The sequence below is a fragment of the Phyllostomus hastatus genome, unplaced genomic scaffold, assembly GCF_019186645.2.
Source record: "Phyllostomus hastatus isolate PE091 unplaced genomic scaffold, TTU_PhHast_1.1 phas_contig_210, whole genome shotgun sequence".
NCBI classification, from domain to species: Eukaryota; Metazoa; Chordata; class Mammalia; order Chiroptera; family Phyllostomidae; genus Phyllostomus; species Phyllostomus hastatus.
In genome coordinates this window covers 35,721,644-35,787,252 of record NW_025333737.1, presented here as the reverse complement: position 1 = coordinate 35,787,252, position 65,609 = coordinate 35,721,644, and the positions used below count along the sequence as shown (strand labels likewise).

At 62.5% G+C, this 65,609-nt stretch overlaps 3 protein-coding genes across 11 annotated transcripts; 1 reads left to right on the top strand and 2 right to left on the bottom strand.

The window, feature by feature from the left end:
• Positions 1–488: 488 nt before the first annotated feature.
• AANAT (aralkylamine N-acetyltransferase) lies at positions 489–2,582 on the bottom strand. 3 transcript variants are annotated; one of them, XM_045837064.1, is made up of 5 exons: positions 2,460–2,582; positions 2,098–2,177; positions 1,569–1,804; positions 1,196–1,350; positions 489–829 (listed from the first exon to the last, which is right to left on the bottom strand). In XM_045837064.1, the coding sequence occupies exons 3-5, from the start codon at positions 1,729–1,731 to the stop codon at positions 527–529; spliced, it is 621 nt and encodes a 206-aa protein (XP_045693020.1). In that variant the 5' UTR covers positions 1,732–1,804; positions 2,098–2,177; positions 2,460–2,582; the 3' UTR covers positions 489–526. The 3 variants fall into 3 exon arrangements, with proteins under 3 accessions (XP_045693020.1, XP_045693019.1, XP_045693018.1); XM_045837063.1 differs by lacking the exon at positions 2,098–2,177 and having other exon boundaries at positions 489–826; positions 2,460–2,581; XM_045837062.1 differs by lacking the exon at positions 2,098–2,177 and having other exon boundaries at positions 2,460–2,579.
• A 10,753-nt stretch (positions 2,583–13,335) lies between these two features.
• Positions 13,336–52,849, top strand: UBE2O (ubiquitin conjugating enzyme E2 O). 2 transcript variants are annotated; one of them, XM_045835774.1, is made up of 18 exons: positions 13,336–13,841; positions 39,119–39,178; positions 39,301–39,411; positions 41,721–41,818; positions 42,316–42,379; positions 42,865–43,008; positions 43,452–43,561; positions 43,700–43,775; positions 44,057–44,529; positions 45,016–45,170; positions 45,437–45,549; positions 45,639–45,767; positions 46,496–46,585; positions 47,244–47,943; positions 48,193–48,329; positions 50,153–50,356; positions 50,452–50,509; positions 50,615–52,849. In XM_045835774.1, exons 1-18 carry the CDS (start codon positions 13,431–13,433, stop codon positions 51,271–51,273), a joined length of 3,792 nt encoding a protein of 1,263 aa, XP_045691730.1. In that variant the 5' UTR covers positions 13,336–13,430; the 3' UTR covers positions 51,274–52,849. The 2 variants fall into 2 exon arrangements, with proteins under 2 accessions (XP_045691730.1, XP_045691729.1); XM_045835773.1 differs by having other exon boundaries at positions 43,700–43,850.
• Positions 52,749–59,719, bottom strand: SPHK1 (sphingosine kinase 1). 6 transcript variants are annotated; one of them, XM_045835777.1, is made up of 6 exons: positions 59,349–59,719; positions 56,082–56,285; positions 55,595–55,747; positions 55,389–55,483; positions 55,189–55,304; positions 52,749–54,704 (listed from the first exon to the last, which is right to left on the bottom strand). In XM_045835777.1, the coding sequence occupies exons 1-6, from the start codon at positions 59,350–59,352 to the stop codon at positions 53,885–53,887; spliced, it is 1,392 nt and encodes a 463-aa protein (XP_045691733.1). In that variant the 5' UTR covers positions 59,353–59,719; the 3' UTR covers positions 52,749–53,884. The 6 variants fall into 6 exon arrangements, with proteins under 6 accessions (XP_045691733.1, XP_045691732.1, XP_045691731.1 ...); XM_045835776.1 differs by lacking the exon at positions 59,349–59,719 and adding an exon at positions 58,741–59,031; XM_045835775.1 differs by lacking the exon at positions 59,349–59,719 and adding an exon at positions 57,603–58,040.
• Positions 59,720–65,609: the final 5,890 nt, after the last annotated feature.

Sequence of the window (65,609 nt, the reverse complement as noted above, 5' to 3'; positions counted from 1 at the left end):
AGCAGCCCCCAGGAGACCACAGGCACGGCTGTGTATTCCCGTGGGCAGAGGGCCCATGGTCCCTGGGCTGGGGGACGCAGCCCTGCGCTTTCCTGCTCCCAGCTGACCCCAGCCCCACGCCAGGGCTGAGACTGGAAGGGCCATCCCCGGGACTGGGGAGAACATGGTCCCCGAGCCTGGGCTCCCGAGAAGAGGAGGTCAGCACCCGAGGACTGAACCCTGCCTGCCTGGGAGGCCCCCACCAGTTCCTGAGCCGGGGAGCTGAGGCCCGAGGCAGGGCTCCGCCCACTGTCCCCAGTAGCCACGCCCATGTCGAGCATGGTTGGAGTGTGGGAGCTCCAGAGGGTCCCAGGGGGACAAACTGCAGGACACACCACTTGGAGAACCTGCCACATTCTCTTTATTTGACCCCTCCCTCCACCCAGCCAGCCAGCCAGCCAGCAGGGGCCAAGGCTGGAGCAGAGCCCCACCCCCCCGCCACCGCCCGCCGCCTCCCCCGTCCCCCGCAGGGCCCTGGGCAGCCAGCTCAGCAGCTGTTCCTCCTTGAGGCAGCCTGGCCCTGCAGGGAGCACTGGAGCTCCGTGAAGGTCAGCAGGTCCACGGTGACCGCACAGGGGCCCACGGGGCGGAAGCCAAACCTCTCGTAGAAGGGCACCAGGGGGTCCTCGCACATGAGCACAGCCCGGCGCACCGTCGGCAGGCTGCCCAGGTGGCACAGGTAGCGCCACAGCAGGATGGAGCCCTTGCCCTGCCGCCGGAAGGTGTGGTGCACCGCCAGCACGTGCAGGTGGGCCGTGTGGCCCCCGGGCCTGTGCAGCGTCAGCGACTCCTCGGGGCGAGCGAGAGACAGGAGTCCATCACCTCTGCTGCCACCTGCCCCCCAACCAGGGCCCAAAGAGCAGGGGTCCCCTGAGTGCTTGAGGGCTCCTTCCCACCCAAGGAGAGCCCCAGTTTGGGTTAACACCCCCAGCCTCATGGCAGACCCTCCACGAGGGCTTTTGAGACCCCAGAAAGCAGAGACCTCTTGCTCTGAAAGAGGACTCATGGCCTGCGTTCATGTCTCTGGCTTGGAGGAAGCAATCCCAGTTCTAGGCCCCTCGTCCGGCTGGCTCTGTGAGGTGGGGGGAGGGGCTCTCCTCCAGAGGCTCTCCAGGGGCTGGCAGCCCTGCCCTGCCCTGCCCTGCCCTGCCCTCACCTGCGTGAGCCTCTCCTCATCCCAGAGCGAGCCAATGATGAAGGCCACGAGGCGGCCCTCCTGGAACCAGCCCAGGGAGAGCTCTGGACACAAGGTCAGGAAGTGCTGGATCTGGTGCAGACGCAGGGGGCAGTCCCCCGAGACGGAGATAAAGGCTGCAGCAGGGAACGATGCAGGCAGGTGGCTGGGTCACTGTGCCCCCAGTCCGCCCCACAGCCCTGCCGCAGGGGATTCAGGGCCAAGTGCCCACACAGGAACACACGCACAGTCTGACATTCGGGGGTCCCGGGGACAAGCACAGGAGGGGCAGGGGTCTTCTCCTGCAAGGCAGCTGCAGTATCGGGGCACCCGGGGCCCTGTGGAGGCCGCTCACCTTCACGCTCGATCTCAAACACACTGGCAGCATCCTGAGGGGTGAGGCAGCGAAACTCGCTGGCCGGGAGCGTGTGGCGCCGCTGGCAGCTCGGCGGCTCTGGCACCCCAGGTGGCAGGCGCAGGGCCACAGGCGTCAGGCAGGGGATGCTCTGCATGGGCATCCTTGCCCTTGGTGCCGCCTCTGGGCGCCCTGGCTGGGGGACTGGCCTCTGCGGCAGAGAATGGCGCCGGCCCCTGGGGGGGGGGGGGGCAAAGGGTCTCTTCTCTGTTGTACTGAACCTGGGGAGGGGGCGGCCCCAAAGCTGATGGGCGCATTCCCTAGTGCCTGTGCCCCCCTGGGCTGTTTTGGGGACTGTAAACACTGGTGTTCTCTCCCCCACTTTCCTGCTCAGCAGCCCCTCCAAACCTCCAGATTCCAGCCTCTCTGCCCTCGGGGAGGGGGAGGGGGGCTGTGAGCCCCCACTGATCACATCTAATGCAACATCTAATGCAATGTCCTCGGGGTTGGGTGGGGTGGTTGGTCTTACCTCCCCGGAGGAGACTCTGCGTCCTTTTGGCCGCAAGGTGGTGTGGCCAAGAGCTTTCCAAGCAGCCTCAGCCCTGGGCCCTAGAGACAAGCCCCTTGACCAAAGTGGGTCCTCCGGGATCCCCACATTTACCCAGATGGCCTCCCACTTCGCCACCCGCACACAGGGCGGGGTGAGGAGCTGGGGGCGTGGGGAGGAGCCAGCACAGCACGGGACTGCAGATGTACTGCCCTTAGAGGAGGCCAACCCCCTTTAAAAAGCCCCGCGGCTCCCACATTTGCCCTTCCTCCTCCCCCTTTTCTCCCCAAGCTGGGCATTTCTATTCCTGAAGACTGGGAGCCAGGAGACAGGGTCCCTCTTACCAGGACGAAGGTCCCCGTGTCCCCACCAGAGTCAGTCGCCCTGGGCGCTGTTCGCCGGTGCAGGAAGCAGGAAAACCGGAGACACCCGGGGTGCACTGCCGTTAGAGCAGGTATGGCCCGGGCTCACGTGATGTGCTCAGAGGTCGCTAATCGCCCCAGCCCCACCTTCGAATTACAGCAGGCTGGAGGATGCCAGCAGGGCCCTGTCCCCGTGGTCTAAAGGTCAAACGTCACCTTGGCACACTCAGTGGGATTACCGAGGAGGGCCCAGAGCTTAGGGAAGGTCATGGGACTAATCCCTGCTGTGTCACCCACAGGGACAGGTGTGCATCCTCTGTCCCCTGGAGGCCTGGGCAAGCCCCCTCTGAGGGTCCTTCCTTGGGCACCTGAGCCCAAGGAGCCTACTATTTATAGCTCTAGCTCGGTGCTAAGCCCCAGAAAACAGTCTCCTTTCATCCGCACGACCCCATTAGCCCTTCTTTGCAGAGAAGAAAACAGCTCAGGTTAAACGGCCCCAGTGGATGGCCCTGGGCCGCTGCCCCTGCACACGGTTTCTGCCTGAGCCGCTCGGCCCGGTGACGTCCCAAACGGCCTGCTCACAGCTTCCTGGCCCTGCTGCTGGCCACCAGACAGTGTCCCCAGGTCGGCATCTTCCAGAGCAGAGGGAGGGAACCCTAAACCTGGCTACCAGGGCAGGCAGGTGGAGCTGACGAGCCAGGAGAGGCAGGCGGGCTTGCTCTGCAGACAGCGGCAAGCCACTGAAAGGGTTTGACCTTGACCCTGGTCCACGACCCCCTCCCGTCAGGTCTGTGACCGAAGTCTGCTTCCCCAGGTGTGACTCTCTTTGAGGGACACCCTGGGGAAGATCCCCAAATCCGGAGGCATGGGTCAGACCTCGGGCCCCCTGCTCTGCACCACGCCATCCGCTATCACCCGGCCAGCTGTCACAGCAAACAAGCTGTGACACATCGAACATGCACACGTCCTTACAGGTTCACAGATTCGTGCCCTCCTGCCATCCCCCTCCCACGCCGGCCACCTCCCAGAGGTACGTGAGCCCGAGGTGGTGCGGCCACTGCTCTGGAAGCCTTGGGGAGAACCCTGGGCACACACACCCCTGGGGCCCACGACCCCACTGCGTGCACCCACCGAACACTGAGGGAGCAGCAAGGCTCTCCCACGGGAGGCAACCCAAAGGGCCCGCAAGTGTGGGAGGGACCATGGAGGACTCGGCGGACGGAAGGCCGCCCGGCACTGAGAGGTGAGCGCGCCAGTGCAGCACCCAGCCAGCGCAGCACCCAGCCAGCAGCACCCAGCCGCACGGACGGCCCTCCACCCGCACCACGGTGAGTGAAGGAACCCAGAACGCGGGCGCCCGTGCTGACCCGCGTGTGGGAATCAGGAGAGCAGCGGCCCAAGGTGGGCTTGGGGCTGGTTCCCTGGGGGAGGCGGAGATCCGGCGGGCTGCATGCCCGTGCATTACTGGAAGTTCACTTAAACATTTGGGAGATTGTTCTCATCTAACCCGCCCACTGCCAGGTTCCTTGACTGCCGGTGACCTTGGCTGCACCCCATTCCCGGCGCTGTCCCCAGGGCCTTGTCAGCACCCGGTGGGAGCAGCTTTTCCTCTGGAACCCAGAGCCCAGCAAACTGCCTCCTGCTCTTCTGTCCCCTCCCCCACCCCGGCCCCTCTCTGTCCCCAAGATGGCCCTGACCCCTCTTCCTCCCCCTCAGCTCACACCCCTCCTGCAGCCTTAGCCCCTGCCTCGCCAGCACCCACCCCATCCCCCACCACACGCGCCCCTGCCCAATCAGGGCCTGGCTTCAACACCCTCGGGGCAACGCTGACCCCTGGCGCATCCATCCCAGGAGAGCCTGCCCTCCCCTGTGACCCGGAAGACCCTGGTGCCAGCCCTGCCCGGTGCTGCTGGGCCTACATGGTCCTGACGCTGCGTGACCCCGGCCCCGCCCCGATGCCCCGCCCCCCACTCCTGTCCCATTCCCCCGGGGTCCCTCTGCTCTCTGGGGCCCAGCAGAACCTCCAGAGCTCACCACGACCCCTTGCAACTGCCACCGGGAGGCTGCCGCCCCATCGCAGACCTGTCGGAATTGACCAGAAGCCCTCCTCAGGCTTGGCTTTCAGGCCTGGTGCGGGGGAGCATGCCCAGAACCTGGGCTGGGCCCCTCCAACCTCAAGATCCCAGAAAAGGCCACATCGGTCCTCAGACCCTGTGGCTCCCCTGCGCCCCCTGGTGGCCTAGCACAACCGCCGGAGCCGCTGGAGGAGGGCCGGCAAGCTGTTCAGTCTGCCTGCCTTTTGATTGACCACCAGACGGTCCTGTTCTTTTTAGAAAACACCTCTGGACGCGGGGAACCCCAGAGAACAAGACAGGACAGCACAGTAGACATGGCTGACATGTGGGGGGCGGCAGAGGGGAGGGGAGGGCCATCACGGGGCCTCTCCTGGTCAACTGGGAGAAAGGGACAGACACCGTCACTGAGAGGGGGGCGGGGACCAAAGTAAGGCTACCCTCTGCAAGAAAACAAAGAGGAGCCCTGGCTGGCGTAGCTCAGTGGATTGAGCGCAGGCTGCGAACCAAAGCATCACAGGTTCGGTTCCCAGTCAGGGCACATGCCTGGGTTGCAGGCCACAGCCCCCAGCAACGGCACATTGATATTTCTCTCTCTCTTTCTCCCTCCCTTCCCTCTCTAAAAACAAATAAATAAAATCTTAAAAAATAAAATTAAAAAAAAAAGAAAACGAAGAGGAACATCAGAGCATCCACACCAGGAGTAACAGCCTTTGTCTCAAGTCCCAGCCTCGGCGATTGACCGTCTGCTGAGACATTTAGGATCGCCCAGCCTCCTAGGGCACCGGCACCGGGGAACTCCGACCACAGGGCCGGGATGAAACCCGCCCGACCACCGGAGGGGCCTCAGGGGAGGCACCCTCTAAGGCTGCTAGACGGAGCAAATAAAAATGCGAGACACCCGATGAAATTTGGATTTCAGGGAAGCAGCGAATAATTTTTTAAGTGTGTCCTGTGCAATGTTTGGGACACACTTAGACTAAAACGCTGTTTACCCAAAGTTTGGATTTCACAGAGTGTCCTGTAGGTTACCGGGAAACCCTGCCGTGAGGTCTGGGCACAGGACGGTCAGCACAGGCTGGGGCCGGGGCGGTGGGAGAGCGGGAAGAACTGTGCGCCTGCGTGGTGGGGGCGTGGTCTCAGCCCTGGGCGGAGCCAGAGCCCTCGGCCTCCAAACCCTTATAATGCGCATCCTGGCTTGAGGCCGCTGGCCATTACCGTCCGCTATTCAGCTCTCCGTGCATCAGAACAGCAATTCTGACATCTGGCTGCACGTTGGCATCACCTGGGAGCGTCGAAGAATCCTAACACCTGTGTCTCCCTCAGAGCTGCTGATGTTAAAGCTCCGGGGGAGACACTCCGTCCGGGGTGCAGCCGGCGCTGAGAACCGCTGCCCCGGGCATGCTCTCCAAGCAGCCGGGAGGCCATGACTTCGCATCCTGTGCGTCTTCCTCCCGGGGAGAGAGTGCCCTCACCCGCCCAGTGCCCCCCCCCCCCCCACGCGCATGCACCCGCACCAGGGGCGCTCAGGCCTCCGTGGCCCCACACCCTTTTTCAAGCGGAGGCCTCGGCCGAGATCTGGAATGTAAAACAGCAAGAGCCGCCTGGCTGGAACTGTGGCAGACTCCATGAGGGTCCCCGGAGGGAACTGTGGGACAAGGCGGGGGCGGCGGGGGCCCCCGCGGGGACGCCTGGAGAGAAATGGAATTCCCGCAGAGGCGCAGACCCAGAGCGCCCTCTGCCCTGCGTGCCCCTTGGGTCAGCACCCCCACGCCTGTTTCCTTTCTTGTTGTGACGTCTGGGTCTTGCGCCCAGGGCTGCCCAGAGGGGTGCAGAGGCCCTGCCCGGGCTCAGGCAGGGGTCAGAGAAGAGCAGCTCTAGCTGCGGGGCCAGCAGGGCCGACACAGGTGACGTCAGGAGCACTCTGACTGCACAGCCAGGGACGAGGGGACCAGACTCTGTGTTTAATATCTGATCACACGTCCTGGCCCAGGACCACTGGCTCTGGTGTTTCTTTCACACCCAGATCGGTACAGTTTCGCTCTGAACCACCAGCACCTGCTCCCGTGAAAGGGCCCCCTAACCACCTCTGCCCCGGCACCGACTCTGCCCATTGTCCCCACGCCATGCTTCTGCGCCTGTGGTGGCTCCCCCCAGGGGCCCCGCTGCCGCTCCCTGCAGCCTGGCCTCCTGCAGGGCCTCCCCGCCCAGCAGACAGGCCCGGGCTCCGGGAGTACCGGCGGAGGCTGGGTTCCACTTCTCTCCCACAAGGCTCTCTGGCTCCCCGCAAAGTGTGAGCTCTGATCGGCCTTGGCCTCAGAGCCCTGGGACGCCCTGTGGCAGTTCGAAGGCAGGTTGTCCAGGGCACACAGGGAACCCCCAGGGGGCCACGTCACCTGACTCCCCCTCTGCCAGCAGAGCCTCGCCCCTCCCCGCTGACCCCCATCCCAACGATGGCCCCGAAGTGGCGAGGACGATGGGCACAGATTTGGCGAGTAGACAGCAGAGGCCACGGTGTCAGGAGAGTGTCCTGAGGGCCCGTGTGTCACCACAGGGAAGCTGAGCGGTGGACACTCTTGGGGTCGGGGCAAGGAGCCACTCACAGGGAAAGAGAGGGGTCTGAGCAAAGCAGGGTCAGGACGTGTCCCCGAGCCCCAGGGATGAGGCATCAGCAGCGTCACAAGGAGCCAGGAAAGAAGAGCCTCAGATTCTGCTCATGAGGAGGCCTCTGGTGCCTGCAGGGGAAGGGGCGGGGGCGGGGAGGCCAGATGCAGGGGAGCAGCCTCAGGTGACAGAGCAAAGGTGGGGAGCAGGAGCAGGGCAGAGGCCACCAGTTAGAGGCGTGCTGACCCACCAGCACGGCCGGGTGCCCGAGAACACTCCCACCCCACCCCACCCCCACCCCCAGCCCGCAGCCACCCTAGAGAACCGGCTCGGCATGGCCGCCAGCATCTCCCTGGGCCCAGGTGATACCCTGGCCCTGGTCCCAGGCCCTCCAGGAGCTTTTCTTGTGGGGCCCTTCTGCGACAATTTGCATTTTTCGGTGGTTCTGAGGGTGGCTTCTTTTTCTGAACTTCTCCCCCTGCACACCCGGACGTATTTACCTTTTGAAGCCAAGTCCTTCATGCCCCGGTCCGAGCGGAGACCCAGGCCCCGCAGCTCCCTCCCGCTGAGGGCAGCGCCTGCGGAAGAAGGCGGCGGCTCTGAGTCAGCAGCAGCCCTGCCCCCGGGGGCTGGGGGATCCGTGCTCCGAGGCACGTCGGTCCGCAGGCTTCGGTGTGTGAGCACCACCTTCCGGGGCCTCGCCAAGGCGGTAAATCCTGTACCCGTCCCGTGGAAGAGTGCTCCCACGGCCACGCACTCGGTGGATCCAGCTTCACGCGCTGCACTTCCTGACCCAGCGTTGTCGGATTCGTGGCACCTTTGGCGAGGGCCCGGGGGCCCTGCCTGCTCAGCTGTTCCTCCGTCGGGTGGCCTGGCACTTCACCAGCTCGGTGACACTGTGACTTACATCTAGGTGCTGCTCTGGCGCAAAGAGGGGAGGTGGAGGAGCTCTTTGGGGTGAGGGTGGGTGGGGGGCAACCCTCGTCTTACGAGGAAGAGTCGCTGTGTCCGAGCAAACAGACGGCGCTAATCTCCGCTAATCTCTAACGGGCAGGAGAGGTCGCACCTGTGAGCGTCCAGGAGGCTCAAGGAGAACTTGAGGCTTCCAGATGTTTGAGTGCAGCCATCCAGATGTCCCCAAACATCTCAGAGTGGAACTTCGTCCCAGTCGGGATCCTTCCTTGCCATAGCTGACTCACTCAGCTCGGGAACCCAACCTCCCCGGGGCCCTGCTGCTCTCACTGTCTAGGTTTCTCTGTCTTCGGGTGAGTGTCTTCCCATGCAGCCGGCTCGTGTGTGGGGCCTTCGGTCAGAGACTCATCACCCACAGCCTCTCGCTGTCTCGGGGCGGCACGGACTTCTGTGGGACTGGTCCCCTGACCTCTTGACACCCTGTCCTTCCACTGGTATCCCATCCCAGTTCACAGCCCACGGAAGTTTTAGCAGTTGCACCGCTACGGCCTGCCGGGGTGCAGGAGAGCCCGCCTACCAGCCATCAGCAGGCCCCGGGATTCCTGTTTTTAGGGCCGATGCCCCAGGACCACACCTGGCGCCACCTGCTGCTCCAGGTGACATCCCCGAGGAAATAGACTCTCTGACTCCGAGTCCTCCGTGAAGAGGTCTGTGGGGAGCGCGCTTGGGCCAACACCTGTGAGGGAGCGTGGCCCAGGGGGGATGTTGGCCTGGGGCGGGGGGACACAGATGCAGCAGAAGCTTCAGGTGAGGCCAGGAGGAGCTCTGAAGCTGGGGTGGCCCTCCCCAGATGTCCTGAATGGAAGCCAGGGCCAGGCTTCCGTCCCCTGTACAGATGGTCATTGGGAGGGGCGAGGCATCCTCTTTCAGCCGAGGGCAGTCCTTGGGGAGGGATGCACCTGTGAGCCTCGGCGGCTGGACGCCTAGCAACAGGGGGTGGGGGGGAGGGGGGAGGAGCTCCTTGGACCTCAAGATGGACTTGGGCTCCGCACCACAGTTCCCCCAGAGGCTGGCAACCCCTGGAAGACAGAGACTGTGTTGGAAGTGTGGCCCTGCGCCACCCGCACTGTGGGGGTCTGTGAACACTCACTCTTCGGTGAGGAGGGCACTGGACTGAGTGACCGCCTGGGGGTTTATTTTGACGCCCCCTTTGCGTAGATAGGCTGGTTCACTGCCGGGCTGAGTGGGACCCATCCTTGTCTAGGGTTCAGTTCTGCCGTAGTACAGAGGCATTTGCTCAGGAACCTTCCAGACCTTTCTGGAATGATGTCAAAGGCAAAAGAGATCACCACCTTCTGGAGGAAAAAGGGACCTACATCTCCCTGAGTGACTGCAGTCCCTCTGTCTGTCCGGTAGAAACATGGTGCGAGCCCCAGGCATGATTTTCCATTTTCTAGTAGCTGCAAAGAAACAGGTGAAGTGATTTTAATAATATATGTTATTTAACCGAATACATATAAAGTCTTTCAACAATTAATCAGTGCAAAATTGTGAGATATCTTACACTTCTTTTTTGGTGCCAAGTCTTCAAAACTCAGTGCGTGTTTTACACTCACGGCACATGTCAGTTCAGCCCAGCCACACGTCAGGTGCTCAGGAGTCACATGTGGGTAGAGGCACGGTGGTGGGTGGCGCAGCTACAGACACGGAAGGCCTTTAGGAGAGAGCAGCAGTGTGTGTGTGTGTGTGTGTGTGTGTGTGTGTGTGTGTGACTGGTGTGGCTCAGTGGGCTGAGCGCTGGTCTGCAAACCAAAGGGTCGCTGGTTCAATACCCAGTCAGGGCACAAGCCTGGGTTGTGGACCAGGTCCCCAGTAGAGGGCGCTTGAGAGGCAACCACGCATTGATGTTTCCCTCTCTTTCTCCCTCCCTTTCCCTCTCTAAAAATAAATAAAATCTTTTAAAAATATGGAGATCTGGGGACTTGAGGAAAGACAGACAGAAATCGATTGACCACCATACCTCTGGCTATGGGTCAGACCTATGCCAGCTGCTGGGATACAGAAATGAAGACGCGGTCCCTGTCCACAAGGTTCACAGTCCCAGGGGAGACACAGTAGTGAGGTAATGCTATAACAGAGGGTAAGAAATACAGTCACACAGCTATTACCAGGTTAGCAAGGGGACAGTTGGGGAACGGGGCACTTGGGAGACTTCATACCTAAGAGGGCCCTTGATTATTGAGCAACCCACAGCTGGAGACTCTGGCAGAGGCGCTCCTCCAGCCAGACACTAAAGGTGTGGGGGGGGGCTCTGCGGGGTAGCTCCCCTTCCACCCCTCCTTTCCAGCCGAAGTCCCCAGCAGTCAAGGCACCCTAGAGCCCCCAAACATCGGCTCCAGGGTGGGTGCACTTGCACAAGGCGGCCTGGAGAGGCAGGCAGGCTGAGGCTCCCCCAGGGGGCAGTGTGGGGCCCGTGGGCACTCTGTGCGTCTGGAGAAGTGGCCCAGTGGCCGGTTCAGATAGGGATAAGGCGAGGTCTGCTTCCCCTAGATCACGGCACTCTGCTGCCAGCTCCACTGCCTCCCGAACCACACCAGTTCCTTCAGCAAGGGGAGTGGCCAGGCCGGCTCAGCTTCCGGCAGGCACATTTGTAAATAACTGAAATTCTCCTGAGGAGCATCTGTAGCCCCCAAGAAGGGCTGGGTGTTGGGGCCACGAGAGGAAGGGGTTTCTCTACTGGGGAATGAAGTCTTTGAGTGGTTGTTTTTTTTCCATCCAACTATTTTGAAAATCAAAACAAAGCAGGCGCTCTCCTCCGGGCTCACCCCCACCCGCCAGTCTGAGAGTGCAGCGGCTGTAGCTGGGGGCTCGGAGCCCGGGAAGGAATCGAGCCTGAAACCACGTCCAGAGCATCTCAGGTCCGACTGAGGTCACTGAAGGACACAGTGAGGTGGGGAGGAGTATCCTGAGCCTTTCTCCCCCCAAAGGGCTCACATGCAGCTCAAAATGGGGGCAACAGAGAGGGCTGAGACACAGCAGAGCAGCCCCCTGGGTGTATGGGCGGGGGCTGTGTTTCCCGGGGAACTAACCGAGGGGAGGAACAGGAATCTCAGGCCTTCCATACCCATCACAGGGCGCTGGGCCAGGTGCTGCGCCAGGCACCAGGGTTACACACGTAAATACAACCTGACCCACCTCCTCAAGCGGGGTTCAGTAGGGAAGCATCAGTATTTGAAATCGAGGACTCTTACCTACCGCCCAGCGGGGTCCTGGTGTGTGTGTGGGGGGACAGCACAGCGCAGCACGGTGCTGCCCCGAAGGGGGCTCAGGCTTCCGCCCTCACAGGCGGATAATCTATGCGGAGCACTCCGTGTAGTACCTGGCATTAAGTCGCCGCTCAATAAATGGTAGCTATTATTAGCCATTAGTACAAGAAGCTGCAGAATAAACATGGAACATCTTTCGGGAGTGCCAATTTTGCTCAACGATTAGGGAGGAAAGGACGTTCTTTTTATAACCAACACAGGCATAAGCTGATGTAGAATGCAAAACTCACTTGGGTTTTTGACACCAACGGTTTCGGGCCTGCACTGCCCTGCCCTTTCAGCCCACTTGCACGCCCCCATTCTCCAGAGGACATAGGGATTACACAAGCCTGGAGTCAGGAAACTTGGGGTCCAATTTACACCTGCCAGTCACTACCATGTGACCTTAGGCGCTGAGCTAGTATAGTGACTTCCTATATTTTTAAATGGCAATATGAGGCAGACCATAAGTATCACAGTTCTGCCAATCTAGAATTTTGGTGTAGGTGGGAGTGGGACGGTTGAAATGTTAAAACAATAGTTAAGCTTTATTGAGGGAAGTCAATGCCAGGCACCGTTCTATTTCATTGCATTCTTCCAATTGCCCAATGAGACAGGTACTGCTGGTATCACTCCCATTTTACGGATGAGAACATTAAGGCGAAAAGCAGTTTATCAGCTTGCCCACCTGTATAAGATTAGTAAGTGGCAGTGCCAAAAATTAGACTCTCTGACGCCCACTATCAACTGTCTGGCTGTTTTACCTCTTTCCGTGTATAACAAGCCTCACAGAGCTTTGAACTCATCTAGATGGAGTTAGGGGCAAACCACAGGGGTCACTAACACGTGCTGGTGCTCTCTGGCCTCTGTGGGCCTCCTTCAGCAGCGTCCTGACCAGCCCCAAGCAAACATCACCTTCCAAGCTTTGCATGAAATTCCTTAATACGATATACTTTATTTTTAAATTAATTTTTAAAAATATTTTCTTTATTTATCTTTAGAGAGAGGGGAAAGGAGGGAGAAAGCGGGAGAGAAGCATCAACTGGCTGCCTCTCAAACACCCCCAACCAGGGACCTGGCCAGCAACCCAAGCATGTGCCCCAACTGGAAGTCGAACCAGCGACTCTTTGGTCTGCAGTCCGGCACTCAAGCCACTGAGCCACACCAGCCAGGGCATATTTATTTATTTATTTTAAAGATTTTATTTATTTATTTTTAGAGAGAGGGGCAGGGAGGGAGAGAAACATCAATGTGCAAGAGACACATTGATTGGTTGCCTCTCACACGCCCCCAGCTGGGTACCTGGGTACCTGGCCTGAAACCCGGGCACGTGCCCTGAATGGGAATGGAACCAGTGACCTTTTGGTTCGCAGGCCAGCGCTCAATCCACTGAGCCACACTGGCCAGGGCCATTTTTCATTTAATCTTTATGTTTTTCCATTACCATTTAGTCCCCTTGTATCCCCCTCCTGCCACAATATACTTTAGATTCACTCTATAAATACCTATTAATGCCTTGCTTACAAGTTGACATGGAGTCGCTTCTTAGCTGTTTAATGTTTTTTTTCCTCTCCAACTAGATTGTAAACACCTAGAAGAGAGGGATTGTCATGCTCTTGCTGCAGCCCTCAGACACCAAAGCAGCTCATTGACTGTTGTTGACAGCCTCAGGGCCATCCTCTGCCCCACCCCCTCCACTCCCCTTTTCCTCGGGGCCCACTGCACTTCCTCCACCTGGGTCCGCACCCCCGGCGGCTTCCTCTACTTTTATCCCTTGTGGCTCCGCCCCTCCCTCGTGGAGTCCACCCTACCACCCCGCTTCCGGCAGCATCTCCAGCGTCCCCTAGCGACGAGGCGGTAACTCCTAGCAACCGCATCTCGGTGCCCTGACGACGGGGGGCACGTAGGGCCACGTCAGCGCGCCGTGGCCCCGCCCCCGGCGCCGGCTGGCCCCGCCTCCTCGCTTCTCGGCCGCCGCTGCCGCTGCTGCCGCCGCAGCTACCGCCGACACCGCCGCCGCCGCCGTCGCCGCCGCAGCCCGAGACTCGCGCAGAGCAGTTATGGCGGATTCCGCAGCGCTCGCGCCTGTGGCTCCGGCTCCCGCCCAGGCCCCAGCCGCGGCCTCGGAGGCGGCCCCGGACGCAGCCCCGGTCTCGGCCCCGGCGCCCGCCCCGGACTCGGCCTCCGGTCCGTCCTCGGACTCCGGCCCCGAAGCCGGCTCGCAGCGCCTGCTGTTCTCTCACGACCTGGTGTCGGGCCGTTACCGCGGCTCCGTGCACTTCGGGCTGGTGCGCCTCATCCACGGCGAGGACTCGGACTCGGAGGGCGAAGAGGAGGGCCGCGGGAGCTCCGGCTGCTCCGAGGCTGGGGGCGCGGGCCACGAGGAGGGCCGGGCCAGCCCGTTGCGCCGCGGCTACGTGCGCGTGCAGTGGTACCCGGAGGGCGTCAAGCAGCACGTGAAGGAGACCAAGGTGCGGCGGGCCGGGAGGCGGAGGGCAGTTGCCTGCCGGAGCCCTGGGCCGGGAGGGGAAGGGTGCGCGGCGCTGTCCGGAACAGTGCCTCTGCAGTGGGCCGAGGTGGGAGGACGAGCTTCAGCGCAGGTCCGCTCCCGTGCAAAGTCATTGCACCAGCCCTGGCCCCCCCACCCCTCACGCGAAGGGACTTCGAAGCCGAAGGAGGGTGTGGTGTGGGCCTCAAGGTTATGTACGTGGACCCACTACCGTGGGGGCTCCTCGGGCTGTGGGGCGCGCCGGGCATGACACCAGGGCGGCGGCGTTTTGCTCCCTCCCAGGAGCTCCATACTGTGCTGTGCATCCAGAAGGGAGGGCCGTGTCCGGCAGGTGCCGGGGTGGTGGTGGTGGTGGTGGTAGGCATTCCGAAACGGAGATACAATACAGGTGGAAATCCGGGACCACGTAAACACCCAAGAAGTTCACTAGGTTGCAGCATGCATTATTATGGGTGAAAAAGCCTAACCCCTTTTTGTTTTACCTTGTTGTCGCGTTGTAATTGCTGCGGGGAACTTTGTGAGTAAAATCACTAAGAATCAGAGCTGTGATATTAATAGTCCTGGGGGAGGGGGACGTGACAGCTGTGCCTGGGATTGATGACTCCTGAGTGCAGTTGGACTTCTTGGGGGAAAAAATGCTGTAGAACCACAGATGCAAACCTGAAGGCTGTTCTTGACCCGGGGCTGTGGAACAAACACCAGATTCCCGTCTGGCATTCCAGCTAGGCCGGTGAATATTGCAGTCTCACCAAAGCAAGGGTTTTATCGTCGGAAACCTGAAACCAGGAGCCGAGGTTGGTTTGGTGGCTTTTGGTGTCTTGTTTTCTTGAGTGTCAGTTCCCATCAGTGATTTGCACACGCATACAGCCCCATATCAGTGATTTGCACACACACACAGCCCTGTGTCTTCTACCCCTTCTCCACGTCCTCCCGTCCAAGACAGCATTTTAAGCCAGAATCAGGTCTGGGTGGTTTCAGCCGCTGGGTACTGCAGTGGGGGGTGGGGGGGGCACTTCAGAAGTTAATCTGGGTTCTCACAGACTGGGAGACGATGGCCTCAGGAACAGGGCTTCTCGCCACACTGCGCAGGGGGTGTGTGAGGAGGCCTTGGGCAGAGGACAAGGCCCCCATGCCCAGAAAGAATCTGTGGTCCACTTCCTGGAGGCAGAAGCGACTTCTGACACCCGCAGGGTCTTTTTTCCTGCCCCGCCAGCACACGCGCACCCACTGACACACACGCGCACCCACTGCCACACACCCGCACACAGGACCCTGCTTCCTCTAGAAAGGCGACAGCTTCTCCGACCCGAAGAGAAAACTATAAGTTCGTGGGTAAAAGTACTTGGAAGAGGCTATTTTCGCAGCAGAGTACTTGTGTTAAAAATTACCACCAGTGCTGTTTTGTCAGGGAGAGATTTTTGCCCTGTGCACTGTTTGTGCGTGGTCATACCAGCGAGTGGGCGCTGGTATCGCTCCATGTTTTGTTTTGTTTTGTTTTTTTAATGTATCTCCCTAACCGTCTTTACTAAAGGTTTGTGACTTCAGGAATGCAACTCATTCGGCTCGGCCAGGGCCTCCTGCCCCCCGGTGCACAGGGAAACAGGCCCCACCGACCCCCCGGAGCCGCCCTGTTTATCAGTCGCCCCAGTCTGTCTTGACTTCGGTGGTGGTTGACTTTGTTGACGGTTCTCTTCCCTCCGCCCCACCCCCGAGTGTCGTCAGACGAAGTCTGACCTAAAACACCGCAGTTTTGGAACGGAAGGAAAAATAACTTAGGGGCACCAGCTTGGCTGTACCTCGACGCTGCCCTCGTGGGACTCGCCGTGAGTTGGTCGAAATCCTCTGTGGCCCCACTGGCGGCGGTTCCTCTTCTCCGGCCCGTTGCAGCTTCTGCAGCTTCTGCAGCTTCTGGGCTTCGCTGAGGAGCATAGGGATCCTGGGAAACTGGCACGTAGCACCCATCAGCGGGGGGCAGGACCCGCTTTTAAGACTTGAGGGTGGGTTTGTGTGGGGAGGAAATGTGTCGCTGAGAGGGCGCTCTCCGTTCCGGGAAGCCAGAGGCGCCGATGGCCCTGGTCAGCTGAACGCGTCTCCCAGCTGCCGACTGGGGGGGGGGTAAGGTGGGTCCTTGTGTGCAGCGCTGTGGTCTGAGGAGACTTTCCTCCTCACCTCCCACTCCTCATCAGTCCGCTGAGGGGGCAGCGTGCTGTGCAGGTGGGGCCATGCCACCAAGACGGAGCGTTCAGATTCTGGTGCTGCCGCCGGCGCGGGTCTGGTGTTGGGATTTGAGAACCCAGTTATTGGTAGAGTAATGTAGTGACGGTCTCGGGAAACATTTCTTTTTGAAGTTTCCACCTTTTGGAGTTTTTACATTTTATTTATTTACTTTTTAGAGACAGGGAGGAAGAAAGAGAGGGAGACGCCGACAGGTCGCCCTGACCGGGGACTGGCCTGACCCGGCAGCCTAGGCACCTGCCCTGCCCAGGAATCAAACCGGCGACCTTTTGTTCTGCAGGACAGCGCCCAGCCGGGCCACCCTGGCCAGGGCCGCCTGCTGGAATTTAAAAATGGTGTCCTTCTAGGGTGGAGGAGTAGGCTGTATTTTTGTCGTTTTCATGTTAATTTGGTGGGCAGTGAGTAAAGGCTTAATATTAGTCTCTTAAGGTCCTTTAACTTTTTGATGGACAAATTTCAGAAAGAGAGGGGAAGAGGCTGACGGATGAGCCCTACCCCCTTCCGATCACTTCCGGAGCTTGGACCAACAGAAATGAAACAGGTCGATTTCCCTTAGAACTGCGGACGGCGTGGTCCAGTTCCGGGGACGCCCCGCAGCCCAGGTCCAGCCCCTTGAGGACCCGGAAGAAGCCCGAGACTGGCGCCCTCCCTCCCCTCGCCGTCCCAGCTCCTGCGTGGGCAGCGTGGCGGCGGACTCGGGCACCGGGAACTGTCCCCGTCCGGCCACACGTCTCCTTTGCGGAGACTCGCTCCTTCCCCATCTGCGGTCATCCCTTGAGTAACATGTTTGAGTCAAGCCCGTTGCTGTCGGGCCCCTTGGCCTTCTGGAGCGCTGGCCTGGCCTGGCCTCTGCACGCCCCACCCCCCTCCCCCGCACCTGTGGTTGTTGGGCCGCACGGCCCCGCCCCGTGGGGAGGAGCCAGGCGGCCCCGCCCCCGCCCCGGTCCGGGCCTTCCTGTTGGTGCCCCAGCGCTCCCCGCCCCTGGGTGCCCCGCCCCTGGGTGCCGTCTGTTGCTGTAAGTTGCCACACACTTGGAGTCTCAGCTGGTTTGAGATCTAATGTCTCTAAATTAAAGCCGCGTCCGTAATCACCCTGCTTTTTGTGAGGCGCGCGTGTGTAGCGTCTCTGATGACACGTCCCTCGGGAATTGTCTTTTCGGTTTATTTTTGGCTCCCACTCAGTCCAGATTTCCGGGAGGAAAACTACTTAGGTGTAGTAGCATCACGGCACGTGAGGTTTGCTTGCCTCACCTGCCCAGGTGCCGGGCCCATTAAAAGTGATTGTCCTCAGCGAAATAATAGGAAGAAGTTATGTAAGGCCACCCAAGATGCAGGACTGAGCGCATCTAATTGCGTTTTGTTCAGATAGGATCACAGCGCGTGTGGGCTCTCACAGCTAACTCTGTGACTTTATTCTTTGTCCTCTGGTTCCCCCTTTTCAGCGCCTGGGGCTTGCTGCCTTCCCGGCGCCCCCGTCTGGCTCCCGGCCGGGCTCAAGGGCACTTGCATCAGATGAGAGGCGTGTGTCTGTGTCCTGTGATTGGAAGTCAAAACCCTTGGGTGCTCTTCCTGGCTGTCACCTACTCCGAATGACCTTGGCCTGCTCACTGCCTCGTTTTCGCTCTGCAGTGAAGTGTGAGGTGTGTCTTTCTGGCCCCCGAAGTGAGCCCAGCCCAGCCCGGTGGAATGACCAGAAGTGTAGGTGGGTGGCTATTAGCAGACGCCATCCCTGGCAGACAGAGCCCCCCCCACCACCAGTGTGGGGGTCGCCTCTGCGTGTCACCGGTCGGTGCCGCACCAGAGAGGCGTCCCGGGAAGCAAAAGGCGTGTGGAGGGTTTGTTTCAGTGGTGTTAGAATTTCGTTGCTTGTGATCTGGCAGATAGCAGATTGGAGTTCTTCATTAAGCCTCTTCTATAAATACTCACGAACTTCACTCTGTTACTTCAGGAGAAATTCAGTAATGCACATTTAAAGGCACACCTGCTAAAGCCCACCAGTCGCCGGGAGGGGGATGGAATGAATAGATACACACATTTTTTTCAGGATCTGGAAGGCACCTTTTGAAATTCCTGAAAGACCAGTAGTGCTCTTATGAATTATGAGGACGGTGCAGTATTGTTTTTGTACTTTAAGACAATAAGACAAACGACGTGTACGGTTACTCCATGCTGGGCACGCTGGGTGCTTTATGTGAAGCGTTACTCGGTGATACCCCACAGCGACCCTCTGCCTTAGGTGCTGTCACTATCCCCGTGTTTCAGAGGGAAAACTGAGGAAGAGAGAAGTTCAGTGACTTGTCCAGGGTCACACAGCTAGTGAGGGCAGCCCCTCACCTGAGGGTGTTCAAGTTCAGGGTTCACAGATCAGTGCTGTGTCTGAATACCTTGATGGAACATGAGTCACAGACCCAGCGGTTGGCATGAATCATCCTGTTTGTGACACTGGAAGAGCTGAGTGGGGTGGGAGTCGGCATAGGTGAGGAGACAGGAAGGAGCAGGGTGTTGGGACGGAGCGCCGGAGGCTGGGAGGGCGGCCGGCCGGCTGAGCGGCGCTGTGGAGGGGTGCTGCTCTCTGCCCCTGGGTTTGCATCCCTGACCCCCCCACACACACACCCCCGGGCCATTTGCAAAACACCTGTCCAAAAATGCAAGCTGTTTCCGGAGAATCCGTCAGTGCCCCGGGGTCCTGAATGAAGGCAGCCTCTGTGCGTCCTGATTCATCCCAACTCTGGTGGCCGGCGTTGGGACGTCCACCGCGACTTCCTGCCTCCGGAGCCCGCCTGTCCCCTCTGGTGGCTGCTGGCGTCGCCCTCCTGCTGGGAGTGCTGAGTCATGAGACAGGTTCTGAAGGGCGCCTTGGAGAGAGGCTGAGTCCCGCTCCCTGCCGCCTCCTTCCCTGCCGCCGCCCTGCGCCCTGAACTTGGCCGTGGGTGTGCGCACTCCAGGTCTTTCTGCGCCCTCCCCACCTGCTTCGCCGTTGTGCCTGCTTTTCTCTTTCTCACTTTCCGTTTCTGTCTCTTTCGCTGGTGTGCCCACAGGCCTCGTGGGATCCGGTGGAGCCCCTCCGGGGCTGTGCGTAGAGGGCGTGAGGTGAACTGCTGTTGCGGCAGCGCTGGGCCCCCGTGTCCGGTCCCTCGGCGCTGGGTTTAGGGCGGTTTCTGTGACGGGTGGCTTCTCTTTGCGTGAGCCGTCCTGCAGCTTCCACCCAGGGAACATGGTCCGTGACTCTGCCCCGACCGAGGGAGGCTTCGGAGTTCCTCTGCCCAGAGGTGAGCCTGTTTCTGGGCCCGGGTGGGAAGGTGCTGCTTCAAACGAATATCCGAAGTTGGGGAAATGGCAGTCGGGGCCGTGCGCGCACAATGTGCTTTTCCGTGGACAAGGTGCTCTCGCTTGCACTTACCAGGATTCTGCTGTTTCAACTGGAGCTCCTCCCGGAGGCTCCACTTGCCAAGCCCTGAGAAGGCCGCGGTGCTGATGCTGCCGCATCCACGTTCGCAGATTACTGAGCAGGGAGGGCACGGCGCGGGTCTGCCTGTTTCCGAGGGTTCCGCCCGCCTCAGGGGGCGCCACCGGGGACCCCCTGGCATCTGCGCGGCTGCAGACGGGGAGGGGCGGAGTGCTGACGGAAGGGTTTTGTAGTGCAGAGTAAAAACTGAACCGTTCACGGAAAACCCTCTAGATTCATCTTCTCCAAGGTTATCTATTTGCCCTTGCTGCGCTCTTCAGCTGTGCCCTGCGGCGGAGAATTTCTTGTCCTTGGACCCAGGCTGCCCGAGGTGGGTGGGTCTTCGGTCAGTTTCACCCACAGGTTTCTGTATCCTTCTGAAGCAGCATTGTGAAATGCAAATTCGTGTGATTTAAACATTGAGGCAAATGATACATCGTCTAGAAGTATTCAGTTAGGCAGTAAGTACTGGAATGAATATCCTTTTGGGGTTAAATCTTGTTGAATATTTGGTTGAGGGGTTTTCGGTTTGTTTGCCTATTTTGAGAGACCGAAACATTTGATTTTACGCAGCTTAGTCAAAGGAATAAGACCCTTACCAGGTCACTTTTGGTTTAAATGAATAGCCTGCCTATATCTGGCAAAGATTCGTTCGAACTGTGATAATTCACATTTTTTAATTCTAAGTTACTGAGTAGTGCTAATAAGCAGGGGGCAGCCCTGGCCCGTGTGGCTCAGTGGACTGAGTGCCGGCCTGCAGACCAAGAGGTCGCCAGTTTGATTCCCAGTCAGAGCACATGCCCGGGTTGCAGGCCAGGTGCCCAGTCAGGGGCGTGCGAGAGGACCCCGAATCTCTTGCACATTGATGTCTCTCTCCCTCTCTCTCCCTCCCTTCCCCTCTCTATAAAAGTAGATAAATAAAGTCTTTTTCAGAAACAGTCTGAAGAGGCCCTGGCCGGGTAAGTCGGAGCACCGTGCCAAGGCTTCAAGGTTGTGGGTTCAGTTCCTGGGCAGGGAACATGGGGAGCAACCAGTTGATGCAGAAATACGGGAAACAACCAATCAGTGCCCTCCCTCCCTTCCTGCCTCTGTAGATGCAATGGAAAAAGTCCTCAGGTGAGGATAATAATAAAAAAAGCGAGGTGTGTGTGTGTGTGTGTCTGCGCCCAGTCAATCCTATTCAACAATAAAATTAAACTCCCCAGCGAGCGGAAGAAATTCCTGCAGTCTCGAAAAAGAGCCTCTTCATTTGCATCTTGCAAGTGAGAGCTGGTCTTGCATGCCCCGCAGCTCTGATGAGGTTTTTCCTCCTCGCTTTAATTTTGATCCTTTTCGTGGGAGATGCTGCTGTGATGAGAGCCGGGGAGGCCGTCGGGGCGGGCGTCTCCCCAGGGCTGCCCCTCCAGTGCAGATGGGAAGGAATACGGACACACACGTGTCTCTCGTGTGGTTTCCGGGAACAGCAGGGCCTGGCACTTCCACGTGGAGAGCGGCCCTGTGTGTGTGTGTGTGTGTGTGTGTGTGTGTGTGTGTCTTGCTCTGTTTAATTGCCTCAGGGAGTCTCGGGGCCCTGGAGGTTGGTGATGTCATCCTCAGGCCGAGGAAGAAAGAGCCTCTCGCCCACCCTCAGCGAGCTTGCTGGGGGAGGGGTGCCAGCTACCTGCTGGTCGGAGGGGGTGTCCGCCTTCGTTTGCTCATGGCCTGCGCGTCCCGTCTGGCCCCTGGTGCCACCGGATAGGAGACGGGTCTCCTGAAGGTCACCAAGCAGCGGTGAGCTCCTGGTCACCGCGCCCACCCGCTTCTTCCCTGGTCACTGTCCGCTCGATCAGTCAGCCCCTCCATGTGGGTGATCGACTCCCGTAAGGGAAACGCTCTTCTGTTGGGTTTTGTTTATTGGGCTGAACCCGAGTTTTTCTCTTGCCTTTTGTCTTTTTCCTCCTTCCTCTCCCTGGGGACTCTTCCAGAGGCTCGAGCTCCCCTGTGCTCTCCTCGCCCTTCCTCTCCCGTCCTCGTCCTCAGTGCTCTGGCCCCCCCCCATCTCCTCACCCCCACCGGCACCTGCGTCTGCACTGCTGCCCCACCCCCCTGCCACAGCTCCGTCGGTTCCCTCACGTGCCGGGGGGCTGCACGCTTCTTGGGGTTAGATCTGAGGAGCGCAGTGACTCTCCCCATCCCGGAGTCGGTGAGCTCTGCAAAAATGTCCTTTTCTGACTTTTTATTGTGAGAAGTTGCCCCGTGCAGAGAAGAGTTGAAAAGCCAGGCCAGTGATTCCGAGCCACCTGCCGTCACGAGCCAGCAGCTCGCCCTCCGCCGCGTCTGCGTTACCTGCGTGAGTGGGCGGCGTGCAGGTGGTCTCCGGGTGGTCCGTCTGCAAGCTGGCGGCCGCCGGGGCCACATGCACCTCCCCACACTCCAGCTCGAGACTTCTAGAGTCAGAACATTGGCGAGCATTGGTTTGTTCACAATGGACCGCTTTGGGCCCCCATGGTAATAATTTTTTTCTTTAAAGATTATTTTTATTGTTAAATCTACATAACATAAAATTTACCATCTTAGCCATTTTTTTTTATCATTCTCACTTGAGGACCTTATTTTCATTCCTTTTACAGAGAGGAAAGTTGGGGGAGGGAGGGAGAGAATCGTAAACATCCATGTGAGTGAGAAACAGGGATTGGTTGCCTTCTCGCACGTTCCCCAGCTGGGGATCGAACCCACAGCCTGGGTAGGGGCCCTGACTGGGAATCGAACCTGCGACCCTTCGGTCGATGGACCACGCTCCAACCAGCTGAGCCACACCAGCCAGGGTCCCACCTCGACCATGTTTAAGTGCTCAGCTCAGTGGTTTAAACGCTTGCATAGCGTAGCCCTTTCTGTCTTGTGAAACGGAAACTCGGGACCCATCGGACAGCGGCCCCTCCCCACCCTCCTCTCCCAGCGCCTGGCGGCCACCTCGCCACTGTCCTCTGCGATTTTGATTACTCTGGGCGCCTCAGAGGGGCGGAGTCGCACAGTACCTGTCTTTTTATGACGGGCTTATTTCACGTACTGGCCTCCAGCGCCATCCGTGTTGTAGCCTGTGTCAGAATTTCCTTCCTTTTCAAGGTTGAATAATATTCTATGGTGTATATAAACCACTTCTTGCTTCTCCATTTACCTGCTGAGGGACGCTTGGGTTGCTTCCCTGGTGCAGCCACGGCGCGCAGTGCACACGGGTGTGCAGACGCCCTCTTCCCGGCGGTGCTTCTGGGTGTGACCAAGCAGGGTTGCTGGGTCGTGGGGGGCGGGGGGTATTTGTCTGTAGGACGGCCACGCTGTTTTCCACAGCAGCTTTTCCACCTGCAGGCCCGTCGGCAGTGCACAAGGGCTCCACTTTCTCACACACTCGCCGACACTCGTTGTTGTTTGTTTGTTTTTTTAAAGATTTTATTTATTTATTTTTAGAGAGACAGGAAGGGAGGGAGAGAAACATCAATGTGTGCTTGCCTCTTGCATTGCATGCCCCCTACTAGGGACCCAGCCCGCAACCCTGGCATGTGCCCTGACTGGGAATCGAACCGGCGACCCTTTGGTTCACAGGCCAGCACTCTTCTTTGAGAGTAGCCGTCCTAGTAGGTGTGAGGCAGTATCTCACGCAGTTTTGATTTGCATTTCTCTCCCCAGCGATTAGCGAGACCAGACACCTTTTCCTGTGCTTGGTGGTTACTTGTATGTTTTGGGGGGAAATACCTGTTCAAGTGCTTTGCCCATTTTTGAATTGAGTTGTGTCTTTTTTGGTTATTGAATTTTAGGAGTTCTTTGTGTATTCTGGGTATTAATCTTTTATCAGATGGACTATTCACAAATATTTCCCCCCACTCTGTGGGCCAGAAATTGTCGGATATGGGCCCCGGGCGGGGGGGAGCAGGGAGACTGGCTAAGCGGCCCCGGCCCCCAGGCAGCACCCTCAGGTCCCGGAGTTCGTGCTGGACAGACCTCTCCCACCCTCGCCAGTGGCCAGTGTTCCTGCCCAGTCATTGCCGAGGTGCTGCGTGGGGTCTCGTGCCTTTTTGGGACGCAGATGGGGTCGTTGCTGAGAGTGTGAGGCGGCTGGTCCTTGAGGAGATCGGTGGGTCGGAATGGCTGTCTTTTCTCCAGCCAGCATCGGTGGGTTCTCGGGGAACACGCTTTACTTCTGTCACCTTACTCTTTCCCTGCAGCAGCCGGCGCCCCGTTTTAGAGCTGGAGAGACTGAAACCCAGGGGGGGCCTGCCCCTCCCCCAGGGCCGCCCGGCGGGCGAGGGGCAGCGGGGTGTCTGTGCCCCGGGCAGGGCCCAGTGCGGGCTAGGTCGCTGGGCTAGGTCGCTGACAGCGCGGCCCCTGCAGCAGGCCCACCAGTTACATTGTTTTCAGTTTTAAATAATGTCAATAATATCTTATACTTGATACTTTTAATATCTTTGTCTCTGTCTTTAAGTTTCTTAGGATGGATTCCTAAGTGGAATAACTTGGGTCAAGGATTAGGAATCCATTTTTAAGTCGGGATTCATTTTACCAGCTGCCCCCTCCCCCTGCAGTGGTGCCCACTGGCGCCGCCCCTCAGGAGGCCTGTGTGCCCAGCGCCGGGGCGAGACTCCGGCTGGTTGGCAGCTCCCAGGGGCTGGGGCTGGGGGTGCCGCCTGGGCTGCTTCCTGCTCTCGCCAGGAAGGCGGCCTTCTCGTGCCCTCAGCCTCGGGCACGCGCCGCCCCCCCAGAGGGCTGACCTGGGGCGTCGAGTGAGTGGGGGAGGCAGGAGGTGGTGTGGGCACGGGGTGTGGAGTCGGCATGCCGCCCCGAGACGGCTCTGTGTCCACGCCGGACACGCAGGCCCACTGCTGCGCGGCCATTGGGAGCTGGCTGGGGTCGCCTCGACCGGCGCCGGCCTGGGGTCAGCGCCTCCCGGAGGAGAGTGAGCTCTGTCGCAGTTCCCCATCGCCTTTGGGAGCCACACGGTACACGTGACCCCGGTTTTGGGGAGACACTGCCGACCCGCTGGTCTGCCCCCTGAGGCTGACTCCAAACCTAAGTCTTGATCTCCGTGTCCGTGTGTCTGTTTAAAGAGGTAGTATGTGCAGACGACACGGCCTTCGGAAGATCTGAGCGAGTGTGCAGTGAAACGTTTGTGTCCTTCCTACCGTTTCCGCTCCCCAGAGACAGCCGCTGGGGCCGGGCGCGTCCTCTTCCATCCCGTGTATATTCTAACGTGCGTGTGCACGCATGTGCATGTGCACGTGTGTGTGCACACGCTTTCAAACAGCATAGACAGTCACTCTCTGCGGATGCTCTGGACTCGGGCAGCCCTGCGTCGGACCTGACCTTCCTCTTGGCTCGCGCCGTGTCCCTGGACGACCGTCTCGTCCCTCCGCACGGTCCCTGCCGTGTCACTTCCCTTCGTTCTCCCCTCCGAGGTGCTGGCCTTCATGCCGGGCGGCCGAACTGATTTCGGTTTGATGCCACTTCAGGGCGAGACCCGCTCTGCTGCTGGAGACCGTGCAGGTCAGCGTTCGGCGCCGGGCTCCCCTCGCTGAGCGCGCGCTCGGGTCCCCTCCCCGGCGCAGCCCGGGCCGGTCCGCCGTGCCGTCTCACGGCCGGTGACGTTCCGAGGTGTGGGCGCGCCGAGCCCGGTTCATCCGTCCACAGGGCGAGGGGCTGCTCTGGATGATGCCGCCGCGGGCGTCCGCGCACAGGTTTCCGTGCGGGCGTGTGTTCCCAGTTCTCCCGGGTGTCGCCCCCCGGAGGGGACGTGGTGGGCAGTGTGGTGACGCTGTGTTTACCCTTTGGAGCAGCTGCCGGACCGCCGTCCAGAGCGGCCGCGCCATTCCACGCTCCCGCCAGCGATGCGGGAGGGTCGCCGCTTGTCCACGGCCCCACCGACACCGGTCATCGTTCATGTTGGTTACAGCCGTCCTGGGGGTGTGAGGCGGCGGCGCGGCGGGATGGTGCTTTCCCGGTGACCGGGGGTGTCCAGCATCCTTGTCCCGTGCTTGCTGGCCACCGGCGGGTCTCCTCCGGGAAGTGTCTCTTCACATCCGTCCTCGCCCGCTTTTCGCTTGGGTCGTTTGCCGGCTCGCCTCTCGGACCCTGCACTTGCGTCTTCTCCCTGCCCTGCAGCGTCCGGCAGGTGGGTGCCGCCTTGTCCCGTGGGCGCCCTGTCCACGGCGTGGGGTCTGTGCCAGGCGTCTGGCATTGTGTTGGGGTTTGACTTCCTTTCCTGTTTATAGATGCTGTAGGGGGTTTGAGACCCTTACAGACTGCAAGGTCTTAAAGTTGTACATCTTTCCGGGAACAGAGTTCTGACTCTACAACTGGGGGCGCTAACTGGGTCTTCTTGGACAGTGGGCAGGCCATCACATACATTCCAGTCACGTGACCCCCAGCACGCCAGTCGCAGGTGCGCCTGTTTTCAGGGTCCGAACCCCAGCGCTTCCTCCACGGGAGGCGGTAAGATGCTTGTCAGTCGGTGCGCACGGGGGCACGTCGGTGACAGGATAGCTGCTGCAGCCCCGCGGCATGCCAGCTCAGGCGTGCGAGGGTATGCCCGCGCGTGTGTGTGGCTGTGTGCGGAGGGGCCCGTGTGCTGCTATTTGTGCTTTGTGACTTTCTCGGCGAGTGTTTTTAGTTTAGCATTTAAGAGTCTGATTTCACGCTGTAAGTGTGTAAAGTGTCGCTCACCCACGCCTGCCACGTGACACCGGCAGGCTCTTCCTCCCGGAGCCCAGCTTTGTCCTGGGTCAGTCTGACTGTCACGGTCCAGTCACAGTGATTCGTGGGATTCAAACGGTATTTTTTAGAAATCGTTGATTTGAAAGAGAGAAGACGGGGTGGTGGGGAGCGACAGCAGGTTGCCGTTCCACTTACTGATGTGTTCGTTGGTTGATTCTTGTGTGTGTGCCCCGACCGGGGGTGGAACCCGCAGCCTTGGTGCGCCCGGGTGACACCGCCACCAGGTGTCATCCGGTGACACCTGGTGGCAGTGTCATCAGGTGTCACCAGGGCCGGGTTCAAAGTTTCTGTGACACTGGACACTGAAGCCGTTCGTGGAGGCGGACAGGTGGCCCCCTCGGATGAGAGGGAGTTTCTGGGGGAGCTGTGCTGTCCCGTCCCTCCCGCCGCTCGGCTCCGGGAGCAGCCCCGCCAGAGGGGCCCTGGGGAGGGGCACTAGTCTCTGACGTAAGCAGGTGGACAGTGACGAGAAGGGTTTCTAATTTTTTGATTTGTGATTTCTTGTTTTTTTTTTTTTTTACTTACTGTTATCTCCCCATCTTCAAGTACGTCCCACGGTTGTATGTGCGTACTTTGCAAAATGAAGATCAGAGATCTCTGGTTGGCACACTTTCGGCAAACAGTGGGGTGCATGCATTTGCTTATCTCCACTTCCTCCAGAAACCCTGCTGAAATGACAGCAAAATACGTATTTTAAAGCACGAAGCCATGAGGACACAGAATGGGAGGGAAGACAGAAACAGAGAAAAGGTTTCCAGTTTCGGAAGAGGCATAGAACGGGCGAAGGCGGAGCGGAGCAGGGCAAGCGGCAGCGCCGGTGCCGCAGAGCGACCGGGCCGGGAGCCGCGGACACGGAACCCCTCGGGGGTCGGAGGCCCCGGGTGCTTGTTGGGCGGGAGTGGGCTCAGGCCCAAAGACGGGGTCAGTAGGGAGGCTGCTCGGGCAGAAGTTGGACTCCCCACGACGCCTCTTCATTTCTGAAAGCCAGAGAATACCCCTCCCCTCTGCCCCCGAGAGAAAGCAGAGGCTCGTGCTCAGGACACGTCAGCACGGAGCCTGGGGGCCGGGGGGCCTCGGGTGCCGCAGAGGGTGGGCGCCACTGAGCTGAAAGTTGGGTTCCTGAGCGTCCGAGCGTCTGGACGCCAGCTGGGCCGCCACCTGCTCCCTGAGGCTGAGACTCACATGAGGAGTGAATGGAGTCAGACTCAGCCCCACCTCAAAGCAGGCGAGAGTTGTCCCTTGCACCCCTCCGTCTCCCCAGCGGCTCCGTCCAGCACAAGCACAGGGAGCGTCAGCACTCCGGGGGGGCGGCCGAGGCGCACACACTGTGTGCTCGGTGCTGTGCTACTTTGTCGGTCGTTTCCCGTGCCCGCCACGGCGATCGGGACGCAGAGCCGTCCCCTCCCCACAGAGGGGGCTCACTGGCTCCCTCTCCGGTGGGAATGGAGAGCCGGGGGTCACCGGACACACTCCAAAAACTCCCCCTGTGACCCAGGGGTGGAGGCTGGGGCGAGCAGAGGGAAAGGCGCATCGGGGGAAACTAAGCCGACCCTGACAACAGAAGAAACCTTCCAAACGCAGGGGGAATGTCCTCGGAGAAACAAGAGCTGATATTTTGTCAGTGAAATGAAACAGGGTGCTCTAAAAATGAGAATAAGAAAGAATTCTTGGAAAGTAACGTAATACTGGGGCGGGGGGGGAGTGTTGAAGTGTTGACAAAAACCCCGAGGACAGAGGATAAAAGCATCTGAAGTCTAGGCAATCTCTAGAGAGAGGGGTGGGAATGGAGAACAAGTGTATCACAGAAACCCGAAATGTTTCTGGAACCGATGGTCACAGGGCCCCAGGACGGTGCACGGGAAAGCCCTGACCGGCACGTGGCACTCATAGTTCCAGAACGCCGGGGATGGCGCTGCCAAAGAGGGAGCCGGGTCACACACAGAGCGATCGGGGCGCAGGTGCTGGGACTTTCCCGCCTCACGGGAAGCCAGAAGGCGGTGGGGTGGGTTTGCAGTCTGACGGGGCGGGGGGGGGGGGGCGGTTGTTACTGAGCGCGTGCAGACCACTGCTACAGCGGCCACTCGGGGCTGCAGAGTGGCCCGGATCAGGGCTCTGCGTGGCTGATCCTGGAGGACAGTGAAGGGAGAGTGAGAAACAAAACCCCAGGGATTGAAAGCCGGAGCAGAACAGGCCTACTGGTGTGGCAGCCCGGGGAGCGGGGTTTATTGGGCCCCAAAACAGTAGAGGCCTGGATGTGCATGAACGTGTCAAGTATGGAACTGAAGTGCAAATCCCCTCCAAGGGTTCTTTTCTCTTCTGTGGGGCCAGAGGGGCAAGGGAGGGTTCAGTGCCCCACTGGCCGAGGTGCGGGAGGGGCGGTCTCCTGTCACACCCACAATTCCCGCTCGGGTCCGGACTCCCCAGGCGGGCCCAGACTCCCCGCAGCAGACGCAGCCAGGCTTGCAGAGCGGCCCTCTCCCTGGGATTCCCGAGATCGCCCCAGATGACGAGCTCTCGCTGGGAAACTGCTAGACACGCGGAAATGATAAGCAAGAGTCAGCCAGCTGTCACAACAAAAAAGGATTTCCAGCATTTAAAAACTTCAGATAATAGGAGAGGTTAGGAAATATATAAAGTGATGGAAATAATTATAGACCCACAGGAAGCTGCAAAAACGTGCTTCCAGAGGAAGGAAGGACGCCAGACCTAGGAGAAAGGAGAGGGCGGAGCAGGAGCGGGCCACACGGCGTCGGAACCGTGTGGGAGCCCCGAAGAAGCATCGGCTCGTGAAACCGTGGCCGTTACTCGCTTGATGAGAATTAACAACAAAAGTACTGACAGGCAGAGTGTGGGCGTGAGAGACACCCTGACTGAGCGCATTCTAACAGGGTTGCGCTGTCAGGCATGGGGATGACGGGTCTTGATGTGCTTTGGAGTCTGAGTCAGGTGGATGTGTTAAAAGTTTACAGGGCATCACTAAGATAGAAAAAAGGGTTGGAAGCTTTCAAACCAGTGGAGGGGAAGGAGGTGTGCGGAATTATGGAGCCGAGGTCGTCGTTCGAGGAAGAAGAGAACAAGGAGAAAGTATGGTCGGCAGAAGGCTCCGAAGGTGCTCGGACTGAGTCCACGCGGTGTCGTCGGTCTGTGTCAGCAGTGACCGTCCGCCTGGGGTTGCCCGGGAGCCCCGGGAGCCCTGGGCGCTCCGAGGGGACTCCGTATCCGGCCCAGTTGCCTGACAGGCGATTCTTTCCAGGCGCGTGGGGACTATAAAAACCGCCTTTCCCAGGCCGTTGACCCAGAGCAGGTGGGAGGGGGGCTTCCCTGGGACAGGGAGTTTTCTGGGGCTCCAGAGCCCAGCGTCCACGGGGCAGGCCGCACAGGAGCGCGCACATTGGAGAGGCCTGGGGTCGGGGGTGGTCTGCAGGAGGAGAGCCCAGGAAACATGCGGGTCCTCGGACCGCGCTGGGAAACATGAGGGACGGGCGCTGGACCGGGCTCTCGCTGTGCGCACGGGGCACGTGCAGTCACAGCGCCGCTGGGCTCCGGTGGGAGCCGTGCCCGCTCAGAGACAAGGCCTTCCTGTGGCTCCGGTCTGGGCCGGAGAGTGTCGGAAGGGTGCGCTTGAGGGCGGGGGGCAGGCGAGAGGCCGCAGGGCGGTACAGAGTAGCGTCTGCCCTGATCGGGGATTCGAGGTGAGAGCGCAGTGTTTGCACGTCACGGGTGAAGTGTCCGGGCTACTGAGACATTGGAGAGTGGCTGCCTCGAGGGCGCCCTTTGGAGGGAGTAAGACAGGGACCGTTACTCTGTGTTGTTAACCCTTTTGGTGCTCTTTGATTTATTGGGTTTTTTTTTTTGTTTTGTTTTGTTTTTCAGATTTACAGGTTTAAACCAACACCGTTCCATAGAAATACGGTATGAGCCACATGTAATTTAAGATTTTTTTTTAAGTGGCTACGTTAAAAAAAAAAGGTAAAACGGGACCGGTGAAGTTCAATTTAGTCAATTTCACTGAAGCCCCGTAGACCCACGATACCATTTCTGCCCGTCCCAGGTACAGGGAACATGAACGCGGTCGTTCCCGCCTCATCTTCAACCTCTGGAGCCCTGTCCGGGCTCCGCACGCCCCCTTCAGCGTGGGTTGCACTCCGGGGGCTCCGTAGCCAGCCAGAGGCAGCTCGCGGCGTCCCTGCGGGACAGCGCAGGGACGACCGGGGAGGGACAGAGGGGTGCCCGTTCCCTGTGGGTCTGTCGTGCTGGGCAGACCACTCTGCAGGGTGGGGCCCGGCCCCGGTTTCTCCCCTCTGCCCGGCCGCCCCTACTCTAATTCACAGTCCCGGGCACGTGGACTCAGTCGGCATCCTCACGGCGGTCACCCGCCCCGGCGGGCTTCGCACACACAGACATCACAAAAACGGGGGGCGGTGAGTCCTATGGAGGAAGATAGAAGGGGGGCGGAGAATGAGGCCGAGAGATTCCGGATGGGCGGTCGGAGACGGCCTTTCCGAGGAGGACGCGCCTGCGCACAGACTGGGGCGCAGCCGCCTGGGGCGGGTGGGGAGTCGCGATTGGTCCGAGGCGGCCCCCACCGCCCCCAGCCTGGCGCACGCGCCCACGTCAGCACGTAGCTGCCTGTCGGACTGCCTGTCCTCCCCTCCCTCCCCTCCGCCTCTGCGCAGGCTCGGCCTGTTCCCTGCTGTGTCCTTAGCTTCCGGCACTGCGTGCTCCATCCTCGTAGGTGCTTAGTTTGTGCAGTGACTGGACGGGTGGGTGGTCAGCAGCGCATCAGGTGAGCAGCGTATAATAGGGTCCGAGCCCAGACTTTTCCCCCTGGCTGGTGCCGCGCAGTGGGCTGGGCGTTGTTCCGCAAACCGAAAGGTCGCCGGTTCAATTCCCAGGCAGGCACAGACCTGGGCAGCGGGCTAGGTCCACCGTTGGGGGCGTTCTTGATGGATGTTTCAGGCAACCAGTCGATGTGTCTCTCCCTTCCTTCCCCCTCTCTGAAAATAAAGAAAATCTTAAAAAAAAAAAAAAGCCCAGGTTTTCTTTGGGGCAGGCTGCATCCCTGCCCATGGTAGGTAGACCAGAGACAGGACCGGCGCCTCGGGCCTGGGAAAGGCCAGGAGAAGGTCAGGTGCCCTCAGCCACACGGTGCCCTGTGTCCGCTTACAGCTTCTGCCCGTCACCTGCTTCGGGACGGCTCCGACTGCTGATGGGGTGTGCGGACTCGGAAGGAATCTCGGAGGAGTGCTGAGGTGGTGGGGGGAGTGTGGGAGGGCCAGGGAGCTAACACTTCTGGTCGCTTTCCATGTGCCGCACGTGCCCCGGTGCTGAGACCGCCAACTGTCGCAGCGGGCCTGCCGGCGCCCTCCGGTGGCTCGGTGGGCCCTCGGAGGAAGGGCCGTAGCAGAGCCCCTGAAGCATCACCATTCGGGGCGTGGTCCCTGAGAAGGTCTGGGCACACCCTACGACAGGTGGGGAGGGTTCTGCAGACGCCAGCCTGGTGCCGCCTGCTGGTTCTTCAGGCCTTCGGTGCAGCACGCAGGTGGCCCGCCCCTGGGACCCACGGGTTAAGGGGAGATAGAGCCAGGCCAGAGAGGAGAGCTGAGATGTTTGTGTCATCAGGGCATAGCGCATCCCGGAAAGTGTCCAGCCCTTCCCAGTCGGGCATAACACCTGGATGCATCCGTGGTCACACGTTAACGCACCCTGGTGGCGCTTCACTGCTGCTTTTGGAGGGACACAGTACAGCTGCGCAAGCCGTGTCCCATGCGCTGGTGGCCCGGGTGAGGGTGACGCTGGTGCTTCTTTCTCTGGAGGGGGAGCAGACAGTGTTGTGTCAGCCACAAGCCGATGGCAAACGGCGACTTCATTTTGCAGTGTTTTCCTGCTGTTGGGTGCAGCAGTGGGGCTCTGTCGTGGCCAGGGTGTGTCCCGTTTCCCGCTGGAGGCCAGAGGGCCTCCTGGAGATGAACCTGCAGCCCCAGTAGGTGTTTGTGGGGATTTCCTTCTCTTCTCTGTTTCCACGGGTGTTGGGAACAGGTAAGATTCCTCAAGGGAGGGACAACCTAAGACAGGCACCGTCAAAAGGGGGCCCTCAGGGAAGGTCTTGGGGGGCTATAGAAAAAGGGGGTGATGGACCCTCACCCCCTCAGCTTTGACATAGCCTGAGTCCTCATTCTGTCTGCAAGAAGTTTCCTAATCTCTTGGCTGCCTTACTTCCCCTACCTGACTTAAGCCTGAAACAATGACGGAGGTGGGTGCAGCCCTGGGCAGGAATGGGCAGGTTCCCTGGGGTGATCAGGCCTAAGGAAGAATGCATAGAATCCTGGGAAACCTACTTTGCTAAGAATGTCCTCAGTGTTCTGATAAGGGTCCGAGCATGAAATGAGTTTGTTTCCCAAAGTTTCACGGGCCTTCAGCTCACTGACCCTGACTCAGGACGGGCCCCCATGGTTCTTTGGACGTTGTCTGTCGTCTGAGCCTCACTGCCCGACCCTGACTGATGAGCGTCCCCTGTGCTCCTGTGCTCACTGAGCCCCGTGAGAGCCCACTGAGGAGCAGGCTCCCGGCCCTTCTCCTCTGAGAGATCGGGCCCCTCTCCTCCCCAGGCAGGTTGTGTCTCGGTAGACCTACTACCGTCTGTGGGCGGAGCCCCCCCAAATGGGCTGGTGGGGTGTCCTCCCCGCTTTCCAGCCCAGCCTGTCAGCACAAGCTCCATCCAGAGACGGCCTGCCACGTGGGTTTAATTTTGCTTGAAATCTTTGCTCAGGAGGTGGCTACCTGGTCCCGTCCTGACCTGATTCTCATGACACGGGTGCTGAGGGAAGGAAGACGTCATCACCGTCCGGGTGGGCACCAGGGAACGCTGGCCCCCGGCAGGCCTGACCCCTGACCCCGTGGCATTGGCCTGTCCGTGGGCTCTGTGGCGGTGACATCAAGGGGGTGGGGGTGGAGCCTGTCTGGGGGGCTGTCAGAGTCATCACTGGTGACATGAGACCCTGGCTTGTTACCGGCCTCCCAGTCTTGTGTCTCCGCCGCCTTGGTTTCCCGGGCCATCACCGAGCCCCTGCTTTCCTGGGAAGAGGAGACCTCGGCAGTGCCCACCCCAGCCAGTCTCATCAATGTGCAGTTTTGGAACCGGGGAAAGCGGGGACCCAGCACTGTTCTGACGTGGCCATTCCAGGGCGGAGGGTGGCACCTGCCCGCCCCTCTCGGGTGGCGTCCCTTTGCCTGCCTGCCTGCCCGCAGGGTGGCTCAGCGGTGTGTCGGGGGGTGGGGGGCCTCTGCACAGCCTTCTCCACCCTGAGCTCGCAGGTCTGAGAGAAGCAAAACCCACAGGAAGGGCAGCTCCTTGCTCCACCCCCGGTTCACCGAGAGCCTGGCCCTCGAGGACGAGGCCTCAAGTCAGGGCCCTGGTGTGTTATTTTTACAGCCTTTGCTACCGCATTTGCATCTTTAAAAATAGCAGTGCTGAGTGAGTCCCTCTCCTTCCGACTCTGCCTCAGAAGGCAGGGCGCGCTGCGCAGAGAGCGTGGCTGTGATCGATCTCGGGGATGGGTGCGAGGGCCCAAGGAGCCGCAGACGCGCAGGGCGGAGGTGAGACTGGGCTTGGGAGCTGCCCTGGGGAAGTGGGGGGGAGGCCTCCGCCCTTTGCTGACTAAAGGTGACGTCATTTTGAGACCGTGTTGTTTTTTCTGGGGGTCTGCAGAGGGGGAGGTGAAGAGAGGGGAGGCCCTGGAGGCTGTCTGCAGGGTGGGGAGGGGGCAGTCCTCCGCAGACCTGGAGCTCTGGGGTGCCGGGAGAGCCAGGAGTTAGGCACCGATGTTCCCATCCAGAGACCTCGCTCTAAAAATCAGGGTCTTGCTGTCACAGCGCAGGCCCGGGGCTGCCTTCTGCTGGGAAGTCTCCGGGGCGGCACAAGCACCTGGGCCCCAGGCGCCTGTGAGTGCGGCTGGTGGAATCTGGGCGGCGGGTGCTGAGAGCTGTCCCGGGGCCTGGGGCTGTGTTCTTGGCGTCTGTCTGGGAATCGGCCTCGCCTGGGGGCTGGACCTCGGGGGCAGAGGCGGGTCACAGTTGGGTCCCCGCCATTTGGGGGGCCTGGTGGCTGTGTGCCCCTGTTCAAGGATGGGCCACGGAGGGCGTCAGGGATGTGAGGGGCGGGTCCCAGTGAGGGTGCCTTCGTCAGTTATCTTAATCTGCTTTGCTTTTGCGTCTTGAGCCCCAGAATTAAGTGTTTAAAATGTCCTAACGTTAAAAAGTAAATACCCCTAAGTAGCTGGAGTGTTGTGTTCTAGAAGGTAAACTAGTTGAAGTAGAATAGTTTTAACCAGGGAAATGACTGGATTTGCCGGGGAAAATTAAGGAGTAGGTTTCTGGCTTTGTCCAGAGATTCCTTCAGCAGGTTGGGATGAAAAGCCTTGCAAGGGGCAGAGCGGGTAGAGCTCCTCCCCGCAGGAGACGGACCTCGGTGGAGCTCTGCCCACGGGATCACCACCTCGTGTCGTTCTGTGAGCAGCGCGACCTCAGACGGGCGGGGTCTGGAGGGCAGCGGGAGGCCACACGCTCTCTCTCCCCGCGGCCGGTCGGGCTGCTCCCCGCTGACTCTTGGGCACAGCAGCTCGGCCGCCAGACCAGGCCGTGAGGCCGTGCCGCCCCCTCCTCCATGGTTCAGTCTCGCTTCTCGAGGGAGGAGGGGGCCTTCTTCTAAAGCGTCAGTCACGTCTGTCCCCTCCCGTCAGACCCAGCAGTCCCTGTCGGGCTGTTTGGCCCTTCTTAGGCCAGGTTGCCAAGACCAGGGCGCGGAGCTGGGCTTCTCTCGGCGCCGGCTCTGGCTGCGGGCACGCACCCACTGGGAGCCGCACCCCCGCACCACAGTGTCTGCAGAGACCTGGCTCTGCTGCCCGGCTCCGGCTGGTCTGCTGCCCGGCGCAGCTCTCCACCCGCCCCGCTCTTAGCGGGCAGCTGGGCTCGGTCCCCTGTCTGTCCCCTCGGGCAGGCTGTGCCTCCGGGCCGTTCCAGGAAGCTGGCCGCTGCCGCTTCCAGGCAGTGGTGCTGTGGCGCTGCCTCGCTGGCTGCCGGGCTGCAGCGTGTGGTCGGAGGGAGGGGCCGCTGGGCCCAGGCCCTGGGGGTTGAGAGCACAGCCGCCTGGCCAGGTCTCCCCTGAAGTGTGGGGGGAGGGGGTCCTGTTGCTACCACTCGCCTGTGTCTGTGTGGCAGTCCTGCACCACCTGGCCCTTTCCACCTCCCCCACTTGCCGCTCAGCTCAGCGTGCATTTCCTGTGTGTTTTCAGGTATTTTATGCTCTAAGTGAGTTTTTTGTAGCCAAGGTGCATTCCTGCATGCTTCCCTCCCGCCTCTTTCTGGGCTTGGAGAAGGCACGGGCCGGTGAGCTGATCGGCCTCCGCCGTCAGCATAGCAGAGCTTCTGTCGAGTCTCTGCAGCAGGCGACTGACAGAACTCCCTGGTCGGGGCACCGACACGCGTCTGTCGTGCACACCGCCCAGCCCTGTCCGGCTGTCCTCCCTGTCCCCCGAGCGTGGGGAGCCCCTGGCCATCGGTGGTGTGATGACGAGCTCTGCGGTCCTCGGGTGGGCGCAGAGCCCCGCAGCGGCCTGGCCTTGCGCAGGAGGGGACCTAAGGCCCGGACTGCTGGCCCAGCCCCTCCTGCTCCTCCTGCTCCCTCTGCGCTCGCCCTGCGCAGCCCTCCACGCCCCGCCCCCCCCTTTGGAGTGGCCCCTCTAACGTGAGTCCTTCGCGCTCCCCTCCCGAGGCCAGTCTCTCCCTCTCGCGTGCCCGCCCTGCGTTGCTTTCTGGGGGGCACTTAGCCCGGCCAGACCCAGTCTGCCTGCCGGTCCCCTCCCCCACTTGCCGGGGAGGGGGCTGTGCGAGAGCAGGAGCTTGGGTTCCATCCCTAGTCGCCCAGGTGCGTGAGCTGTCTGGAAAGCAGGTGCCGGGACCCCTCGCCAGGAGGGCGGGCGTGTCCGGTGCTCCTGCTCCCGGAGGAGGCCATGGGGGGCGCAGGGTTCGGTTCTTGGCTCCAGCAGATGCGTCACAAGGGTCCAAAGTAACGCGGGCTCACTTTAGCCCCCTCGCTCAGGGGTACGTTCGTTCCCATTTTGGTGTTACCTTTCTTTGTTTTTTTTTAATGCTCAGAAACGTCTGGTAGCTGTGGTTCTCACTCAAATGCTAATAGCTCACCACGCCGGAGGCTCAGGAATTCAGGGATGACATTCGAGATCTGTGCCCCCTCAGGTCCCACCCTGGTAGCACTGTGCTTGAAACTACATTCAGGCTGCACCTGCCACCAGCCACAAAGCCCGTGAACCTGTCCGGGGCGGCTGTGCTCAGGAAGCGGCGGTTTCCCAGAGCAGGCACGGCGCCCTCTAGTGTCAGCCTCTGGGGCGTCCGGTGCTTGGGATCTGGGTACCCGCCGGCTTGAACTTTTATGGGTGGGATGAGGGGAGGAGGGCTCCTCCCACCTGAGCCCTCCACGGGCGCCGGGGCCCTACTGGCACGGCAGCCGGGCCGCAGCAGCAGCAGCAGCAGCAGCCTTCCCCGGGCCCCAGGAGGGAACAGAGCATTATTGCTCCTTCACAACCAGTAGAGTTGCCGTCCTTTAGAATGGAGTGTGTGGGCCTGCCAGAGATGACAGGCTCTTCTCCGTCCCCTCTCTGCAGCTCGGGGGCCGGGCGGCTGGAGCTGGACTGCGGGGTTCCAGGGCCGGCTCCGCCGCCCGGGAGCTGTAGTCCGCACCGGTGGTGCTGCTACTTCGGCCCCAGCAGGAGCCCCCGTTCCTCCCGCACCTGGGGAGCGGTGTCCCACAGAGTGGGCACGGAGCGAGGGACTGCACCCAGGCTGCTGTCCCGCGAGCTGTCCCGGAAACCAGCACGGCCGCCGGGGCAGGGACGTGGTCCGCAGGCTCCACGGGGGTGCCTTCTCAGGCGTCCCTTTGCCGACTGCCGCAGCTCACGCCAAGAATGACCTCCCCCCCACCCCACCCAGCACGACGGTCTCCCTCCTTGAATGTCCTGGGGCCGCACCTTCTGGCGTCTGGGGCAGGTCGCAGAGACCCGAGTCTGACTCGAGGTGGGCTGGCGCTGAAGACACCATGTCCCAGACCAGAGACTCGGGGCCCCCGGGGGTTCCGGGGAGAGGGGATGTTCTTTGCATCAGAAAAGTGCCACCGATGGGCCACCACCACAGCCTCGGCAGGAGCCCCAGGGCCCCGCACGGTCTCCTGGGATCCCTGAGCAGAGCTCAGGGCCTAGGGCTCAGAGAGCCCCCTCTGCTGGGGCTTGGTGTCCGGCAGAGCCGTCACAGCCAGTGCTCGCTGAGCACGTACCCTGCGCCCCACGCCGCCTTGTTAGTCCCCTCCCCCGCTCCGAGATGGCCACCGTCACCTCATTGTACGCCTGCGGCCGTGCGCAGTCAGTCTGAGGTTTCGGAGCTGGCGCATCCGAGTGTCTGGCTCAAGGACCCCCGTGCCTAACGCCCGGGCTCGGTCTCATCCGGTTCACGGGCTTATGTTCCCGTAGGAAAGTCTGACTGCTTGTGGGTGGCTGGGCCCGCTGCTCCCCTGCATGTTTTGTAAGTCCCAGTCTAGTTCTGGTGGAGCTGGCTTCAGTCGTCACTGCCAAAATGTCAGTGACCTTGAGCCAGTGCCCGGGTCTCCTGCTCTGAAGGTCACCTTTCCATGCCCCAGGGCTGGGGACTGGAGAGCATGTTGTTGGAGGGAACAGCCTGTCCACCCCGTGGTTTGAGGACTTGCAGGTGCCCGTCCGTGACTCGATGGGGAGCTTCAGAGGAAGGGCCCCGGGCTGGGGGGGCCAGCAGAGCGGCCTGGCTGGCCTGGCGGGGGACGTGTCCCCCCTGGGCTGTGGGAGGGGCGTCCAGTGCCCAGCAGAGGGAGGGGGCCGCCCTCCTGAGGCCCCAGCTGTCCTCTTGGAGCAGGGCGGCCGCTGCGGGGTGTTTGGGGAGGGCGAGTCAGGTGCTCACCGTGCGGCTGGCCGGGCTCCCAGAGCCGGCCGACCCGGGTTACTCAGCCGCCTGCAGGGCTCCGCGGCTCGGCAGATAAGGGGTGGGCTGCGGCTGGCGGGACCGATAGCCTGGATTGGAAGGTGGCGTCGGGCGATAGCTGGCTGCAGGGCGGCCCAAGTGACCCGCACAGCCTGGCGCCACGCCCCTCCTCCGCCCACTGTCCCCTCGGCCCACGGCCCCGGGCCGGGGCAGGGGGCGGGTCGGGGCAGGCACTGGCACAGAGGAGAAAAGGGATTTCACTCCCAACAAAGTGTGTCGCTCTCTGTAGAACAGGCTCTTAAATCTTTAGTGTAAATGATGTTTTACGTGACCTGTCATGTAGCCACCGTTGGGTCAAAATGACCCCCGTTAACCTAGGGCAGGGGTGTCAAAAAAACTCATTTCCACCGAGGGCTGCGTCAGCCTTGAGGTTGTCTTCAAAGGGCTGAACGTGGTTTTAGGACAGTATAAATGTACAACTGCTCCTTAACTAGGGGTGAGGAGCTGGCCGCCGCCGCCGGGCAGAAACAAGGTGGAAGGCCAGGGCTGGACTCGGCCGGCGGGCCTGCGCCTGCCCCCGGTGGCCCAGTGTGTGCTTCCGGTGGGGGAGCCAGAGCCGGGAGCTCCGAGGTCTCTCGGTCTGGCTGCCGTGAGAGGGTGTGTGCTCGTGAAAACCCACCTCAATGCTTAGGGTCTGTGAGATCTCCAGGGGGCACTGCTCCCGGGAGGCTGGGACGGGTGGGTACACCCCGTGGCCACGCCAGAGAGAGGCCAGTCTCTCAGGCCCATGTTGTTTTCTCGTCCAGCTGAAACTGGAGGACCGCTCCGTGGTGCCCCGGGACGTGGTCCGGCACATGCGATCCACCGTGAGTCCTGCATCCCAGGCCCGGCGGGGGCGGGGGTGGGGGGGGGCTCCCGGCAGGGGGCGGGGCCAGGTCTCCCGCAGTGGCGGCCCAGGGGCCCGCTCAGGCCCGGGTGTCCCCCGCAGGACAGCCAGTGCGGCACCGTGATCGACGTCAGCATCGACTGCGCCGTCAAGCTCGTCGGCACCAACTGCATCGTCTACCCTGTCAACAGCAAGGACCTGCAGCACATCTGGGTGAGTCGCGCCGCCGCCGCCCCCCCCCCCCACAACCCCTGTGCTTCGGGTCTGTGGGTGGGATGTGAGTGTGCCCCTCTGGGGTCAGAGGCCGAGGGCAGGTTCCTCCTGCTCCCTGGGGCTCCCTGGGGCTCCCTGGGGCCCTGCCCTGGAGACGGGAAGCCAGGCCTGCCCTCGGGGCTCTGGCCCAGCACTGCAGCAGGGGTACTTCCCCTCCTCAGGCTGCTTCTCCCCCCCAGGCTGCTTCTCCCCACCCCAGGCTGCTCCCCCCCCCCCCCCAGGCTGCTTCCTGCTCCAGCAGCCTCTCTCTCATTTAGGCAAGCTTCTTTTCAGTCATGCATTTTTTGATGACTTCACACTTCCCGAAAAGTTCTTGAGCCCCAGCCTCCTCGCTGGCCGTCAGCATCACCCTCCTTCGCTCCGTCACCCGGCCCCTCCCCCGCCTCGCCTCCTCTCTCCTTGGCCTTTTCCCCTCAAATCCCTTTTCCCTCAGGCATTTGAGAACAAGCTACAGATAGGATGCCCGATGGCCCCTAAATGCTACAAAGTGTCTTCCCCCAAATCAGGAGCATTCTCCTGCATAACCACCATCCCCCCAAATTAGGGGATTGGGGCACCGCTGTCCGATCCACAGGCCCCGTTCCATTGTCCCAACAATATTCTTTTTTTTTTTTCTAGATTGTTTGTTTATTTATTTTTAGAGAGAGGAAGGAAGGGAGAAAGAGAGGAAGAGAAATGTCAGCGTGTGGTTGCCTCTCACGCCCCCTACTGGGGACCTGGCCCGCAACCCGGGCATGTGCCCTGACTGGGAATCGAACCAGCAACCCTTTGGTTCGCAGGCCGGTGCTCAGTCCACTGAGCCACACCAGCTGGGGCCCACCGATATTCTTTTCCCCATTCTGAGCCAGAATTCCGTTCAGGAACACACTTCCTGTTTACTGGTCAGCTCTTTGGTGTCCTCTTTTCTGGCCGCCTCCCCAGTCTGGCCTTGCCGTCCAGGTCCCGCCACGCCCACCTCTCGGCCCGCAGTGGGGAGCCGTCTGCAGCCGGCTCCCCTCCGGCCTCAGGCCCGCGCCCGTGGCGGGACGGCCCGGAGTGCGGCCGAGTCCTCCTCTGGCCCACGGCGGCCAGTGGCGGCTGCAGGGCCACGTTCACCGCGATCCCCGGACGCGCTGGCGTCCTCCGCGTCTCCCCACCGTGAAGTCACCTTGTGCCCCGCGGCAGACAGTCCCGTTTGGTGGGGGGACGTCCCGGGGCCACGTCAACGGCCCGTCACACGGCTGGCCCCAGCCTGGGTGGCGGCTGCGTGGCTCCCCCGCCCCGTCCTGGTCTTGAGGAGCGGGCTCCCGCCGGTCCCTCGGGTCACTCGCTCGCTTTTCCCGTCGCTCCGGGCTCGGGGGCCCCTGTGCTGTGTGGTTTGTGGTCCGTTACCACCGGTGCTTGTTTGTGGGTTTGTTTTCTATGCGTGTCCTATTAGCGTTTATTCAACTTGACTCCCACAAGTCCCAGCTTGGAGACAGCCCAATTAGCCATTAGCTGGTGAATTAATAAACAGGTCCGCCATTTGTGTTGTTGCTGAAACGGTCCCCGGTGTGGCCGGCAGGAGCCCCTTCAGACTGGCCTGTGCCCTTTCCACGGTCTCCGCCATTTCTCTCCTTGGCCCTTTCCTCCTCCCCGTGCCGCGCTTCTTCGGGTCCAGCCCTGGGACCGGCCGCTCCTCCCGGGAGCCCCGACTCCTCCCAGAGGAGGGCGCCAGGTTCAGAAACCGAGGCGTGGGTGGGGGCCGGGGTGCTGGTGGCCGCCGGGCCCATGTCAGGACAGACAGACAGACATACACGTGTGTGTGTGTGCGCGTGTGTTTGGAGAGACACCCAGCTAAACTGCCCCCACCTGCCCCACGTGTGCCCTGAAGTGTGAGCCCGTGCGGGAGCCCCTGGTCCCTCAACCACGGCTCCCGGGGTCCTCAGCGCGTTTGTTCGTTTGCTTCCGTGCCCTGACCTCCTCGTCCGTGTCACCGACCTCCACGTCCACTCTCACCCCGGGGTCCCGTCTCCTTGGATGGCACTGGGCTCTCCGTCACCCCCAGGCAGCGCCATGCCTCCTCCCCACACTGGGTGGGAGGGGGAGTTGGGGGGTAGCTTGAAAAACTGGGGGGCAGCCTGCCGCAGCAGTTGCTTAGGTGGTTCTGCACAGCCAGTCCGGGCAACAGGCTGTCTAGACCCTTCCTCCCCGCCCGGGTGGGCCGAGGGGCAGCGCCCTGGACTCCGCTGCCGCCCGCCGCCCCTCACGCCCCTGTGTCCTGGCCGCAGCCCTTCATGTACGGCGACTACATAGCCTACGACTGCTGGCTGGGGAAGGTGTACGACCTGAAGAACCAGATCATCCTGAAGCTGTCCAACGGCGCCAGGTACGCGGGGCTGCTGCCGGATGGCGGGGGGTGGGGAGGGGTTCACGGGCCTGTCTGTGGTCACAGGCTTCTTCCACCAGGGCCCGGCGCGGTGCCGTGGGCATCTGGGGCCTGACCCCGGGCGGGTCTTCTTATTGCCAGAGCATGATGCCCTCACTCAGTTTCCGGCCTCTGCGCTGTCTTGTTTCGGGGGGCGGGGGGTGGAGCGTTACAACTTGGGGTACCTGCGGGGAGCTGGAGCTCCATTTAGACGTTTCAACGGTGCTGAGCGCCCCGACCCTGGGTCAGGTCTTGTTCGTGCCGGGAGAGCCGTCGCTGCCGGGTCAGAGGCTGGGCTGGGGGTGCAGGAGGGGCTGTACCATTTCGGGGCGTGTGCCGCACCGGGGCCCCTGGGGACTCCTTGTGGACCTGAGCGGCCCCACCGCTGGTCCTGGCTGCCGCGCCCCTGAGGCCCGGCCACGGGCCGAGTGGAGACCGAGCCCGCGTTCGCTCTGCAGGTGCTCCATGAACACGGAGGACGGCGCCAAGCTCTACGACGTCTGCCCGCACGTCAGCGACTCCGTACGTGGGGGGCGGGGTGTTGTGTCCCTTGGACCCCCGGGCCATGCGGGGTCGAGGGCCTCTGAGCACAGGGCTCGGAGCCAGCCCGGGCTGCTCGCCGCTGCTCGGCGAGGTGGCTCCCCAGAAAGGGGCAGAAGGTGTTAGAACTCCCCGTTACCTTTTGTTGACTGGGACCTCGTCTTTTAAAATCTCCCCGTGGTCCCGGGACGAGTGCGGCCTTTTAGTGCGGCTGGCACCCAGAGCACACGCCTGCACACGGGTGTGCGCGCCTGTCAGAACGAAACGAGTCAGACAGGGGTGCCGCGAGGCTCCCGGTGGCGAGCACGCACCCTAGGGTGCAGAGGGGCTGCTCCGGGGCCTCGGCGTGTTCCGGGGAACGTGGAGGCCTGTGATGGGGCAGGCGGGGGCGGGGGCCGAGGGGGCGTGGAAACCCCCCCCAGGGGGCACCGCCCACAAGGACGGCCCTCTGGCTCCACCTCCCGCAGGGTCTCTTCTTCGATGACTCCTACGGCTTCTACCCGGGCCAGGTGCTCATCGGCCCCGCCAAGATCTTCTCCAGTGTCCAGTGGCTGTCGGGGGTCAAGCCTGTGCTCAGCACCAAGAGCAAGTTCCGGGTCGTGGTGGAAGAGGTGGGGCCTGGGGGCCGGGACCGCAGCCTCCATGCCCCGGAGCGGAGCTGCTGCCCACCCCATCCTTGCCTGCTCTGAGAGCTAAGCCCCACTCGCTGGCCTCTGGGCCCTCTTATCTGAAAGGGCTTTGAGGATAAGGGGAACCCAGGCCGTGGTCACGGAGTGACCAGTAGGCAGATGCCCCCCAGACGGGCCCACCCAGGCTGAGCAAGGCTGGGGAGTGCTGCGTAGCAGGTCCGCTGGGCCCTGACTGGTGGGGAGGAGGTGACAGGGACCCCTGGTGGGGCCACAGTGGCAGGCGGGGTCTGCTCAGGGGTGTTTGCACTTGGGGCAACGTAGGAAGACGGCTTCCTGCCCTGGAGGCTGGGTGGGCTCCGGGCAGCTGCTGGAGAGAGCGCAGTTAGCGCCTCCTGAGCGCGGCCCTGTGCCGCCCCCCGCCCCAGGTGCAGGTTGTGGAACTGAAGGTCACGTGGATCACCAAGAGCTTCTGTCCAGGGGGCACGGACAGCGTCAGCCCCCCGCCCTCTGTCATCACCCAGGAAAACCTAGGCAGGTGAGAGGCCCCGGCGTGCCACCCACCCCACAGCCCCCGGGACGGGCCCTGAGCAGGTGTGCGGACCCCAGTGGCTGGGGTGGGGGGCTGAAAACTGCCGGCCCAGCCCCCGTGTCTCCCGCCCTACACACCCCGCAGGGTGAAGCGTCTCGGCTGCTTTGACCATGCGCAGCGGCAGCTGGGGGAGCGCTGCCTGTTTGTCTTCCCGGCCAAGGTAGAGCTGGCCAAGATTGCCTGTGAATGCCCCGACAAACACTGCGCCCCGGGGGAGGGCTCCATGGCCAAGAAGGTACGTCCTCGGGGCTGGGGGCGGTGGGCGAGTGAGGAACCGGCCCGGAGCGGTGCTCGCGGCCGGGAAGGACGGTCTGTGCTCCGGGCCTTGGGGGGCGGCCCTGGTGACCCTTGCAGGCCGCTTAGGTGTGTATGGCTGCCACCCACCCCCAGACCGAGCGGCCCCGCCCGCCGCAGCTCCCTCCCGCCGCTCTGCCCCTGCAGGTGAAGCGCCTGTTGAAGAAGCAGGTCGTGAGGATCATGTCCTGCTCCCCGGATGCGCAGTGCCCCAGGGACCACTCGGCGGAGGACCCGGGCAAGAAAGGGGGGGCCGGAGCAAAGAGCGAAACGGGGTCCGCCAGCCCCGAGGGGACTCCCGACGGGTCCCCCAGCCCGGTGGAGATGCAGGACGAGGGCCCGGAGGAGGCCCCGGAGGCGGGCGAGCAGCTGCCCCCCTTTCTGCTGAAGGAGGGCGGGGACGACAGGCTGCACTCGGCCGAGCAGGACGCGGACGACGAGGCTGCCGATGACACGGACGACACCAGCTCAGTCACCTCCTCCGCCAGCTCCACCACTTCCTCCCAGAGCGGCAGCGGCACCAGTCGCAAAAAGAGCATCCCCTTGTCCATCAAGAACTTAAAGCGAAAACACAAGAGGAAGAAGAATAAAATCACCCGGGACTTCAAGCCGGGGGACAGGTACGCCCGGGGGACGCCCTCCCTCCTGGCTGAGTGTCCAGCCCGAGCCCACCCACTTGGGCTCGGGTGCACATGCACACTCGGGCTCGCACGCACACTCGGGCTTGCACGCACACTCAGGCTCGCACTCACACGGTGTGCAGCCCGTAGAGGCTCCGGGGCCCCAGCTGAGACAATGTGGGTGCCGGGGGTTGGCCCAGGGGAGAGGGGAGATCTGGGAGTAAGGCAGAGGATGGGACAGTGGCTTGACCCCAGGTCCGCCTCTGGGACCCCATTCACTTGAGTTTGCCCAGCCGGGGCTGTGCGGTTCTCAGGGGTCGCAGGGCGTGGACACTGGGTGAGCGTCCTCTGGCCCGTTCATCCTCCTCCTTGCCGGAGACTGGGGGTTTCCGGCCAGCGGCCCCCCAGGTAGCTCGGGGGGCTGGAGCCCTGGCCTCCAGGGGGCCTTCTGCACGGCCTGGCTCACCGCCCCGCCCCGCCCCGCAGGGTGGCAGTGGAGGTGGTGACCACCATGACCTCCGCGGACGTGATGTGGCAGGACGGCTCCGTGGAGCGCAGCATCCGCTCCAACGACCTCTTCCCGGTGCACCACCTGGACAACAACGAGTTCTGCCCCGGGGACTTCGTGGTGGACAAGCGAGGTAGTGTCGGCTCCGGAAGGCCGTCCCCGCCGAGGGCCTGGGTGGGCCTGGGACAGGGGGACGTGGGTGCCGGGTCAGGAGGAGCCTCGCCTCGCCTTCGAAGGTGGCTGGCTCCTGAAGCCGGGGGAAGGCCTTTCGTATCTGCCAGCCTGGCGGGCGGACCCCTGGGCGCTGGGCCCCGCGAGGCCTGGCGCGTGGTGGGCGGGAGGGCGATGCGGGTGGCGCCAGCAGGGCTGCGCAGCCAGCCGCGTGCTCTCGCTCCCCAGTCCAGAGCTGTCCCGACCCCGCCGTCTACGGCGTGGTGCAGTCTGGGGACCACGTGGGCCGCACCTGCGTGGTGAAGTGGTTCAAGCTGCGGCCCAGCGGGGACGATGTGGAGGTGAGCGTGGGGCCCTGCGTCCTCCCTCGGGCCGGGCTCCGGGGCCGGGTGTGGGCCCCGGGCTCACGGGCACCCCTCCCCCGCCCTAGCTGATCGGAGAGGAGGAGGACGTGAGCGTTTACGACATCGCCGACCACCCGGACTTCCGGTTTCGCACCACGGACATCGTCATCCGCATTGGCAACGCTGAGGACGGGGCTCCTCACAAGGAGGACGAGGTTTGTGCCCGCCCCAGTTCCCGTTCCCACAGCCGCCCCGCCCCCCACCCCCGCCGGTGTAGCAGTTGCAGTGCCAGGGGCAGCCACCAGGTGGCTCCAGGAGACCAGACCTACAAGTCCGCTGCCTCACCCCCAGCTGCCACTCAGCCTGGCCGCCTGCACAGGGGCACGCCTGCCTGCCGAGGCCAGACTGCACTCCCACAGCTGCTCCCGGAGCCCCGCTGGTTGTAGTTACCAGGAAAGCCCTGTTCCTTCCCCTGAGCGCCTCGGGCGGGCGTGCCGCTGACTGGTGCAGGGATGCAGGACAGGCCTGGGGAGGCTGCATCTGAACTGGCCTTGGAGAACAGGCGGGAAAGTGGGGCGGGGTCGGGCAGGCTGCAGCGGAGGAAGAGCAGGCAGGAGAGTCCTGAGGCTGGAGCCCCACCCGAGAGGGACAGGAAGCCTGGAGCGGCCAGAACGCTGCGAGAAGGAGGGAGTTAGTGGGCGTCACGTACCCGGCGGCCGGGTGGCATGGGAGCTCAGGGGACGGGGCACGTCGGAGGTGTTCGCACAGGAGGGTCCTACGTTTCGGTTACTCACCGTGGACGCCTCCGGCTGGTGCCCTCATCTCGTTCTCATGGCCACACCCTTGCCACCCACTGCCAGCGTTCCCTGTCGGAGATGCTTTGGCCCTCGCCCCTCCTGGAGGGCCGTGGCCTTGACCCTGACCCTGTCCCATTGTCTGGCAGCCATCAGTCGGCCAGGTGGCCCGCGTGGACGTCAGCAGCAAGGTGGAGGTGGTGTGGGCCGACAACTCCAAGACCATCATCCTGCCCCAGGTAAGGCCTGGTGGAGGCCCACCCCGCGCAGCGTGGTGGTCGGGCTGGGAGCCGCAGCCTGTCCGCAGTCCCGCCCCCACCGTGCAGCCTTCCCGGGTTGCCTGCTGCATGTGGATGTTCACAAACTCCCTGATTGGCCGGGGCCCCTTCTCACCGTGCTGAGGACGTGCAGGTTACTTTTCCTTTAGGCGGTAGGGCTGCCACCCCCTCCAGGCAGCGTCCACAGGACAGTGAGGGGCCCGGCCGGTGGGGCCGGCTGCAGGCTGTCCTCCGTGCGGCTCCTCAGGCCCCACGCCCCTCTCCTGGTGCCCCCATGGGGCAGGGCAGAGGAGCAGCTCGCCCCTCCCTCCCCTCCTCTGGCGTGTTCCCAGTTCCCCATGCTGCTCCCCAGAGGCCCCAGGCCTGCGTCTGCCGGAGGCGGGGCTGGGTTTGCCCCAAAGGCGGACACTGACTGAGCGCACAGTGGGGGGGAGACCCATCAGCTGGGGCTCCGGGGGCTGCTGCTGCTGGGGTGGGGGCCGGCGAAGCCACCTTGCAGAGACAGGGCCGCCTGGCCCGGAGGGGCTGCCCGCAGAGCCCACTGCAGGAGGGGGAAGGGGGTGGCCGGGCCGGGGGCCCGCAGAGCTGGGCTGAGCGGCCCGCACCCGTCTGCCCCCAGCACTTGTACAACATCGAGTCCGAGATCGAGGAGTCGGACTACGACTCGGTGGAAGGCAGCACCAGTGGGGCATCCTCCGACGAGTGGGAGGACGACAGCGACAGCTGGGAGACGGACAACGGGCTGGTGGAGGACGAGCACCCCAAGATAGAGGAGCCCCCGGTCCCACCACCCGCGGAGCAGCCGGCGGCCCCCGAGGAGGAGAAGGGAGTGGTGATCAGCGAAGAGGCCGCCACGGCCGCCATCCAGGGGGCCGTGGCCATGCCCGCCCCGGTGGCCGGGCTGATGGAGAAGGCGGGCAAGGACGGGCCCCCGAAGAGCTTCCGGGAGCTGAAAGAGGCCATCAAGATCCTGGAGAGCCTGAAGAACATGACCGTGGAGCAGCTGCTGACGGGCTCCCCCACCTCCCCCACGGTGGAGCCCGAGAAGCCGACTCGGGAGAAGAAGTTTCTGGACGACATCAAGAAGCTGCAGGAGAACCTCAAGAAGACCCTGGACAACGTGGCCATCGCAGAGGAGGAGAAGATGGAGGCCCTGCCGGACGCGGAGCGCAAGGAGGACAGGCCCGAGGCGCAGTCCCCGGTCAAGGCCGAGTGGCCCAGCGAGACCCCGGTGCTCTGCCAGCAGTGCGGTGGCAAGCCCGGCGTCACCTTCACCAGCGCCAAGGGCGAGGTCTTCTCGGTGCTCGAGTCCGCACCCTGTGAGTGAGCCCCTTCTGCGTGTGCAGGCCGGGGGTGGGGGGCGCCCCCAGGCAGCCCCACTGCTGCTCCAGGCCGGGGCGGGGACAGGACATCGCCCTGGTGTGGCCCCAGGTCCTGATGCCAGGAGAGGGGGGTGGGACACATGTGGGTGTCCTCCCCCATCTGGGGAGCACCCCTGGCGGCCGCCTTTCTGGACGGAGTGCTCAGGGCCTCACCAGCGGGACTGAACAGCCTCTCTCCCCCTCTAGCAAATCACTCTTTTAAGAAAATCGAGTTCCAGCCTCCGGAAGCCAAGAAGTTCTTCAGCACCGTGCGGAAGGAGATGGCGCTGCTGGCCACCTCGCTGCCCGACGGCATCATGGTCAAGACCTTCGAGGACAGAATGGCAAGTAGCCGGGCGTGGGTGGGCGTGGTGTGTGGTGCGTGCGCCCTGACCCTGCAGCCCATGTAGCGCCCGAGAGGCCGCCCACACTGCCAATGGGGTAGGAAACGGGCTCGGGCAGGCGCGGAGCCGGGTCCGCACCAGGCGGCTCCTTCTCTCTGTCTGGGGGCCGGCTTCACATTACGTAGCTGTTGTCGGGCCTCCTGTTTGAAAAACTAGAAAGTGCCCTGGCTGGCGTAGCTCAGTGGATTGAGCGTGGGCTGCGAACCAAAGCGTCACGGGTTCGATTCCCAGTCAGGGCACATGCCTGGGTTGCAGGCCACGGCCCCCAGCAACCGCACATTGATGTTTCTCTCTTTCTCCTTCCCTTCTCTCTCTAAAAATAAATAAGTAAAATCTTAAAAAAAAAAAAAAAAGACAAAGGAAAAGACAAACTGGAACGTTACAGAAGAAACTGGAGTTGTCTTTGACCCCTGCCCTCAGGGGTCATGACCCGGGAAGTCTGGTTCGTCTTCTCTCGGACACCCTTTACGGTTCCACCTTCCCCGTGCGTCATCGCGCTCACGAACTGTTGTGCGGGATTTCACGTGACTAGCACGTCACTGTACGCGGCGCCTGTAGTTTGCCCTCCCGTTCTGCGGGGTGATTCTGAGAGCCCTGGTCGGCCCACACTGGGCCGGCCCGTGCCTCCTTAGCTCCAGGACAGCCATCCCCCCGTGACAGCGTCACCCCACCTCCTCTGCTGTCTCAGTGGCGGGGCCCAGGGTCCAACTCGTCCAGCCCCAGTCGGTGTCCCTGCGTCTGAGTGCCGGGTTCCAGGAGTGGGCAGGCCCCCTCCACCTCATTTCCCTTCATGTGTTAAATCCTCACCGAGAGGAAGAGGGGGAGAGAGAGACCTCAACTGGTGGCCGCCTGTGCGCCTCCCGAACTGGGGATTGAACCGGCAGCCCAGCTGGGCGTGTCCTGACTGGAAGTCAAACCCACGCCCTTTTCGGTTTCCGGGGCGACGCTCCCACCAACTGAGCCGCACTGGCCGGGGCCTTTGCCTTGTTTATTCAGCAGACCCCTGCGGGGCCCCTGTGGGTGCCAGGCACCCAGCAAGACAGAGAGTCTGACCGAGGCCTCAGCTTGGGGCCAAGGCGCCAGAGACCACGGGCGGGGCCGGGAGCTAGCGTGGGCTGCTGCTCGAAGTTCTCAGTGCTTTCGTCTTTTCTTGGGTGTCAGTGACATTATTTTTGGAAGTTCCAACGTGTCCCAGCTCTGCAGAGGGACGAAGAAAATAGTATTTTTTCCTTTGTTCTGTTTTTTCCAAGTCTCCCTCTGAGGGAAAGGGAAGCCGTATGGGAACCCGAGGCCTGGGAAAACACACGGAGGGGTCCCGGCCCTTGCCGGTTCTCGGGGTCACTGCTCACTGGCCCCGGTGCACACCGGTGGCAGCGGCTCACTGTGGGGACCCACCCTGGGGCTCCGGTCCTCGTGCTGCGTGGGAACCTAGAGGCACGGGCAGCTCGGCCGTCTCCTGACCCGCCGTGTGTGTCGCTTGCCGCTCTGGTCTGGGTCCGGGGCAGCCGTTTTGAGGAATACAACTGTTAAAGCGATGGTTTTTGAGGAATGAAACCTGGAGGGATAAAAACCCGTTTGGAAATCCCCTTGGATGCCTGGCGCTGGAAGGGGCGGAGCCAGTGGGGGGGGGGCGCTCACCTCGGCCGCGGGCGGTGGGCGGAGTCCCAGGGGCGGCTCCTGCGCCCGCAGCGCCCTGCACAACCGCAGAGCAGACCCTGCGCGGAAGTGCCTGCCAACCACGGCCTCCCCCCCCTCCCCCCCAGGACCTCTTCTCAGCCCTGATCAAGGGCCCCACGCGCACCCCCTACGAGGATGGCCTCTACCTGTTCGACATCCAGCTCCCCAACATCTACCCGGCCGTGCCCCCCCACTTCTGCTACCTCTCCCAGTGCAGTGGCCGCCTGAACCCCAACCTGTACGACAACGGGAAGGTGTGCGTCAGCCTCCTGGGCACCTGGATCGGAAAGGTGAGCACCGTGCCGCGCCCCCGGGTGGGGTGGGGTGGGGGCAGCCCTCCGGGGTGGGGTCGGGGACGGAGCTGACCGTGCCGTCTGTGTTTCAGGGGACAGAGAGGTGGACGAGCAAGTCCAGCCTTCTCCAGGTGCTCATCTCCATTCAAGGTACTGTGGGCGGGGCTCGGGGTGTCCCTGCCTGCGGGTCTGGCCTCGCCCTCGGGGGGGTGGGGGTCGTCGGGGGTCCTGACCGCTGCGGCTCCGCCCCCGCAGGCCTGATCCTGGTCAACGAGCCCTACTACAACGAGGCAGGCTTCGACAGCGACCGGGGGCTGCAGGAGGGCTACGAGAACAGCCGCTGCTACAACGAGATGGCGCTGATCCGCGTGGTGCAGTCCATGACGCAGCTGGTGCGGCGGCCGCCCGAGGTCTTCCAGCAGGAGATCCGGCAGCACTTCCGCGCCGGCGGCTGGCGGCTGGTGAGGCGCATCGAGTCCTGGCTGGAGACCCACGCCCTGCTGGAGAGGGCCCAGGCGGTGCCCGGCGGGGCCTCCAAGGACAGCGGCTCTGCGGCGGCCGAGCTCCCGGACGGCGGTGAGGCGGAACCTGAGGACGGCAGGCTGGCCGCCGGCGAGGCCTCCCAGGGCTCGGACTCCGAGGGCGGCGCCCAGGGCCCGGCCGCGGCCGGCAGGGACCACACAGACCAGACCTCGGAGGCGGGGCCGGATGCCTCGGTGCCGCCCAGCGTCAAACCAAAGAAGCGAAGAAAGAGCTACCGGAGCTTCTTGCCCGAGAAGAGCGGCTACCCTGACATCGGCTTCCCCCTCTTCCCGCTCTCCAAGGGGTTCATCAAGAGCGTGCGGGGCGTCCTGGCGCAGTTCCGGGCCGCGCTGGCCGAGGCGGGCATGCCCGAGTGCGCAGACGACAAGTAGCCGCAGGCCCTGTGGGACGGAGCGTCGCGGTGGGAGGGGCCGCAGCTGCGTGCGCGCTCCCTCCCCTGGACCCGCCCCTCTTCCCACTCTCTCCTCTGTCCCCGACGCAAGCCCCCCACGGCCCCAGCTTCCCAAGGAGAGTGTGATGCTGACGTGCAGGAAGTTTTTGGAGATGCTGCCACTTCTGTTCCGAAGTAGTCTCTTAGCAGGCGAGCCCCCGTGCAAAGCCAGCCTGAACCCCGTGGCTGATTGTCCACTTGCCACCACGGGCAACACGTCCCGCGCTTGCCCCCTTGCCGTCTCCATCTCGGGTCGGAGGTGGGGTTCCCAAGGGCCTGGCGCGGCGCCCGGCGCCCCGGGGCTGTGCAGAGCAGCAGCAGGTGCTGAGCATGCAGTGCGGACTGCCCCGGCGCGTTCCCTCGTCCCTGCCGCCCTCTCCAGTGCCATGGTAGCTTCCCCGGGTCCCAGGCCAGGGCCCCCAGGCCCTCCCTTGTCCCCTGGCGTCAGCGTACTCTCCTGGGAGCTGCGTCCGAGTCTGCCGGCTTCGGGCTCTGCTCTGGCGCAGTCGCCGCAGGACCACCCTCAGGCCTGTCGAACTTGCGCCCGCAGAGACCAGGCTGGGCTCAGGGCGACACGCGGAAGAGGTGGTGGCCCTCGCACGCTGACGCGGGGCGAGGACCGGGTTGCTGCTGGGGAAGAACAACTGTAGGTGCCTTGCTCTTCTGTCCCACGGGGCCGGGTGGGTAGTCCTGGCTCCGCGGCCTCGAGCGTCTCCTCCCTGCCCCACCCAGCCCGGCCCAGGACCCCGGGGGCGGGGGCGGGGGCAGCGGCACATCCAGGGCCTTGGCACGTGTGCGGGGGTCTCTCCCACGGGCTCTGTCCCTCCCACCGTCAAATGCTCATTCTGGGAGGCGGCCTGTAGCTCACGGTACGGAGCCGGCCCTCTCCCCCACGAGATCAAGGCCGCCTGTCAGCCCTTTGCTTACCAACTCTGCGGGCTCCGTCTAGGGGGGGGAGAGGTGGCTGGGGGAGGGGGTCCGCACCTTTGCAGAGACAGGCCCCGAGGTTTACAAGTTTTCTAAGCTTTTGATAATGTGAAGCTCCAGGGTAAGAGGATGCTGTGAGCACACTGCAGGTATGTAATTTTTGGTGTACGTATGTAATATTTAAGGTTGAAAGAAAATAAATTTCAGAAGCAAAGATATTAACTCTTACTAGAAAAAAAACAAAAAAAAGAAGCCAAAGCATGATGCGTCTTGTCCGCCTTAAGCTGGCTCCTCGCCCGAGCGGCACCATTTCCACGCAGCGGGCAGCGGCCGCAGGGAAGGACGCGCCGGGCCCGGCCACGACACCTGGGCCGAGCCGGGGCCCCGCGGGAGGAGCTCCCGGAGTGGCCGGTGGGGCCGCGCTTCCCAGGGCCCCGCCCCCGTGGAGATGTGAATGCCTCCTGCTTAAGAAATCTGTACAAAGTGCTGTGTGATTAAACCTTTTTTTTACTTGCATTTTTTTTTTGTTTGGCTCATTACAATGTACAAAACAGACAAGGTGGCACCATTAAACCTGCCTCTGCCATTCACCTGGGCTCTGTGGCCTTTCTTCTCCAGGCACCTCCCACGCCCTCCCCCGGGGTGGGGGGGAGGCCCTCAGAGGTGCCCACCACGCTTCCCTGACACCCACCTTTCCCGCCGTGGGGTTCACAGAGGCCCGGAGGTCAGGGCCTCGGGGCTCGGTGGGTCAGTGTCCCCCCTGTCTCTGGGCAGGGCTGTCGGTTCTTCAAGAGCCTGTTTTTAGCTGCGTTGGCCACCTGCCCGATGCGGGGGAGGTGACCCGGAGCACCTGGCCTGGGCTGAGAGCCAGAGTGTCGGCCCGGTGTGGGAGCCTGGCATCTGCCCCTCCCCGCTGCTGCGTTTTAACCGGTGCCCAACAGCCGCCCACCAGGGTGGGGCAGGATGAGGCGGGGGCGCCCAGGAGGGGCTGGCGCCTGCCACTCAGGCTTCTGTCGGTCCTCGCATTTTCCCGACGCCTCTCCCCTGGGGCGCTCTCCTTTCCTGCAGAGGTGGGCCGGCAGTGCAGTCCCAGGTGAGGAAGCCGCACTGGCTCGGAGCCTGCCCTCCCGTGTGTCGGGTGAGGCAGGTGGCTGGGCTCCTTGGCTTCTGGGCCGAAGGGCGTGTCCTTGCAGGGCAGGGCCCCACCCTCTACAAAAGCAGCCGTGGTCCCGTACCCGTCACCAAAATGACCGGGCAACCCAGGAGGCACCACTGGGCATCAATGCAAATACTAGGTAGAGCCCAGCAGGAGCAAGGCGCCACTGCCCCCACCTCAACCCCTAGGATAAGACCAGTTAGGCTGGGAACGTCACTTTATTCGGATCTGATTCGCGGGGGCGTGGCTTCCACGTCACAGTGGGGCCCGACTGACCGGCTGCTGCTTCTGAGGCACAGCCTCTGCCCAGCCTTCCACAGGAGTCTTCCCCTTCCTGCGCTTCCTCTTTCCCAGGGGAGCTGGGGCGGAACTGGGGCCAGCCCTCTGGTCTGGGGTGGGGAGGAGGGAGGCCCCGAGCTCCTCGGATTTCACTGGGTAGACAGACAAAGGCACAGCCAGGCCCAAGGAGTCACAAGGAAACCTCCGGAGGCGGTGTCTGCTGAGGCTTCCGGCTGGGTGGCGGCCACTGCGGCTCTGGAGCAGGTGAGGGGTCCCCGCGGCCACTGACCATCCAGATGTAGTTGGGGTGCACCTGGCCCTGCACAGCCTCGCTGACCATCCTCTCCCCGTCCACGGCAAACATCCCCTTCCCGTCCTTGGGCTCCAGGCGGAAGGCCACCACGGGCACGTACACCAAGTAGGGGCAGTTGTACTCCATGTGCCTGCCCTTCTCCATGGCCAGGAAGAGGCGCAGCAGCGTGGCCCGAGACACCCCTGCCCGCACGTAGAACAGGTGCATGGCGCCGGCCACACGGTGGCCCATGGGCGCGACAAACATCTCGCTGCCCAGGTGCGAGTGCAGCTGCACCAGCACCAGCACGAAGTCCTGCTCCGGCACCACCGTCCAGTGAGCGGGCACCGGCTCCTCCAGCGGCACGAGGTGGGCGTCCACAGGGCCCTGCCGGTCCTGCCGGTCCAGAGGAGGGGAGGCGGCGGGCGCCTTGGAGACCGCCTGCTCTACGGGGAGGTAGGCCAGCCTGCCCCGGTAGACGCGCAGGGTGACCAGGCGCAGGAGGGTGCCCAGCGTGAAGCGCATCTCCCCGAGGCGCCGGAACTTCTCGCTCTCGATGTCCACGTCGGCGACGAAGCCCCAGGCCAGGCTGAGCATGGAGAAGATGCGCAGCCCCGAGCGCGTCCGCAGGGACAGCAGGCTCACGGGCGCCAGCTGCCGGCGGCACAGCAGCAGCGTGCAGTTGTTGAGGAGGGCCTCGTCCGTCACCTGCTCGTAGCTGCGGGGGAGAAGGGCCGCATGCACCCTCCCCTTCCGCCTCCGAGGGAGTGTGGCCCCGCAAGCCACCCTGGGCCCCTCGGGAGATGGAGCGGACAGAGGCAGCCAGCTGGCCTCGCTGGGAAGATGAGCCAGAGCCGAGGGCAGAAGCTCCGGAAAAGACGGAACGGGAGTTACGCCAGCAAATGGGAATTCCTAAAAACCAGGCAGGCCAGGAGCCCTGGCTGGTGTGACTCAGTGGACTGAGGGCTGGCCTCCAAACCAAAGGGTCACCGGTTCAATTCCCAGTCAGGGTACATGTCTGGGTTGTGGGCCAGGTCCCCCAGTAGGGGGCGTTGGAGGAGCAACCCACACATTGATGTTTCCCTCTTTCGCCTCCCGCCTGCCCCGCGCCTCCGTCTAAATATTGAAAAATAAAAAATAAAAACCAGGCCGTGAGGCGGCCCTGAGGGCAAACTGAGGCCCGCCCCACCCCGGGTTCTCACCCAGCGTAGTGGTTCAAAGAGGCGGCCAACGCGTTGCCAGAGCCAGCTGGGAGGCTACACAGAGGCTTCCGGATGGCGGTCTCCCAGTCAGGCCGCTCCATGAGCCCGTTCACCACCTGTGGGAGCACGGGTGGCCTCAGCTTGGTAACGCCCCGACCCCAGCGGGCCACGGGCGCCCAGGCTCCTGGCGCAGGCCTCACCTCGTGCATCAGCCCGTCTCCAGACATGACCACCAGCGCGTCCCAGCGTCCCAGCTCCTCGGCCCGCACCAGCTCCCGGGCGTGGTTCTGCCGTTCTTCGATGGCGCGGGGGCGGGACAGAGTGGTTTTGGAGGAGGGCGTCCCTGGTGGTGGATGCCCCTCCCTGCACCGCCTTCCTCCCGCACCAGCCCCCACAAGGTCCTCACCAGTGAGCATAAGCCTGAAGGAGACATCGGCCTGGGCCAGCAGGGGCTGCACGTGGCTCCGGAAGAGCTGCAGGGCCTTGCCTTTGCCGCCGCGTGGGTTGAGCAGCACCAGTACGAGGCAGGGCCGCGGGAGCTGCTTCTGGGGGCCCCGGGCTGCAAAACCCAAACCCGAAAAGGCCGTGTCACCAACCGGCCACTAGGGGGCGCAGGGCCACAACAGGGGAACTGGGGTGGAAACTCGTGCTGGGAATACCGGGGTAATAGATGCAGGAGAGCCTGGCCAGAGGCAGCGGTCTCCAGCAGGGGCCTCCGGCGGGGACCGGGGCCCTCTCGACACCCCCGTCCTTGGTTCAGGCCCAGCCCGTTTCGGGACTCGTCGGGGACAGCGTGTCTCTCCAGCGTCCCCAGTCCCTCTCTTCGTCCAGCTGACCCTGGCCAGGGAGAGAAAGGATCCCTCTATAGCCCTTCCAGACCGGCCCCCACAAACCTGGATCCATAACCTTGACTCCCGGCGTCCGCTGGCTAGGGCTCCCCAGCGCTCCCGGGGCGCTGCCCTCGGCGGTGACTCCTGCCTTCAGCTTCTTATCGGTGCAGCCCAGGCGGGCGTCGCGGTACGGGCTGTGGGGCTCGCCTTCCCCGCCCGGAACCCGGGCCGTGGGGGTACCTGCATCATTCCCTCCGGTTGCCGAATCTGAGGGAGAGGAGACAACGCTGGCGCAGTCCGGAGCGGCTCCGCGAGGTGAAGTGCGCCCAGCCAGACACTCGGACCGCGCGCGCGCGCGGGGAGCAGCGTGCTCGGACATCGCCGGACGCTCCAGCGTGGGGACTTAGTTTTCGGCGAGGTCCAGAAAGCAAGGCCGGGTGACGACACCAAGGGCGCCCCCGTCCTGGAACTGAGCTGGAGTGGCGAAGGGTCTCTTCCTGGGGCCTGGGTTCCGGCCAGACGGATGAGTCAGAGCCCCGTGGCACTTTCCCCGTCGGACCAGCCCCTCACCCCCTCCCAGGGGCTGCCCGGGGGGGGCCGGTTGCGTAAAAATCCCAGAACTGGAGCGGACACTGCGGGGCATGAAGTTTGGGGCGAGAGATCCGAGCCCCAAGCCATCCGGTAGCCGGGATCGCGCTGTGACTGAGCCCAAGCCCGGCCGCCAGCGGCCGCCTCCTTCAGCCGAGTGCCGAGTGGGCGCGGAGGCCTCGCGGTGCGTGGCCCAGTTTTCCGGGCGGCCCAGGAGCCACGAGACGAGAAGGGGCACGGCGGCCGGCCGGCCGGCCCTACCCAGTCTGTCCGGTTTGCTGGGGAGGCGCCACCTCGGTTCCCTGCAGTGGCTTAGGGCGGGACGCAGCTCGTCCTGGGCTCGGCCCCGCGTCTGAGCCACACACGCCTACTCCCCGGCTTCGAGGCCTCGGGCCGCAAACTTTTTGTCAACTTGGCTGCCCCTCGCCGCGGTGCGTGGAGGCGCAGAGGCTCCGCGCCCGTCCTGGCCACGCCCCGTACTCCGCACGCCGGAGGGGGTGGAACCCGCACCGGCGCGCGGCTGGGGCGCGCCCGTCCCCGGCCTCACCGTGTCGCTTCTCGTGCTGTCCGAGCCCGCGGCTCGGCAGCCACCAAGCCCTCGGCTGGGTCCCGGGGCGTGACTACGTGCCCCCGCTGCCCGGCAAAACGGTGGCGCCGCAGCCTGGTCTGGGGAGAAGCGAAGGCAGTCCGCGAGGCGTGGAGCCCAGGGCCGGGTCACGAGCAGCGCGCCGCGAACGCAGCGTTCCGGACGCGTGAAGGTGAACGCGCAGCGCAGGCCCCGTGCGAACTCGCGGCCGCGCCCAAAGCCACAGCTGCACGCGACAGGGTGCCGGGTGCCCGAGTCTCGTTGCTCGGGGCAGACACTCGGCTGTCCCTGGAGGCTGAGACCTCGCTCCCCCGGGTCTTCCCCCTTCACGAGCCCAGCTCCAGCCCCCCCCCGCCCCCGGAATGCGAGGCCCAGACCGACCCCCGCCTGTACTGGGGCGTCTCACCTACCGCCCCGGTTCTCCCCCACACGGTTATTTTTAGCTTCCTGCCGCTGCAGCAACCACCCTGCCCGAAGCGGCCGAGAGCTTCCTCCTGGGGAGAGCCGGAGACCCGCTGGGAGCTGAGGTCCGGGGGAGGAGTCCTTCTCAAGAACCTCAAAAGTTGGACCCTTTCCCCCAGAGGACACTATCGAGGCTCGGCTCATCTGGGCCAAAGAAGCTGCCCGTACCGCTGGCGATCAGGCCCGCGGCCCCTCGCCACCCCGAGGGGAGCCCGGCAGTGTAAACAGGCCTAGGGCCTGGGAGAGCCCAGCAGCGGGGGCGTGACCTCCGCTCCCCGCCCCCCACGAGCTCAGCCATCAGATGCATAAGTGCCTGGGAGTTTTCACTTCAGCGGAGCCACGCGGGGACGCGTCGTGTTAGTGAGTGTGGTATATACAACCCCGGACGCACGGGTCCGCGACCAGCACGAGTTAAATCCCGGAGCGGGGTGGGGGCGGGGCGGCTGTTTGCGGAGACCCCGAGGAAGAAGTTTCTCAAAGCAGACCAGGTAGGGCCGAAGTTAGAAAAAACAAACCCCTTAGGGGTCGGAGGTGGGTCGCGCGCCCACACCCGCCCCCACTCGCCCCCCCCACACCTCTCCGCACCGCCCCATAAACTAGGGAAGAGGCAGGTGTGGTCGGGGTCGGTAACTCGCACACGCCTCCGTGGCGTGTTTCCCCACATGTGAGGGGCGGGGCCCGAGGGTTGCGGGGTAGGCGGGAGCTCGGCGGGGCTGCGCGGTCCCGGGGCCTCGCGCGCTTCGCGGGGGTGCGCGTCGCCGCCCCGTGCCGCCCCGGGCATTCCTGGCTGGGTCCTGAGCGTCCCAAGCGCATTCCGGGAAGGTGACTCAGAGACGTGCTCACCGACCGAGAAACCCCGAAACTAAGGACGAGGGGAAGGACCTGGGCGTCGTCACTCTCCTGCAGCGCCGCGGCGCGCGTCCGCAAGGTCCACTGTAGACGCTCTCGGTCCCCGCCCCCCACCCCCGCCGGGGAATCGGAGCGAGTGGGGGGGCGCGCTGCGGCAGCGGTGCAGCGGTCCCGCAAGGCGGTGGCTCCGCGCGCAGGAGCCGGGAGCCAGGCCCCGCCCTCCTATCCCCTTCCTACCTCTCCCCACCCTCCGCTCCAGCAGGGGTCGGGAGTCCAGGCTTCCGTGCCCAGGGGGCGCAGGGCGCGGGGTGGTGCTCCCTGAGGCCGCAACCTTGGAGAGAAGTGGCTGTGCACGCGGCTGGGGCGTCCTCCCTTTCATTCTCCCTTGCTCGAGAGGGCACTCGCATCAGGCCCGAAAAGCTGCCGCCTTAAACCTTGGGGTCTGATGAGAAACTGAGGCACTGGGAAGGGAAGACACGGCTGTGCCCGAGTCCGCGGTGAGAACGTCTGCCTGCCTCGGGGAGTTCGCTTCCTGCCGGGGCCACTAGAGTCTCGGGCCGGGTTGGGGTGGGGTTGACTGGAAACCCAGCGAGGGAGGGGAGGCGGGGCGCCTGCTGGGTTCTTTACCCAGCGGGGGGCGGGGGCGCCCAGTGGGAGGGAGGTGAAGCTCTCTGGCCCAGGCTCTGACCCCACACAATGGCCTCTCTGTCCTCCCTGCCGCCTCTCCCCTGCCCCCCTCACCTCGGGTCTTTGCTCGGGCTCCCTGGTTCTTGTCATTCACCTTCCCCCTCCGCGGCTGCCCCAGCCCCTCTGTAAAGAAGTCCGTCTCAACTCCGGAAACTCACCCATCAGTATCCCTGGCCCCAGCCGACAGGACAGCACGGGGCCAGAGCGAGAAGCCTGTCCCTTTGACAGCTGGGGGAACTGAAACCCTGAGAGGTGAAGGGTCGGTGCCAACGGCCTCGCCAGTTGCCAGCAGGGCTGAGAGGCAAACCCAGGAGGCCTGCCCCCCAGCCTGGGAGGCTGAGCCTCCCCCCGGATTCCCACTGGTGTTGGAGTGTCCGTCGGCCTGGTGGAGATTCCACGGAGCTGCCCCCCATAACCCGGCCGCTCAGCCTTCCCGAGAAAGAGGAAGTGTCTTCAAAGACCTTCCAGGCTTCATCCCGTCCCCCCGGCTTCCAAGGAAGCAACCAGCCGTGGCCGCTGTGCCTGGCCAGGCTCACCAGGGGCCTGGCATCAGGTTTGATCCGACCTGATCACCAGCCCAGAGCTTGGCTCGCAGGTAATACCGGTCCGACAGGTGGAAGCAACTGCCTCTCCGTCTCCCCCAGCGCTGCCCCCCAACCCCAGTTCCCGCTGTGGGCAGCCTCCCCAGCTCTCTGGGAACTTGGAGCCAAGGCGGCCAGATGGCGAATGACTTGGTGGTATTAGGAGAGGATTCCTGCCCCCTTTCTCCCTTCCCTGACGGTACCTTCCCGGGGAGGCTGCAGCCTCCGAGCTGACCTGCAGGGCCTCCCGGCCTCCCTGGGTCTCAAGTGCCTTCTGCCTGGATGACTGCACGGGCAGGGGGGGAAGGGAGGAGTCCGGCCCTGCAGACTCCTGGAGACTCTTCTAGGACAGCCCCAGGTATAGCGGGCCGCTCTGGAAGTTCCCTGCCTGCCGGTGGCTGTCCCAGGCCTGGGGCGGTGGGGTCTGCCTCGTGTGGGGGTCCGGGAGACCAGGCAGCTCCTCACGGGCGTGGTGGGTGGTTTGAGGTCCACTCTCCAGGTGGCCTCCTTGTTCAAGTGTGTGTCCAGGCTGAGGCTGGGAACCTAGGTCCCGTCTGCCCGCGGGTTCTGCCTTATACACAGGCCCTCTGCTGCAGCCCCCCGGGGCCGGCCCTGGCCACCCGTCAGGGCAATGAACTCCCGGGGCGCTCTGAGCATGAAAGGGTGGAGGGCCACCCCACTCCACTGCCCACGGCGGTTGCCTGCCCAGCATCTACCTGAAAGCGAGGTGCTTGTTTCCTAGGGTCGGGTCGTGGTAACAAAGGTGCCTTAACAGACACTGTGTCCCAGTGTGGAGACCACAAGACCAAGGTCAAGGGGTCGGCCACCGGGGAGGCTCCTTCTGAGGCTTGGGGGCGCATCTGTCCCCTCCCAAGCGTCTGCCCCAGCTTCTGGTGGTGGCCAGCAGGCTCCGGGGTTCCTTAGCTTGTCGATGTATCTCCCCACCTCCGCCCTCACCTTCACGCGGGCCCCTGCCCCGAAGATTTGGCTGAGATTTGTTCTTTGACGTCCAGCATTGTCTTCCGTGGGCACGTTCTTTTCCAAGTCTGAGTCCTCGGGGAGGGACGCCAGTGTGAGTTAATGCATCACGTTTTAAGCCAAAAAAAAAAATATTACAACAATATAGGTGTCTGGGGAAAGGGAGGTAGAGAATGCTCCCGTGGGTGTCAGAGGAAAGGGGGGTCTGGAGCCGGACCCCCTCCCCGCGCTGGCGGTCACGCCTGCTGCCAGGAGCTGTGGATGGACGCCAGCACTGGACTCTCCCTGGCCAGGGCCTCACGCCCTCCACTTTCAGATCTTAGCTCGTACGGTGGCTGCTTAGGGCACATTTGACTTCCGAGCTCGTAGGTTTGTCCCCCAGTCCTTGGAAGAACAGGTCGGAGTGTCGCGTTGGTATATTAGGTCCCTGTCGCAGGAATTTACTGTGTCACAGTTCTGAAGGCCAAGTTTGAACCGGAGCAGCAGGGCCGTGTTCCCTCGCCTGTTCTAGATTCTGGAGGGCACCCTCGCGCTGGGCTCGGACCCCTTCCTTCCCCTCCAGAGCAGACAGCAAAGCGTCCTCAAATCTCCGTGTGACTTCTGCTTCTGTTCTCGTGCCTTCTCTGACTCTGACCTCCCTGCCTTCCTCTTGTAGCCCGCCCCCCACTCCCCACCCCTCCTGTGATTACGCGGGGCCCACCCAAACAACCCAGGATAATCTCCCCATCATCTCAAGAGCCTTCACCTCGGGGGCACATAGGAGGGGGTGAAGGGGGCATACATGGTGATGCAAAGAAACTTGACTTGGGGTGGTGAACCCACAATACAACATGCAGATGATGTGTTATAATAGAACCGCACCCCGATTACGTGATATAATTTTATTAACAAATGTCACCTCCACAGATTCAATTTTTTAAAAAAGACCCTTAAATTTTTAAAGATTTTATTTATTTTCAGAGAGGGAAGGGAGGGAGAAAGAGAGAGAGAAACATCAATGTGCGGTTGCTGGGGGTCATGGCCTGCAACCCAGGCATGTACCCTGACAGGGAATCGAACCTGCGACACTTTGGTTCGCAGCCCGCGCTCAATCCACTGAGCTACGCCAGCCAGGGCTTAAAAAGACCCTTAATTTAATCGCAGCTGCAAAGTTCCTTTTGCCTTATGAGGGGACATAGGCACCTTTGGTTCGGGGATTATGACGTGGACGTCTTGGATACCGTCGAGCTGCCAGCCGAGGATGGGAGGGACAGAGTCTGGGGACTGTGTCTTTGGCTACAGAACCTTCTTTGTCACATTCCCCAGCTCCCCAGCACGACCGAGCGAGCACGACCAGGAGCTTGCCGCCCCCCAAATGAGCGTCTGCCGTGCGGGGCTGGAAATATGCCTCTTGCCGGGACTGGCACATGAGTCTCTGGATTCCGTGCTCTCTGGCTCCACGGGCAGAGTTTCCTACAAAGCAAACCGGTTTCCATTTTTAAAAAGTGCCCAAGAGAGAGAAACTGACGTCCTTGCTACAATAGTTGCAGGATGACAGCGGGTTGACTTTTCACCTGAGGAAGGGGTGGGGAGCCGGCCGGCCCGTCCGCTTTTAGCCTGGCAGAATTTCCCACCTGGCTTTGCAGGAAGGGCTTGTCACCGGGCTGGGCTCCCCTGGGGACCAGACCGAAGCGTGTGACCCTTTCAGATCCTGTCGTGTGACCTCCCAGTGCAGCTGCTCCTGCTCCCCTGTGGTGAGGCTGGGCCCGGCCTGCCACAGGGAGCGACATGTCCCCTGCACGGCCAGGAGGGGACATTCCACAGGCTCCGGCTGACGGCTGACATGGCTCCAGCCTGGTCTCCAGAGCCAGCCCCACATCCCGGACACCGGGGAGCCGGCCGCTACCCCACCCAACTGTGCTTCGTGCTCACCTGCCGGGCAGTTGGTGCAAGTCCTCATTCAGGGAAAGAGAGGCCCCCAGCCATGTGTCTGACCCCCGTGGACAATTCCCAAAAGGACAGCTGGGGGTCAGAAAGAGGCCTGGCAGGTCGACCGTCTGCAGTCCGGGAGCAGGAAGGCCCAGCTGCCTTTGTCTCTGCGCGGCCCGCGGCCCGCGGCCCCCCGAGGGACAGGCATGCATGCAGGTTTCCAGGGGCTTTCTGTTACGCAGTGTTTTTCACTTTCACATCTCTCTAGAGCCGCGTCCTTGGGCCGCTCCCAAAGCAAACAGACAGTGGGCTGGACGCAGCCGCCCGCGGGGCTGTGCCTCCGCGCTAGTGCTCTGGGGCCGCGTGCTCCCACCGGGGTGGACGCCCCTCTGTGCCCAGGGGAGGTGAAGCCCCCCCCCAGCCCCGCCCCCCAAGCACACACACACACAGCCTTGGGACGCTGCTCGCAGGAGTGGCCACCTGCAAGTGCGTCCCTCCCGTCTCCTACCCAAGCAGTGCCCCTACTCTGCCTTCCAACGTGGGCGCCGATTTGGGGGTTCGGGGTGCCAGAGAGGGTCACGGCGCCCTGCCCCGCCGAGCACGAACAAGGCAGAGCCTGCGGTGGGGTTTCCCTGCCCCTGCCGCTCCCTCCCCACGTCCCGGAAATAGAAAGCGCCTTCTCTGGGGGCTCGTCTGCTGAAAGTCAAACCCTTCCGTCCTGTCGCAGGCACAGCCCTGGTTGTTTACGTAATCATGACACGGAGGGGGGCCGAGGAAAGGGGCTGGGGGCCAGGGACACTGCACCCTTTAAGGGCCCACGCCTGGGCCCTGAAGCCCCTGTGGAGTGAAGGAGGGACGCTGCATCGGTCTGACAGGAGGGCCGTTTCCCAGAGCAGAGTCCCTTGTCCCCCTGGCTCGCTGCCCTGGCCAAGGCGACACGGCTTCTGAGACTGACACGAGATGTCCTCTCTCCTCCGAGTCACCGTCGGATGGCCCAGCGGCCTTCTCTGAGACTCCCTGTTTCAGACGTGAATGGGGAACCTTGTGTCACCTGTCAGAGCTTACAGACTCATTTGCTAGTGACATTATTTTTTAAGAACACACAAAGCTTGGCTGGCGTCGCTCAGTGGATTGAGTGCAGGCTGCGTACCAAAGTGTCGCAGGTTCGATTCGATTCCCAGTCAGGGCACGTGCCTGGGTTGCAGGCCACAGCCCCCAGCAACCACACATTGATGTTTCTCTCTCTCTCTCTCTTTCTCCCTCCCTTCCCTCTCTAAAAATGAATAAATAAAATCTTAAAGAAAAAAACACACAAGACAGGGCCTGGGGCACACTCCTGAGCAGTGAGGAGCTGGCTGGTGTGGCGGGAGAGCATTCCTCTCGTGGTCTCTCTCCTCGGCCGGGCCTGCGGTCAGCACGCTCCTGCGCACCAGGGTCCTCCGGAAACGCTGGCGGGCTGACGTCTCCCTGACAGGCCCCTCCAGCTGTCCCTCTGGCAGATGCCGCCGAGTGGCATGCCCAGGGGAGGGAGCGGCATCTGGACAGCAGGTGGCCACTGCGCCTGCAGCAACACAGCAAGCCCAGGAAGGGCATGGTCCCAGGACCTACCTCCTGGCCCCCGACAGCTGGCCAATGGGTCCCCAGAGGGAGGGACAGATGGCTCCCTGCCGGTGCATGGCCTGGAAGAACCGGCAGTGTGAGAACTCGGCACTCACCAACAAGCACAAAGATCCTCCTGAAACCGCAAAAGTCGACATTCGGGCTGCCTGTCACTACCAGGACCGACACGTAGAGACAAGGACTGGATCCTTACGGATCGCCAGCTTTATTCAGACGCTGTCGATCTGAGTCGACAGTGGGTTTGTGCCCTAAAAGCTCATCTCAAGCCAGCCTTACTCTAAGGAGAAGAAAAAAGTGGGTAAGGGGTTTGGAGTTCAGGAGGAAAGATGCATCAGATAAGAGCTGCAGTCCAGCGGGTTTCCTAGCGTCCCTTCTGCTGCTGGCCAGCGGTTCTGTTTGTCCATCCTGGTCCGTGGGCGTCTCTCCCTGGAGCTCAGTGGCTCAGATCCCACCTGGGCGGCTTGCGGCCCTCCTGAGGCACACAGCTTCGAGTTCCTCCTGCAGTCAGGGTAGCTGCTCGTGCATTCCAGGTCCTGGAACAACAGCGTTCCACCTGCGTGAATCCCCGCACCGATGAACTATAACTAGAGCTAGATGTTTTTTGCAACTCTCGGGTTCCCCCATCACTGCCACTTTAGGCTGAGTTCCTGTCGTCATGGGGTAAGTCTCTGTGACTACTTGGCTCTCAGACGGAGACCTTCGCGCGCTGAGGAGGACGACATTCAGGAACTGCGGAATAAGATCAGGGCGGATCGGACCCGCTGCCTCGGTCTCTCGGCCAGCGGCGTGGTTCCTGGGGCAGGGAGGCGTGTTGGGTTCATGGGCCTGTCACCCAGGTTGGCAGCCGTGAGCTGCAACAGAGCCAAGAGCCACGCTGGCTGGGAAGAGGCAGCTGGGACCATGGCACGTCCCCATGACACCCAGGGCCACGTGGGCGCCCAGGCCCTGCCGAAATGCTGGGGGCTTGAGTGGAACAGCAGGAGCCTAGTTCTAGTTCTAAACCAAGACCTGCCTGTTGTGATTTCTCAGCAGAGACTAGCTGGTCAACCGTGAAAAACTGGTCCTAATGTGTGTGGAAAGCAAAGCCAGGGGTATCCACGGGCTCTTAAGAAAACCATCTTTTAAAAACCCAGAGACTCACCCTGGCCCCGTGACTCACTTGGTTGGTTGTCATCCTGTTGTACCAAAAGGTTACAGGTTCAATCCCCGGTCAGGGCACATACAAAAATCAAGCGATGAATGCCTGAATAAGTGGAACAAAAAAAATCGATGTTTCTCTCTCTCAAAATCAGTTAAAAGAAGGAAAAACAAACCTCGTGTGCTCATAGGTCT

Excerpts from the sequence above, each read along its gene's own strand:
- AANAT (XM_045837064.1), bottom strand. The coding sequence starts at position 1,731 with ATGCCCATGCAGAGCATCCCCTGCCTGACGCCTGTGGCCCTGCGCCTG. Across the intron at positions 1,351-1,568 it reads GTTTGAGATCGAGCGTGAAG|CCTTTATCTCCGTCTCGGGG; the intron begins GTGAGCGGCCTC and ends TCCCTGCTGCAG. Across the intron at positions 830-1,195 it reads ATGAGGAGAGGCTCACGCAG|GAGTCGCTGACGCTGCACAG; the intron begins GTGAGGGCAGGG and ends GCTCGCCCCGAG.
- UBE2O (XM_045835773.1), top strand. The coding sequence starts at position 13,431 with ATGGCGGATTCCGCAGCGCTCGCGCCTGTGGCTCCGGCTCCCGCCCAG. Across the intron at positions 43,562-43,699 it reads ACCCAGGAAAACCTAGGCAG|GGTGAAGCGTCTCGGCTGCT; the intron begins GTGAGAGGCCCC and ends CACACCCCGCAG. Across the intron at positions 45,768-46,495 it reads CTCCTCACAAGGAGGACGAG|CCATCAGTCGGCCAGGTGGC; the intron begins GTTTGTGCCCGC and ends ATTGTCTGGCAG.
- SPHK1 (XM_045835775.1), bottom strand. The coding sequence starts at position 57,798 with ATGAGCCGAGCCTCGATAGTGTCCTCTGGGGGAAAGGGTCCAACTTTT. Across the intron at positions 55,305-55,388 it reads GAGACGGGCTGATGCACGAG|GTGGTGAACGGGCTCATGGA; the intron begins GTGAGGCCTGCG and ends GTGCTCCCACAG. Across the intron at positions 54,705-55,188 it reads TCTTTGAACCACTACGCTGG|CTACGAGCAGGTGACGGACG; the intron begins GTGAGAACCCGG and ends TCTCCCCCGCAG.